This window comes from Notamacropus eugenii, chromosome Y, assembly GCF_028372415.1.
Source record: "Notamacropus eugenii isolate mMacEug1 chromosome Y, mMacEug1.pri_v2, whole genome shotgun sequence".
In the NCBI taxonomy this organism is placed as follows: domain Eukaryota; kingdom Metazoa; phylum Chordata; class Mammalia; order Diprotodontia; family Macropodidae; genus Notamacropus; species Notamacropus eugenii.
In genome coordinates this window covers 7,982,781-8,054,869 of record NC_092880.1, presented here as the reverse complement: position 1 = coordinate 8,054,869, position 72,089 = coordinate 7,982,781, and the positions used below count along the sequence as shown (strand labels likewise).

Sequence of the window (72,089 nt, the reverse complement as noted above, 5' to 3'; positions counted from 1 at the left end):
TTTGACTTTCAAACACAAGAATCTAGAGAAGCATAAAAAGGCAAAGAGTAAGGAGAAATGACAAGGGGCTTATTGAAGTTGAACTGTTTACATTCTTACATGGAAAGAAAATATTTGAAACTCTTGAAACTCTTCTCAGTATCTGGGTAGATGGAGGTAATATATATACACACACAAACAGATACATACATATATACACACATACATACATACATACATACATACATACATACATACATATATATATATATATATATATATATATAGAGAGAGAGAGAGAGAGAGAGAGAGAGAGAGAGGGAGAGAGAGAGAGAGAGAGACAGACAGACAGACAGACAGACAGACAGACAGACAGAGAGACAGAAAGCATAGGATGAGTTGCATATGAAGGGATCATATCTAAAAAACAAAATTAAGAGGTGAGAGAAATATATTAGGAGGAGAAAGGGAGAAATGGAATGAGGCAAGTTATCCCTCACAGAAGAGGCAAGAAAAAGCTTTTCCAATGATGGGGTAAAGGGGGGAGGAGAAAGGGAAAATGTGAAGCTTACTCTCATCACATTTGGCTCCAGGAAAGAAAAACATGCACACTCAATTTGGTATGAAAATCTATCTTACACCACAGGAAAATAGAGGAGAAGGGTGTCCAGCCTAACTGCTGTGGGCTGCCAGGTCCTTCTTACCTAACTTAGGTCTTCGGTGATCAGCCAGATAAACGTAATGAGAGAAGAGACCTCCAGAGTCAAACAGAAGTGTAGGCTTTATTCCCGGATACCAGCTACATGTCAGCATGCAAGACGAGTTATCCCCATGGAGCCCCCTTCTCCTTCTGGAGGAGAGAGGAACCCTCCCCCTCTCAGTATGTAGGGCTAGTGCTCCCCGCGGGGGCCCCTCCTGGAGCTCCCTTCTCCCTCCCGAGGAGTAAGGAAAGAGGAACCCTCAGGCTTTCCTGTCCCCATTTAAGCTCTCCCAGCTGCATAGTTCGCTCGTGGACACCGTGCGTGCTCTCAGCCCCTTAGCCAATTAACAACAGGTGTGCTCAGACCACGGACCAATCTCAAGGATGGGATGCTCTCCCCAGCAAGTTTCCACTGAGAAGAGGTGGAAAAACAAGACAGCTCGTGTTTCACTCCTCAATTCCAAGCTGTTCCCTGGGGGGCTTCATGAGAGCTCTGCGGTTTAGAAGCCCTCACCTTTACCTGCCCCAAGAATGTTCACTTGAAAACCGAGCTTACACCCCAACAGAAGGGGATAAGTTGAGTGGGGTGGATGATGGAAGGGAGGGCATATGGGAGGAGGGAGCAATTAGAAGTATACACAATTGGGAAGGGACAAAGTCAAAAGAGAGAATAGAATAAATGGGGGGGGGCAAGATAGGATGGAGTGAAATGTAGTTAGTGTTACATAACCTGACTGTAATGGAAGTCATTTGCAAAACTACACATATGTAGCCTATATTGAATTGCTTACCTTCTCAGTAGGGATGGGTGGGGAGGGAGGAATGAAGACAAGCGGAAACTCAAAGTTTTAGGAACAAATGTTGAGAATTTTTTTTCATACAACTGGGAAATAAGAAATACAGGTAGGGGATATAGAATTTTATCTTGCCCTACAGGAGAAGAAGGAAGATGGAGATAAGGGAAAGAAGGGGTGTTAGTGGGGAGGCCAAATTGGTGGAAGGGGCAATCAGAATGTAAGGTGTTTTGGGGTAGGGAGAAGGGAGAGATTGGGAGAAAGTTTGGAACTCAAAATTTTGTGGAAATGAATGTTGAAAACTTAAAACAAATTTTAAAAAATCCTTAAAAAACCTGAGTTTTAAAATACTTCCTGAACCCTGCCAAGAATGATATTTGTGCTTGAGATCAGTCCATATTTTCTTCTGAAGTTTCAGATGGGAGTACAATCTCCATGCTGACCTCTTTGGTATTTGTGTTTTGGTCCTTCTCCCCATAGAAAGATTCCATGTTCTTTTCTGCTTTGCTTCTTCTTCATGATAATAACCCTTTTCCTGGCTTTTAAAGTAGATCTCTGCATCTATTGCACAGGGAGCTCTGTTCCACACTTCCTGTGTCTAAAACTTGAGGCTATGTTTGAAGTGGACTTTGGTTCGTTCAGCTAGAAGCATAAATGCTTCAGTTTACCTGGTGGTAGGGTGGCTGGTGTTTGAAAGCAGAGTCCATGTGAGGTCCTTTTGGGTTTCCCCACAATTGCACTGAAGTTAGCTCGTTAACTGTGGGTGTGGGGTGGTCTGGCTACAACAGGTCTCCTCTGATGAGCTAGAGTATAGGCAAGATCGGTGGTTAATGATCCTGTCTTAGCTAATGTCTGCCTGATTCCCCTGGGGTGCTGAGGCATGCCTGGAGTCCTAGTGTTTGCAGTTGTTGGTTTTACCCCGCTGGGGCTCAGGATCTTTTCCTATTTTTTTGAGGTGGGGCTGTCTGCGAGCTCTCTGATTCTACAGTGGTCCCCTTTTGCCACAGCAAAAGCCGTCTTTCTAGCCTCAGGGGCTGAGTCTGTTTTCCCCTCTGCTGTTCCCACTCTTCCAGGGCTTTTCCTGTGGAAATTCTTCTGGATTAGTCAAGCTCAACAAGGGAAGGGAGATAGCAATTACCAATCATTTCGACATCTGGGCTCCTGGAACTGAAAATCCCCCATACATTTTATTAAAAGATACACAGATACCATTTTTATTGTCTGTGTTAACATGTTTTTAAGAATTGCTAAGTGCTCTTTTATAAGCTCATTGCAGCCCATCAATGTTGTGTGTGTTTGTGTGTGTGTGTGTGTGTGTGTGCACGTGTGTATGCAATACTCAGTATCTGATGACAGGAATCAGGAATTTGTTTTTCATGGGCCAGGGTACTTATTAACACGAGAGGTATTTCCACTTGAAATTCACTTATTAGAGCTTGGAAAATGTCTTTTATGAATAACCACGTGAAGAATATTTCGCTAAAGCACACCCAAAATGGGTTTTATTTATATAAAGACCTTTTCAACCATGAGTTAGGCACTGGAAATATTTTCAGCCTAAATTTGTCTGTGCGGGCCTGAAAACGTCACCATAGCTCTAAGCAAAATGTTGTTTAATTAAATAAAGTATGTAAACATGGTTGTTTATTTATTTGATGCCTTAAATTTTAAAAGGAACTTTCTTCTTTGGACTCCTTTAAGATAGATAGGCATATAACCGTGCATGTGTATGTGTGTGTGTGTGTGTGTGTGTGTGTTTGTGTGTGTGTTTTCAAATTTTATAGCCATACCAACTGAGACTCAAAAAATTAAGTAACCCATTTTCACACAGTTAAGAAATTTGGCGTTCTAAGGCAATTCTTGTTAGTCCAACGATCGTTCTAGAAGTAGCTTATACACTCTTGCCTGCTCCACTAATTTGTTTATATTACCAATCTTTATACTTAGATCTTGTACTCATTTGGAAATTATTCTTGTGTACGATGTCAGGCGTTGGTCTCTGCCTAGTTTCTGTCACACTGTTATCCAGTTTGCCCAGGAAATTTTGTCAAACAGTGAGTTCTTATCCCAGAAGCTGGGGTCCTTGGATTTATCAAACAGTAGATTACTATATTCATTGATTACTGTGTCTTGAGTACCTAACAGATTCCAGTAGTCTACCCTTCTGTTTCTTAGTCAGTACCAAGTGGTTTTGATGAATGCTGCTTTATAATACAGTTTTACATCTGGCAGACCTAGGCTACCTTCCCTAGCATTTCTTTTCATCAGTTCACTTTATATTCTGGACTTTTTCTTCTTCCAGATGAATTTTGTTATCATTTTTTCTAGCTCCAGAAAATAATTATCTGGTAAGGTGATTGGTATGGCACTGAATAGGTAAATTAATTTGGGTAGCATTGTAATTTTTATTATATTGGCTCGCCCTCCCCACGAGCAACTGATGTTTTTCCATTTACTTAGATCTGACTTTATTTGTGCTAAAAGTGTCTTGCAATTTTGTTCACATAGTCCATGGGTTTGTTTTGGCAGGTTGACTCCCAAATATTTTCTGGTGTCTACCTTAGCTTTAAATTGGATTTTTCTTTCTATCTTTTACTGTTGGGCTTTGCTAGTAATATATAGAAATGCAGAAAATTTGTGTGGGTTTATTTTGAATCCTGTAACTTTGCCAAACTTGTTTATTATTTCAAGTAGTTCTTTACTTGAATCTCTGAGATTCTCTAAGTATATCATCATATCATCTGTAAAGAGTGATAACTTAGTTTCCTCTTTGCCTGTTCTAAGTTGTTCAGTTTCTTTTTCTTCTCTTATTGTTACAGCTAAAATTTCTAATACCATACTGAATAATAGTGGTGGTAATGGACATACGTGTTCCACCACTGCTCTTACTGGGAATGCAACTACCTTATCTCCATTGCATATAATGCTTGCTGAAGGATTTAGGTCGACTTTGCTTATTATTTCATCGAAAGTTCTATTTATTCCTGTGCTCTCCAGTATTTTGTCAAAAGCTTTTTATGCATCTATTGAGAAAATCACGTGGTTTCTAATAATTTTGTTGTTGACATGATCAATAATGCTAATAGTTTTCCTCATATTGAACCAGCCCTGCATTCCTGGTATAAATCCTACTGGATTATAATGTGTTATTCTCGTCATAAGTTGCTGTATTCTTTTTTGCTAATACCTTATTTAAAAACTGTACATCTTTATTCATTAGAGGACTTAGACTATAACGTTGTTTCTCAGTTTTGATTCTTCCTGGTTTAGGTATCCAAACCATGGGCAACTAGGTGGTGTAATGGATAGAACACCAATGCAGGAGTCAAGAGGACCTGAGTTCAAATCTCACCTCAGATACTTGGCACTCACTAGCTGTGTGACCTTGGGCAAGTCACTGAACCCCAATTGCCTTATCCTGGGTCATCTCCAGTCATCCTGATGAATATCTGGTCACTGGATTCAGATGACTCTGGAGGGGAATTGAGGCTGGTGCCCTGCACAGCCCTCCCTCACTCAAAACAAATCAAGTGCATGTCATGTAATTATTTCTGTGATGACACGGTCTTCTCCAGCAACGAGGGATGAACAAACACATCCAAACCATATTTGTATCATAAAAAGGATTTGGGAGGACTCTTTTTTCCCCAGTTTTCCCAAATAGTCTATATAGTATTGGAATTAACTGTTCTTTAAATGTTTGATAGAATTCACTTGCAAATCCCTCTGTCCCTGGAGATTATTTCCTAGGGAGTTCATTGATGTCTTCTCCAATTTCTTTTCTGAGGTGGAGTTATGTAAGTATGCAGCTTCTCCTTCTGTTTGTCTAAGCAATTCATATTTTTTTTAAATAACCATCCATCTCATTAAGATTGTCGAATTTATTGGCACACAGTTAGGCAAAGTAATTTCTAATTATTATTGTAATTTCCTCCTTATTGGAGGTGAGTTCATCCTTTTCATTTTTGATATTGTCTATTTGGTTTTCTTCTTTCTTTTTTCTTAATCTCCTCTTTCTCTCTTTTATTCATGTAGACATTCAAAGATATAAAGCTTCAGTATCCCATAAGATTTGATAGGTTGCTCCATTATTGTCATTCTCTTGAATGAAGTTGTTGATTGTTTCTAGGAATTCTTGTTTAATCCACTCATTCTTTAGGATTAGTTTATTCAATTTGCAATTAATTTTTGGTCTATTTTTCAATGGCCTTTAATTACATATAATTTTTATTGCATTATGATATGAGAAGGATACATTGACTATCTCTGTCTTTCTGCACTGAATTGTGAGGTTGTATGCTATAGTACATGGTCTATTTTTGTGTATATGCCATGAACCACTGAGACAAAGGTGTGTTCCTTTCTATCCCCATTGAATTTCCTCCAGGATCTCTCATATTTAACTTATTGAGAGTTTTATGCACCTCCTTAACATCTTTCTTGATTATTTTGAGGTTAGCTATATCAAGTTCAGAGAGCAGGAGGTTGAGGTCCCCCACTAGTATAGTTTTGTTGTCTATTTCTTCTTATAACTCCCTGAACTTCTCCTCTAAGTACCTGCATGCTATACCACTTGGAGCATATATGTTTAGTAATGATATTGCTCCCTGGTCTATAATGCCTTTTAGCAGGATATAGCTTCTTTCCTTATCTCTTTTCGATAGATCTATTTCTGCTTTTGCTTTACCTGAGATTAGGATTTCTACCTCTACTTTTTTACATTAGATGAAGCACAATATATTCTACTCCAACCTTTTACCTTTACCCTGCATATATACCCCTTTTTCAAATGAGTTTCTTGTAAACAACATATTGTTGGATTATGGTTTTTAATAAATTATCTTACCCATCTCCATTTTGTGGGAGAGTTCATCCCATTCACATTCATATCCACATCCCATTCACACACACACAGACACACACACACATATCTATGTCTTTCCCTCAACCCCTTTTCCCATTATTTGTGCTTTTAGTTCTCACTTTTCCCTTCCCTTCCACAATAGAGTTTTAATTTTTGACAACCACCTCCCTCAGTCTTCCCTTCCTTCTTTCAGTGTCTCTCTGTTTTACTTCCATTTGCACTTACTAATTCTTTCCTTCCTTCTAATCTCCCCTCCCCTTTATTACCCCCTTCACCTCCTACTGCCTATAGAGCTGGCTGGATTTATATACTTAATTACATTTCTTGTTCCCTCCTTGAACCAAATTGAATGTCTATCTCCTTGCCTGAAATATTACACTCAGCTTGGCGGGGTAATTGATCCTTGTTTGTACTCCCATCTCCTTTGCCTTATGGAGCATCATATTCTAGTTCCTTCAGTCTTTTAATGTAGAAGCTGCAACGTATACTTGAAAGTATACTCTATACTTGAAAGGTTTGTTTCTGGCTGCCTGTAGTATTTTCACTTTTGCTTGAAAGTTCTGGAATTTGGCGATGTTATTCTTTTGTGTTTTTAATTTGGGATCCCTTTCTGGAGGGGAACTGTGAATTCTTTTAATGACTATGCTGCAGTCTTCTATCTTTTCATTGTTTAGATTTTGTTTAAATGATTCTTGACGTCTTATAGAGTCATTAGCTTCTACTTGCCCAATTCTAATTTTTATCAAATTGCTTTCTTCAGTTAACTTTTGCATCTCCTTTTCCATCTGTCCAATCATTTCTTTTAAGTAATTATTTTATCCACTTAGGTTTTATGCTTCCTTTCCCATTTGTCCAATTTTCCTTTATAAGGAGCTGTTCTATTCAGTGAGTTCTTTTTTCATATTTTTAAAATCATTGGTAAGTTTTCTTCTATTTCTCTAATTCGGCTTTGAAAGTGACTTTTCAGCTCTTCCAAGAGTGCTCTTTGTACTTTCGAGCAGTTCATAATCCATTCTGAAGTTTCACATGCGAGTACAGTCTCAATGCTGACCTTTTTGGTATTCCTGTTTTGGTCCTTGTCCCCATCGAAATATTCTATGATCTTTTCTTTCCTGCTTTGCTTATTACTCTTGATAATGAGACTTCCTGTGTGTGGCCTCTGGTTCTTTCAGCTAGAAGCTAAGGAACCTGGTGCTGAGCTGGCTAGTGTGAGAAACCAGAGGCCAAGAGAGGTCATTTTGTGTTTCCCTGGATTTGCCCTGGAGCTAGCTTGTTAACTCTGGGAGAAGGTGTGTTCTGGCCAGAGGAGTTCTCTCCTCAACTGAACTAGATCAAAGGTAAGCTCAGTCATTGGTGATCACAACTGCCCTAGTGTCTTCCCGTTTCCCCTGGGCACTGTAGCACCCTTGGAGTCCTGGTGGTGGTGGTTGCTAGACTCCACCCCGCTGTGGCTTCAATTCTCCTCCACTTTCACTGAGGTGGGCCTCTCTGGGACATTCCCGGTCCTACATCACTGAAGGGATACTCCTTAGCACTTTTCCTAACCTCAGGTGCTAGGAGACTGTTTGTTCCTTCTGCTGATCCCACTGATCCTGGATATTTGGAGGAAAGTATTTTATGGTTCTTTCAAGGTCAACAAGGGGAGGGGAGATGGTATTTATCTATTACTTGTCCATTTTGGGTTCTGGAAGTTCAAGTAGATTGCTTACAGACATTCAATCAGGGGACTGTTACTCTCAGGAGCAGCTGCTGCAGACACCTGAGGGTCCACAGCTCTCACTTGCTCAGTTCTGCTGGACCCTCATCCTGGGGTGTTTTGCTTGAGATTCCACCATGCTACCGCTGCCTCAGTCCACCCTGGGACTTTTCTGCTCGACCCTGTGGTGGCAGGGACACCCTGTGCTGTGCACTGTATGCTCCTCCACTCCTGTGGAACATATCCTTCCCGTCAACCTTCCAGTCTTCCCTGGTCATGAGACGTTTTCTTAATATGATATTCTGATTATCATGGTCAAGAGAGACATTTTATATAGGGAGACATTTTAAAGGAGTTTTTTTTCATATTGTAGAGACTGTCTGGGGTAGAATAGAAGTATTATTTTCTATCAGTGATGAAGTCCTTAGAGATTCCTGTTTTCAGATGACACTGTGATGATAAAATTTGAGTTCTATAACATCATAAACTGATCACAAGGAGATCCCTAAGCCCATAATCGATCAAAAGCTTAATCATTGTTGTACAAATGTGATATTCACAAGGCCTGCAACAACCATGAATATCCCAGCACAATTCTGAATCATTAAATTCAACAGACTCTCCACATGGAAGACAGAACAAAACATTTATTTAAATATCATAAAATCAAATCCCAACAACAGAAAGCCAAATCCATTGCAGCAACAAAGAAATCTATACACAGTAACAACCATCCCCAACCCTTCCTTGTGTTAGACTTCCCACAAACCAACTTCCTTAAACAAATCACAAACAAGCTCTCCCACTCAAACTAGTTGCTTCCTTTCCCACCTCTTATTGCTCTGTGACTAACTTCCTCTCAGCATTGCTCTAGTTCTGCCTTTTCCTGCTCCACCCTCCCTGTTCCACATGACTTGACTCATGTGACTCAGGCTTCCAAGTGATTTAAACAGGTCACATGGACTTATTAATGGTTGGGAAAGGTCTTCCTATTAAGAAGCAAACTAACATTAATAATAAACAAAAAGTGCATTATCAATACAGTCGTTAACATAGAAAAATATTAAGAAAATAGAAAATACCTATAGCCCAAATTATGATATTCTATTGGATGGCCAGCCCGTAAAATTGGTCTTAATTATTTATCTATTTTTGTAGCTATATCTAATTTATATTCCTATATCTATCTTTCATGTATATAACAGATACACACACATATATATGTACACATGTAAAATAGATTTCTAAGGTATCTCTATCATTCATTATCATTTCTAAAAGTAGCTTGTGTTTAAATAATTTTAATGTATTTATATTTGCTAATTTTACATTTATGTTACATGCATTTGTCGGACTTTGTTTCTCCTCCAAGGGAAGGTCTTTCTGAGCAGGACTTGTTTTATTCCTTACATTTTTATGCTGTTGTTTTTGTTGTTGTTTTTATCCCTTTGTGTCTGACTCTTCATGACCTTACACTCTGTACAATCCATGGTATTTTCTTGGCAAATATACTACAGTCGTTTGTTATTTCTTTCTCCAGCAGATTAAGGCAAACAGAAGTTAATTGACTTGCCCAGGATTACACAACTGGTAACCCTCTTAGGCTGGATTTGAAGTCAGGTTTTCCTGACTCTAGGACCAACGTTCTAATCCCTGAGCCACTAGCTGCTTCCTAGGCAGACAGATGTTAAGTGAGGTGTTTAAGGTCACACAACTAGCAAGTTTCTGAGGCCAGATTTGAATTCCGTCCTTCCTGATTCCAGATTTGGTGCTCTATTCACTGAGTCTTCTAGTTACCTCACCTATATACTTGTATATACCTGTTTATACATCTCTTTATTGTTATTTTCCTGTCTATCAGTCTATGTCAGTCAAATTGCTAATGATAAAGGCTATGTGTATTTTATGCATATGGAAAATAATGAGTTTAGAAGGAAGAGAATGAATTAGATTGTTTTGAGGTAATTAAAAAGCACTTTCCATAACTCTCTAGGCTGTTTAAGTTGTCAGGAGTGGGATTGTCATTGTATAAATATGATGGCAGCATGTTCTTCCCATATTGCTTACCCTAACTATTTCAGAATTTTCTTTTAAAAGTTCATAATTTGTTTATTTTAGCATTTTCAACAATAATCAAATTCTGCACTCTTTTTTTCTTCAGTCCCTACCCCATCCACTGAGAAGAAAAGCAATATGATAATGATTATACATGTGAAATCATTTAGAAAATATTTGCATATTACAAAAAATAAGAAAATATTCGTTTTTATTTCAGTCTGCACTCAGAGTTCGATAGTTCTCTGCCTTGGGGTGAATGGCTTTTTTTTCATCATGAGTCTTCTGGAATTGTCTGGGATCATTTTATTGCTCAGAGTAGCAAAATGATACATGGTTGAACGTTATCACAATGTCACTCTTATTGTGTACAATGTTCTGGTTTTGTTCATTTTACTTTGCATCAGTTTTAAACCTTTTGCTACTTACTAGCTATGTGATCTTCAGCAAATCCTTTACTTTTTCTCTGCCTATTTCTCCATCAAAGTAAAGAGAATGCTGGGCTATAAAATCTGTAATATCAGTAAAGTCCGTTTCTTCTCTAAATCTTTATCTTACAACATTGACAATCACAGCCCATATGTAAGCACGTATGTATATATGTGTACTTCTATGTGTGTGTGAAGATTCATGCAACCTGTCTAAACATATCAATAGTGTGTATATAGGTACATGTATAAACATGTGTAATAAGTAGGTGTTCAAATGAATGTGTGTACATGTACACATGAATATGTAATTACATGAGTGTGATGAGAAGAGAACAGAGTAGGGGTCCAGATATTACCTGCTTGGATATTAAGGGGAAAAATATTCTTAGTGTTAACTATAAAGATTGGGAAAGATGCAAAAATATAAAGACAAAAACATTTCAAAGACACTAAATGGCTAACTTCAGTTCTAGAACATTAGTGTTGAAGATGAATTAAATATGCAGAATGAGACATATATTTTTGAATATGGCTGTTAGGATTTTTTTATTTTTTAAAAAATTCATTTACAAAGATCAGTTTCAAATTCTCTCCCTTCCTTCAGTACCTTTTGCACTCATTGAGATGACAAGCATATGACATCATGCAAAACATATTTCCAAGATAAGAATTTCAGGCATCGTTTTAAAAAGTACTTTTTTGAGTTGGTATTGTTGTATTGCATGTGTTTTCTTTTTTAATTGTAAGATTGTGTGGGTGGGAAAGCAAATTTATGATTATTCATGAAAATAAAAAGTAAAATTAAATTGAAGTCACATAAGAATGAAATATTTTCCATTCCATTTGAAGTATCACATAATGAAAGCTGATTTTGTCTTCATGAAGTCAGCCTATGTGAGTTATTTTAGGATCATTTCTTGCAACTGATAGGATTCCAGCATCCTGTGACATCATTCCCTAAATCAAGCTGTTTTTTGAATCAATAGGAGACTTGTAACTGAAGCGAACAAATTTCAGGAAAAGTGAATTTTCAGCTGCAAAATGTCAATATCATGATTATAAAAAGAAGAGGCACTATGTTCCACAAAATAGTTGCAGGGATTAGTTGCTGAATCACCTGATTTATTCATAGTCAATGTACGTGCCAGGTATAGAAATACAATGAGAAACAGTGTGGTATACTAGACAAAACACTCAATTAAGAATCAGGAGTTTAAAACTTTCACTTGATCACTATGATAATCTAACTTTGTGATTCTGGGCAAGTTTTTTGTTGTTATTGTTATATTACCCCCCACTTTATGACCCTTAATTTATTTTTAAAAATGAGGTTGCAAAAATGGATTATATTTCATCTATCAAGCTCTAATGATCTAATGACATGGAGAGAAGCATGATCAATGAGAAAAAGCATTTCTGTATATCAGTTTCCTGAAGGCCTGCTTCACATCTTTGTTCCTCAAACTGTAAATTAGGGGATTCAACATGGGGTTCACTACCGTATAAAAGACAGAGGCCACTTTGACTGTATGCCTTGAGTTTTTGGAATTGGGAACACAGTACAAGGAAAGGATGGTTCCATGGAAAATGGTGATGGCTGTCAGGTGGGAGGCACAAGTGGAGAAGGCTTTACGCCTCCCACTGGCTGATTTCATCCTTATTACAGTGCCAAAAATAAAAGTGTAAGAGGCAAGGATGATGATCAGGGTACTCACCTCACTGAATGTAGCAAAACCAAAAAGCAGTAAGTGTGGGACATTTGAGGAAGAAACAGAAATAAGAGCAGTATATTCACAGAAAAAGTGGTTGATGATTTTGTAGCCAGAGAAAGTTAATTGTAGGGCAAAGCATAGGAGTACAAAGGGACCAAACATGCCCCAGAGATAGGATCCAGCCACCAGCAGGGCACAAAGTCTCTGAGACATGGCAACTGTGTAGAGCAGGGGATTGCAAATGGCCACAAAGCGATCATAGGCCATCACAGCAAGTAGGAAGGACTCCGTAACCACTGCAGTACAAGACAAGAAATATTGTAGCATGCAACTGGAGTAAAAGATGCTTTTATCCTTTATAACTAAATTCTCCAAAAGCTTGGGTGTGACAATGGAAGAGTAACAGAAATCTACAAAGGACAAATGGCTAAGAAAATAGTACATGGGAGTATGAAATTTGGGATTTACTCTGATGATTAAGATCACGCCAAGATTCCCTATGACTGTGATGATATACATGGCCAGGAACACCAGGAAAAGGAATACTTTGAGCTCTGGATAATCTGTGAATCCTAAGAGTATAAATGTGGTCACAACACTCTGATTGCTGTCAGTGTTCGTCATGGCTCATGGAAAGGGAAACAGGGACTCAATCTTGTAGAGCATAACAGCATGTATAATAAAGACAAAATTGTTCTGGACCCTCTTTCTGTTCCTATGAAGACAAGAAAATGAGAAGAAATATGTTTTGGGGTTAGGTTTTCATACAAGAATAATTGTTTTTTGTGGACAATTTCTGTGAATATGCTTGGGAGAGTTATTTACAGGGACAGATATATCATTTAAAAATCTCTGTTAAATTTCATCTAACATTAACAATGTTTCTAACTCTTCTGATATATCATTTTAAAAGTATTGTTGTGTCCCTGATGTCACCAGCATGACCACTCCCATCACTGTTGACAATGATGTCACTTTCCAATCTTTTCATCCTAATTGATTTTATTCACTTTTTTTCTACATGGTCTTGATGACTAATCAAAGTACTATTATTTATCAATACTTTTTAATACTTAAATTCTTTATTATTTTTAAAGCACAGACACTTGGTCAGTGCCAAGGTGACAGAGTAAAGGCAGGGACGCAACTGAGCTTTCCCCCAAACCCTCCAAAAAACGTTAAAAATTACTCTAAATAAATCTGAGAGCACCAGAACCTAGATACACAACAAGTGAAACAATTTTCTAGTCCATGACAACTTTGAAAGTCAGATGGGAAGGTCTGTTGTACCAGGGTGAGAGACGAGTGTAGTCCAGTGCAGGGTGCACCACTACAGACCAGGCCCCAGTAAAACAGGAGCAGGTCTTGTATCAGCAGAATTAATGAGACTGGTGGTGGATTCCAGACCTTTCAGCCCACAGACAGTAAGAGGATTGGATAACGGGTCAGAAGATTTACAGAGGTCCCTTTGGTGGCATTGCTTGTCTTGCATCTGGGTGGCATCAGTAAGTCTTAGTCCTAGTGCAAGGAGGAGCACTAAAACAGTAGAGATCATGGCCTGAGTGGAGGGCGGACCCTGTTCACAGTTCCAGAGTTCAAAAGAATGCCTTGGCTGCTCACAAAGCAGTGCACAGTACAGGAGAGTAGTAAACATACCTCTCCTTAGACCATACCACGTTGTAAGAGCCAAAAACTTACAGGTCTCTAAAACTACTTCTGAAAAGAGCTGCATGAAAAACCTGAAACTTAGGGCAGTTCTCTCTCCACTTGGAAAGCAGAAGCCCACTTTAACATAGACTTAAAAGTCAAGAAAAAAGAGTGGAAAATGAGCAAACAGAGAAAAATTTGACCATATAAAGCCACTATGGTGACAAGGAAGGTCAACACACACAGTCAGAAGACAGCAAAGTAAAAATTCCTTCATCCAAAGCCTCAAGGAAAATTGTGAATTGATGTCAGGCCATAGAAGAGCTCAACAAGGATTTTAAGAAAAGAACATGAAACATTGGGAAAGAAATGAGAATGGTTCAAGAAAATTCTGAATAAAATAGTTAACACCTTGGTAAAGGAGACACAAAAACACTGAAGAAAATAACCCCTTAGAAGGAAGAATAAGTGAAATGATAAAAGGGGCACAAAAATCCAATGAAGAAAAGATTGCCTTGCAAAGTAAATTTGGCCAAATGGAAAAAAATATATAAAAATTCACTGAAACTTCCTCATTAAAAATTAGATTTTGTAAAAAGGAAAAGGAGGAACAAAAGCTCCCTGGGCAAAATAATTCCTTAAAAGTTAGTATTGGCCAAGTGGAAGCTAATGTCTTTAATGAAAAATCAGGAAACATTAAACAAAATCAAATGAATGAAAAGAAAACGAAAGAAAATGTGAAATCTGTCACTGGAAAAAAATAATTTACTTGAAAAATGTCTAAAGAGGGATAGTTTACTATTTATTGAACTACCTGAAAGCCATGATCAAAAAAAGGGGCCAGCCACTATCTTTCAGGGAATTATCAAAGAAAACATCCCAGATATTCTAGAGCCAGGAAGTAAAACAGAAATTGAAAGAATGTACTGATCACCTCCTCAAAGATCACAACATGAAAACTCCCAGGAATATTATAATCAAATTCTAGATCTCATACATCTAGGAGAAAACAATGGAAGTAGTCAGAAAAAAAATAACTCGAATATCATGGAGCCACCGTCAGGAAAAGCACAAGGTTTGGCACCTTCTGCATTAAAGAATTGGAGGGTTTGGAATACAATATTCCTGAGGAAAAAAGAGCTAAGATCACAACCAAGAATCACCTCCCATCAAAAGTTAGTATACTCCTTTCGTTGGGGAGGGAATGGAAATTTACTGAAATGGAGGACTTTCAGGCATTCCTGCTGAGCAGAACTAAGTAGAAAATTTGACTTTCAAATAGCAGATGCAAAAGAAGCATAAAAAGGTAAATAGGAAAGTGTTGCACCACCCGTATACAATTCTAGGACATAGCTCCAAAGGTAAAAGGGGTATTAGCGTTTGCAGCTAATGGAGACAAGAGACCTGGGTCACAGTTTCAGGGTGAAGAGGAGTGCTTGTGGTCATTCATGGGGCAAAAACTAACTTGGTCTCACTTCTCAGACAGAGGGAGTACCAGCAATTGTAGTGAATAAATTACCCAAATTAACAGAAGAACAAATAGAATACTTAAATAACCATATCTTCGAAAAAAAATGAACAAGTCATAAATGAGTTCCCTAAGAAAATATTTCCAAGACTAGATGTATTCACAAGATAATTCTACCAAACATTTAAAAAACAATTAATTACATTATAATATAAACTATTGGTGAAAATAGGCGGAGTCCTACCAAATTCTTTTTATGACACAAGTATGATAGTAATACTTTAACCAGGAAGAGCAAAAAACAGATGAAGAAAATTACAGAACAATTTCCTTAATGAATATTGATTCAAAAATTTATATAAAATACTGGCAAGGAGATTGCAAAATATATATCACAAAAATCCTACAGTATAACTAGGTGGGATTTATAAAAGAAATATAGAGATGGTTCAATATTAGGAAAGAAAACAACGTAATTGACAATACCAGTAATAAAACATATATATATATATATATATATATATATATATATATATATATATATATATATATATATATATATATATATATATATATATATATATATATATATATATATATATATATATATATATATCATGTGCTTATCTCAATAAATGTAGAAAAAAGCTTTTTGACAAAATACAACACTCAATTCCTATTAAAACTCTAGAAAGCAAAGTTTTCCTTAAAATGATAAAGAGTATCTACTTAAAGCTATCCACAAGCATCTACAATGGGGATAAGCTAGAAATTCCCAGTAAGATCAGAGGAGAAGTAAGGCTACCCATTATCACAGATATTATTCAGTATTGCTCTAGAAGTGCTAGCTAAAGCAATAAAACAAGAAGAAAATTGAACGTATTTTAATAGGCAATGAATAAAACAAATAGCACTCTATTTTTCTTTTTTTAGAATTTATTTATTTTTCAATTCTCAATATTCACTTCCACAAGAATTTGAATTCAAAATTTTCACCCCACCCCACCCCAAGAAAACATACATACCATCCACCCCTTCCTCTAGTCTATCCTCTATTACCCACCCTTCTTCCATCCCACTTCTCCTCTATTTTCCTGTAGGGCAAAATAGATTTCTATACCCCATTGCGTGTATAGCTTAATTTCAAGTTACATGCTAAAACAAATTTTTAACATTCATTCTTAAAGTTTTGAGTTCCATATTCTCTCCCTCCCTCCCCACCAACCATCATTGAAAAAAAAATCAATTCAGTATAGGTGATACATGTGTAACAATGCAAAGCACTTCCACAATAGTTCTGTTGTAAAAGACTAACCACATTTCCCTCTGTCCTGTCCTACTCTCCATTTATTCCATTCTCTCCCTTGACCTGTCCTCCCACAATAGTGTTTGCTTCTTATTATCCCTTTGCCCAATTTGCTGTCCCTTCTATTATCTTCCCTCTCCTATTCCCTTCTCCCTTGCTTTCCTGCAGGGTAAAATAGATTTCCAGATCCAAGTGAGTGTGTGTTATTCTTCCTTGAGCCAAATCCCATGAGAGTAAGGCTCAGTTATTCCCTTTCATCTCCCCCCTTTTCCCCTCCATTGAAAAAACTCTTCCTTCCCTTTTGTATGTGAGATGATTTCCTACATTCTACCTCTCCCTTTCTCTTACTCCTAGTACATTCGATCAACAGTAAAATTTGTCCTTTAGGTATTCTCCCTTCATATTCAGCTCACCTTGTGCCCTCTGTCTACGTATGTGTGTGTGTGTGTGTATACACGGACACATATCCATATATGTATATATATACGAACTTTTATATGCACATATAGACATGCATGTATATACACATATGTACATGCATATGTGCATATGTGTACATGTGTGTATACACACATATACATATAAATACATACATAAAATACACACATAAACCCATGTACATATGCAAAATGGCACATATATAATATGCGTGCAATCATACTCATACGCACTTACATATATATATTCCTTCTAACTACCTTAATACTGAACAAGGTCTCATGAGTTACATATAACATCTTTTCAAATAGGAATGTAAACAGTTCAAATTTAATAAGTTCCTTAAGGCGTCTCTTTCCTGTTTACCTGTTCATGTTTCTTTTGATTCTTGTATTTGAAAGTCAATTTTTCTACTCAGTTCTGGTCTTTTCAACAAGAATGCTTGGAAGTCCTCTATTTCATTGAAATTCCATTTTTTCCCTGTAGTATTATGCTCAAGTTGGCTGAATAGGTGATTCTTGGTTGCAGTCCTATCTGCTTTGACCTCTGGAATATCATATTTCAAAGCCCTTCAATCCCTTAGTGTAGAATCTGATAAATCCTCTGTTATCCTGATTATATTTCCACAATACTTGAATTGGTTCTTTCTGGCTGCTTGTAATATTTTCTCCTTCACCTGGGAACTCTAAAATCGGGCTAAAATATTCCTAGGTCTTTTCCTTTGGGGATCACTTTCAGGAGGTGATCAGTGAATTATTTCTATTTCTATTTTACCCTCTGATTCTAGAATATCGTGGCATTTTTCCTTGATAGTTTTTTGGAAGATGATGTCTAGTCTCTTTTTTTAATCATGGTTTTCAGTTAGACCAATAATTTTAAAGTTTTATCTCCCGAATCTATTATCCAGGCCAGTGTCTTTCCAGTGAGATATTTCACAATGTCTTCTATGTTTTCATTTTTTTGGTTTTGTTTTATAATGTATTGGTTTCTCATAAAGCTTCCATCTGCTCCATTCTAATTTTTAAAGAACAGTTTTCTTCAGTGAGCGTTTGAACCTCCTTTTCCATTTGGACAATTCTGCTTTTTAAAGCATTCTTCTTCTCATTGGCTTTTTGGACCTCTTTTGCCATTTAGGTTAGTCTGTATTCTTTTAAATTTAATTATTTTATTTGTTTTCATTCCTCAACAATCACTTCGATATACCTTAATTTTTTTTTCCACTCCCTTCCCCTTATTCCTCCCTCTGTCCCCACTCCCTCTCTGAGATGGCATACAATCTTATATAGCTTCAACAGCAGCATTCCTATTAAATGCATGTTGCACAGAAGAATTAAAATGAATGGGGAAACCATAAAACAAGACAAATAATAACATAATACAAGAGAAAATGGTCTGTTTCTGTCTGTGATCCAATTTCATAAATCTTTCTCTGGATGTGGAAGGTGTTTTGCCACGAGAGTCCATTGGAATTTTTTTTTAAATTTTATTTGTTTTCAGTGTTCTACAATCACTAACTAGATACACTAGCTGCTGGCTATTTCGTATACAATCACACTTAACTAGTTATCTCGTTATGTGTGAGGGGGATGTGGTCTGGACAACTGAGGCTCCTTTGCCGAGCTAGAGCCTAGGCATGCTCAGCTATCTGTCCTAGTTTCTTCCCAATTCCACTGGGGTACTGAGGCATGCCTGACGTCCTGGTGTTGGCAGTTGCTGGCTTCACACCCCTGAGGGTTCAGGATCTTCTCCCAGTTTGTTGAGGTGTGGTTGTTTGGGACAGCTCTGATCCTGCATTGGTCACCTGTGGCTACAACAAGAAGAACCCTCTTTAGTGATCTTTCTAGCCTCACGGGTTAAGAGTCTGTTTACCTCTTTTACTGCTCCCATTTTTCCAGGGTTTTTCCTGGGGAGATATTCTCTGTATTCGTCAAGATCAATAAGGGGAGGGAGATAGCAATTACCTATCACTCTGCTATCTTGGCTCCCTGAACCACCCATTGGAAATTTTTTAAGTCTATGCATTTCAGTGAAGTACGAAGTCTACCAGAAAAATTTCTCACACATTGTGTGCAAAGTTCTCCTGGTTTTGCTCCTTTCACTCAGCATCAATTCATATATGCTTATCCAGACTTCCCTGAAGTCTTCCTGTTCTTCATTCCTCATAGCAATAGTGAGTCTATTTTTAAAGGTGCTATTCTCTTCAGCATTTCATTGGGTCTCCTTTAGCCAGCTATTGACTCACTTTTCATGACTTTATGTCATCACTCTCATTTCTCTTCCCAATTTTTCCTCCACCTCTCTTACTTGATTTTCAAGATCTTTTTTTAGCTCTTCCATGGCCTACAACAATTGCATATTGTTTTGAAATTTTGGATGTAGAAGCCTTGACTTTGATGTCTTCCTCTAATTGTATACTTTGTTCTTCCTCATCCAAAAAGATGGGAGAACTTTCTTTTCATCAAGAAAGCAACCTTCTGTAGTCTTATTTTTTCCCTTTCTGGGACATTTACCCATCCAGTTACTTGACTATTGAGTCCTTTGTCAAGTGGAGGATATATTACCATAGTCTTCAGAGGTTTTGTACCATTGATCTCTGAACTATCTCTAGGGAACTGTAAGTTCTCAATTCCTCCAAGATGGCACAATCAAGGGAAAGGAGTTTACTCCTCTCCTGGCATGCACTCTGGTCTTGGAGTAACCACAAGCACTCATTTCTGCACTGGAAATGCCTGTAGGTTTCCCTCTCCATAGCCACCACCAGCTCCACCATGCCAGCGGCAGTTTTCCTCCTCACCCCAGGACTGCCACTCAGGGCTGAGATCCACATCAGCCACTCAATTACCTCAGGTTGTTCAGGCAGAGGGCTCCAAAAGTGGATACTACTACTGCAGTCACAATGGCTGCTGCTGTTCTGGAGCTGGGGCTGAGAGCAGATCACAGTTCCCTCTCACCCAAGTGAAAGAGTTTTCTTATTGACCTTTGAAGCTGTCTTTGGCGTTTGTGGTTTGAGGAATCTGGCAACCACAGCTGCTACCCATGAATCCATGCCCTAAAGCCTGCTACAGTCTTGTCCTTGCCACATGGCCTGGGCTGTGCTCTGCTCTGCTCCGAGCAAGATGAGATAGATCCTTCCTGTTGGCCTTCCAGGCTGTGTTGGGCTGGAAATCTGTTTCAATCTGTCATTTTGTGGCTTATGCTGCTCTAGAATTTGTTTAGAGGAATTTGTTACAGAAATTTTATGGGTTATGGGGTGACAGCCAAAGCAGGTCCATCCTTTTATGCCACCATTTTGGCTCTGCCCACAAAAATAGCATTCTTTATAGATGATATGATACTATACTTAGGGAATCCCAGAGAATATACTAGAAACTAGTTGAGATAACTAACAAGGTCAGCTATTACAGGATATAAAAAAACTACATAAATCACCAGCAATTCTATATATTACCAAGAAAGTCCAGCACTAAGATATTGAAAGAGAAATTCTATTTAAAATAGCTGTTGGTGCATTTCTTTCTTTCTCAGAGGACCAATGACAACAAGAACGTGATGTTCTAATTTCCAAGTGAATTGGATTTAAGTGAGGCAGGGCTGTGCAAAGTCAAGAGCCTCACTCTCCCCTGCAGAACCATCTGGGTCCAGTGAAAAGACACAGAACAGGTAACCATAAATAACATAAAACAGTTGGGAGTCTTCTTGCCAAAACAAACCCAGGAACCACATGAACAAAATTTCGAATCATTTTTCACAGAAATAAAGTCAGATCATAACAATTTGGAAAAAACGTATGCCACTCATGGATAGGCTGTTCAATATGATAAAAATGATTATTCCACCTAAATTAACGTACTTAGACCCATACTAACCAAATTCCAAATATATACATACATATATGTGTGTGTACACACCATATACATGTGTATATATATATGTATACACACATATACACATACATATATACATATACATATATACACATATATGTATACATATACATACATATTATAGAGCTACAGAAAATAAATAAAAATTTGATAAGTAGAATGTCTAGGATATCAATGGAGTCAAATAAAAATAATATGAAGTAAGGTAACTTAGAAGTTTTGAAAGATATGATTAGTTAGCAATATCTGAAAGATTCACAGCTCTCCTCTTCTTTCCAAAGTGCTGCGTTTAAGTTTAATTTGTTGTTATTGCTGTTGTTGTTTTTCAGAGGGACATTAGTGATAATGACACTGCATTGACTCTCCTTATTCTGGTCAGCCCCCATCCAAGTTGGCAAGGAATTTAATCTCAAGTAGGGAAGCCAGTTATGTTGTGTTCAAACTTGGGTGGAAATGGATTCTTTTGTTTAGATACCCCAAGACTGGGATTGGTCTGGGATAGCTGAGAGTAGTCTAATATACTGATACTTTCCCTGTTCAGAGGGTGTGAAATGAGGAAGTGACATCAGCCCTTGTTGAAATGTTATATAAACTATGGAGTTTAACACCCAAAAGAGCTCAGTTTTGACTGTACCTCTTTATGCATGCTGGTAATAACAAAGACCTTGTCACACAGAAAGGAGTATGATTTTCTAAAATGAAAGGAAACTTTGTAGGGGTCAACAATATACTTCAATCAAACACATATTTTGTTCAGGGGAAAAAGTCAGCACCCTGAACTTCAGAGAAAATGCAGAGAGAAATCAAAATTAACAGACAGGGCTTCCAACTGTCTGACCGTAAGCAATACATACATCACCGATCAACAGACAGATCTAGCTGTCTGAAAACAAATAAATAATTACCAGAGAGAGAAGCACTACCATATGGGTTTTCAACGTGGAGGGGCTTCTTAGTGGCTACCCAGAATCTCATCTGGTCAAACAAACACTTCCAATGAATAAATCCCAAAGTAAAACCCCACCTCACAGTATTTAAATACTGTATATTTATACAGAACCAGAGGGCATCACAACCCTTGAGAACTAGTGCTTCATTAGAAATTAAAAAAAATTATGGGCCTGGCCACAAAGCGAATCTCCCTCAATCAAACTTCCCTTAATGGGCAGGCCAATTAATACCTGGAGAAGACCTTTAACTATCATAATTACCGTTACAATGCTCCACTTGGTTGGAAAAAAATAAACATGTGCATATGACCTAATTTTTTCATTTATTTTTTTAGACGAAACTCTGAAGGTTGATACAGTATGGATCTCAAACTGCATTACAAAGTAGTCATTATCAAAAGAATCTGTTATTACCTATGAAACAGATTGGTAAATCAGTAAAACAGATTAAGTACAAAACAGTAAAAGATATTAGTAATCTGTTTTATGCCAAATCCAAAAGTCTAAGATTTCAAGACAATAAATCAATATTTGAGTAAAATTTCTGGGAAAACTGGAAAGCAATATGACAGAAACTAGGTATAAAACAACATTTCACACTATAAAGCAAGAAAAGGTTAAAATGGTTATGTGATTTAAAAATAAAGGATGATATCAGAAAAAATAGGGAAGAATGGAATATCATATGTGTCAGATCTGTGGATAAAGAAAGAATTTATGACCAAAGAAGTGATAGGGAACATTATGTGATGCAAAGTTGATAATTTTGGTTATATTAAATTGAAAAAAGGGTTGTACACACAAAGGCAATGAGTCAAAATTAGAAGAAATTGGTAGGAGTAGGATGAGGAATTACAGCAAGATTCTCTGATTAAAAACCTCATTTTTTGAATGTATAGAAAAATGAGTCAAATTTATAAAACTATGAGTCATTCTTTAAATGATAAATGGTCAAAGGCTATAAACATTATTCAGGAGACAAAATCAAAGTTATCTATAGTCACATGAAAAAATGCTGTAAATCATTATTGATTAGAGAAATGCAAATTTAAACCATTCAGAGTTACCACTTTATACCTATCAGATTGGCTAATATGACAGACCAAGAAAAAGACAAATACTGTAAGCAATGTGGAAAAATAGGGACACCAACACACTATTGGTGGAGTTGTGAACTAATCCAACCATTCTGGAGAGGAATTTGGAATTCTGCCCAAAGAACACTCAGCAAGAACAGTATTAGATCTGTACACCAAAGAGACAGAAGAAAAACAAAAAGACCGGCATATACACAATATTTATAGCAAGTCTTTCTGTGGTGGCAAAGCATAAGAAACTGATGAAATGCTCATCAAATGGGGAATGGTGGGCAAAGTTGTGGTATGTGATTGTGATGTAATATTATTGTGCCATTGAAATAATTGACCAGATGTTTTCAGAAAACCCCTGGAAAACTTGCATGAAGAGATGCAAGTTGAAACCAGGAAAACAATGTGCACGGTAGCAGTAACAGGTAGTATGGTTATCAACGGTGATTGACATAGCTATTCTTAGAAATACAATGGGCCAAAACATATCCAAAGTATTTGTGATGAAAAATGCTATCCAACTCTAATTAAGGAAATGATAGAGTATGAATATAGATTGAAGAATTCTTAAAAAAAAAAAAAACTTTACTTTTGTTGTTTTTGTTTGAATTTTCTTTTGCAGCATGGCTAATATGGAGATGTTCTCTATTACTTCATTTGTATAATCTATATCAAATTGCTTGCCTTCTCAAAGACAGAGAGGGGAGAGAATTTGCACTCAATATTAAAAATAATGCCAATTAAAAAATTTAATTGAGAAATTATACAATCTTAAAATAAGGAAGAAGATGCAATATGGCAGCATTGGACGAGTAAGCAAAAGAGAAAAGGGATCATTCTTGAAACATGATCAAAAAGGAAATGGGCCAGACATATATTCAACATAATTTGTCTCAGATGGACAGTTAAATAGCTGCACTGGTACCTGGTGCACTGGAACGTAAAAGAAAATGTCTTCTAGCACTGGATCATATTGTCAGCCAATCAACAATTATTAAGCTCCCACTATGTGCCAGACGTTGTGCTTAGTATTGAAGATGTATTTGTCTCTTTTGGAACAAAATAGAGTCCTTGTCCTCAAGGAGCTCAGAATCTAATGTGGGAGATAACAAGCAAGCAAATACTTGAATAGGATTTATATACAGTGTAAACAAGTAATTGACAAAGGGAAAGCATTAGAATTCAGAGAGGTTTTTAAAGGTTTCTAGTAGAAAATGTGATTTTAGTTGGCAAAAAAAGGAAACCATAATGAAAGAAGGTAACCATAAAGTTTCCACAAGGAGGATGATAAATCTGAGGATGAGAGACAGCCAGATAAATGTCCTAGTGCTGATAGATGAAGATTCTTGTTGGAGGACTGCTGAAGAGGTTGTTCACTGTATCAGAGTATGTGACAAGGAGTAGGATATCAGAAGTCTAGAAAGATTGAAGTAGGCTAGGGTATAAAGGGCTTTGAATACCAGAGAGAGGAATTTGAATTTTATTCTGGAGGTGGCAGGGAGTCACTGGAGTTTATTGAGTAAAGGGGTGACATGTCTGAATCTGTACTTTAGAAAGGTCACTTTCATGGCTGAATGAAGAATAGATTTGAGTGGGGAAAGATTGGAAACAGGCAGATCTATCAGAAGACATAAACAGATCCCCTTTAGTGAGGTAGAAAGATATAAACAAGCATTTCACATCTGGAGAAGGGAAGGATGCCTGGCTGGTGAAAGAATTGGAGGGAATATTCATAACGATAAGGTCACTGATCCATTGAAATCACAATCAAATTGCTAATGAATAACAGAAGAAATTAAAATGAATTGGGGAAATGATTGTGCATAAGGAACAGAACAATGGTTAGTATTGTTGAATGACAGAGGTGTTTCAATGTACAATAAAGCTGTAAGGGCACAGAATCAATGAGACGGAATTAATTGAGGTAAGATTTTGGTGACCTTTAAATTGTTGACTATTTACTTCCCATCTTTGTTTTTCAGACTGTAGATCAGGGGGTTCAACATAGGGATTATTACTGTATGAAAGATAGAGGACACTTTCACCTCTTCCCTGAGGTTTTGATTCCTGGGCACACAGTAGAGGAAGAGAATTGTCCCATGGTAGATAGTGATGGTCATGAAATGTGAGGCACAAGTGGAGAAGGCTTTTTGCCTCCCCGTAACTGAATTCATCTGCAGGACAGTGATCAAAATAAAAAGGTAAGGGGTAAGGATGATCACAAGCGTGTTCACCTCATTAAAGGTAGCAGTGGTGAAAAGAATCACTTCACTCATATAAGTATCAGAGCAAGAAGCAGAGAAGATGACAGAATATTCAGAGAGAAAGTTATCCAGGATGTTAAACTGACAAAAAGATAATGAAAGGAGGGAAGACATGATGACAAGAGAAGTGACAATTCCCCATGTATAGGCTCAGTCACCGGTAGTGTACAAAGTGTGTGGGACATGACCACTGTGTACATTAGAAATAGCCACAACCCAGTCATAGGCCATCACTGTCAACATGAATGTATCTGTCACCACAAATGTGCAAGCAAAGAACTGAGTGACACAACTCTTAAAGGATATTGGAGTAACAACATTGGAACATCAGGAAGAGCTCTGGGTTATCAGAGAAATCTAAAAAGATGAATGGGACCATGCCACTCTGATTCTTCACAGTGCTCAGCATAGTTTGTATAGAAAAAAATATAGAGTTAGTCATTAGCCTTAGAGCATTAAGGATAGTGGAAGCTATTTATGAAAGGAGGAGTCATAAATTTGAGTTGCATGGAACTGTGTATTGTAATGCATTTTTGCTTATTGTCAATATAATTTTGCTTCTTAATGGGAAGATCTTCCCCACCCTTAATGGGCCTGGAAAGATTTGTAGGGAGGTCCACACCTTTTGTTAATGAGACACTGGTTCTTAAGGGTTGTTATGCCTTCTGGATCTAAAACATGTTTATGTATTATGAGAGTGGGGTTTTGCTTTGGGGCTTAGTAAATGGAAGTGTTTGTTTGACCAGAAGAGACTCTAGGAAGCTACTAAGGAGCCGCCTGGTTTCGAAAACCCAGATGTTGGTGCTTCCCTCTCTGGCATCTATGTATGTATGGTCAGACAGTTTTCTCTAGATTTGTGATATATGCCAGACAGTTCAGAAGCACTGTCTGTTGATTTGATTTCTCTCTATTTTCTATGAAATGTGCTTAATTAAAGGAGATTATTAAGCCCTCATAAGTTGTCTTTCCCTTTGGAAAAGGAGATAACTCCACCCCTGTGTATGTCGGAGTGCTTACTGTTACAATCTGAGAAGGAAAAAATGAGGAAATAGAAGTATTGCATATTGTGAATGTGGTACCTATGTGGTACAATGGATAGAGGAAAGGGTCTGTAGGCAAAAATCCACAACAACAACAAAACTCGAACTAAATTCAGTTAACCAATTTTGCCTTAATTTGCATTTTTTGGTTGTTTGTTTTCAGTGCTCTACAATCACTTCCATATATGTTAGATTTTTTCCTTTCCTTCCCCTCTTCCCCCCTACCTTCCCACTCCTTCCCTGAGATGACATAAAATTTTATATAGGTTCTAAACATACATTCCCATTAAATACATTTTCACCTTAGTCATGTTGCATAGAAGAATTAAAATGAATGAGAGAAATCATAAAAAGCCAAAACAAAACATAATAGAAAAGAAAAGTGTCTGGTTCATTCTGCAATCAAGTTTCATGGTTCTTTCTCTGGATGTGGAAGGCATTTTGCCTTAAGAGAACATTGAGAATTTTGTAAGTCCTTGCATTGCAATGAAGTACTAAGTCTACCGAAAAAATTCCTCACACACTGTCGTTGTTGCTGTGTAAAAAGTTCACCTGGTTCTGCTCCTTTCACTCAGCATCAGTTCATATAAGTTTCTCCAGGCCTCTCTGAAGTCTTCCTGTTCATCATTTCTTATACCACAATAGTATTCCGTTATATTCATACGCCAAAATTTATTCAGCCATTCCCCAGTTGGCGGACATCCCCTTGATTTCCAGTTTTTGGCCACAACAAAGAAAGCTGCTAGAAATATTTTTGTACATGTGGAAAACTTTCCCACTTTTATGATCTCGTGGGGATACAGTCCTAGAAGTGGTATTTCTGGGGCTTTGTAGCCCTTTGGGCATAGTTCCAAATTGCTCTGCAGAATGGATGGATTAGCTCACAGCTCCAGCAACAATGAATTAGTGTTCTAACTCTCCCACATCTTCTCTAACATCTACCACCTTCCTGTTTTATTATGTTAGTCTATCTGATAGGTATGATGTGGAATGTCAGAGTTGTTTTGATTTACGTCTCTAATCAATAGTGACTTAGAGCATTTTTTCATATAACTATAAATAGATTCAATTTCTTGCTCTGAAAACAACTTTTTCATATCTTTGGACACTTATCAATTGGGGAATGACTTGTATTCTTGTACATTTGACTCAGTTCTCTATATATTTTAGAAATGAGGCCTTCAGCACAGACACAATTGCAAAAATTCCTTCCCAGTTTTCTGCTTCCCTCCTAATCTTGGCTGCATTGTTTTTGTTTGTGCAAAAACTTTTTAATTTACTGTAGTGAAAATTATCCATTTTGAACTTCGTAATGTTCTCTGTGTCTTGTTCATTGAATACTTTCTCCATTGTCCATGAATATGATAAATACACTATTCCTTGCTCCACTAATTTGTTTATAATATCAGTCCTTATACCCAGATCATGTACACTTTTGGACTTTATTCCTTTGTGTGGTATGAGATATTGGTGTATGCCCAGTTTCTGCCACACTGTTATCGAATTTTCCAACAATTTTTGTGGAACAGTGAGTTATTATCCCAGAAGCTGGCGTCATTGGGTTTATCGATTGCTATAGTGATTGACTACTGCGTCTTGAATACTTAACCTGTTCCAGTGGTCTACCCCTCTATTTTTTAGCAAGTGCCAAATGGTTTTGATAATTGCTACTTTATAATACAATTTGAGATCCGGTAGGGCTAGGCCATCTTCCCTAGCATTTCTTTTCATTAGTTTCCTTGATATTCTGGACTTTTTGGTCTTCCAGATGAATTATGGCATTACTTTTTCTAGATCTAGAAAATGATTATCTGATAGTTCGATTGGTATGGCACTGAATAAGTAAATTAATTTAGGTAGAATTGTCATTTTTGTTGTATAGGCTCAGCCTACCAAGGAGCAACTGATGTTTTTCCACTTACTTAGATCTAACTTTTTGTACAAGTGTTTTGTAACTGTGTTCCTGTAGTTCCTGTGTTTATTTTGGCAAGTAGCCTCCCAAATATTTCATAGTGTCTACCTTAGCTTTCAATGGGATTTCTTTTTCTCAGTCTTACTGTTGGTCTTTCTTATTATTATATAAAGAAATGCAGAAGATATTTGTGGGTTTATTTTGTAAGCTGCATGTTTGTCAAAATTGTTTATTATTTCAAGTAGTTTTGTACTTGATTCTCTGGAGTTCTGTAAGTATAGCATCATATCATTTGCAAAGAGTGATAACTTAGTTTCTTCTTTGCCTATACTAATTCCTTCGATTTCCATTTCCTCTCCTATTGCTACAGCTAATGTTTCTATTATCATATTGAATAGCAGTGATGATAACGAACATCATTGTTTCACACATGATCGTTTGGGAAATGCATCTTACTCATCCCCTTGCTTATAATGCTTGATGAAGGCTTACGCAGATACTGCTTATTATTATATGTAAAGTTTCATTTATTCCTATGCTTTCCAGTGTTTTCAATGGGAATAAGTGTTGTATTTTCTGAAATGCTTTTTCTGCATTTCTTGAGATAATAGTGCTTTTTGTTAGCTTTTTTTTTATTGGTACGATTTACAATGCAAATAGTTTTCCTAATATTGAACTAGGCCTGCATTCCTGGTATAAATCTGACCTGATAATAATGTATTATTCTCCTGATAAGTTGCTGTATTATTTTTGCTATAATCTTTTTAAAAATTTTGGATCTATATTCATCAGAGAAATTGGTCTATTATTTTCATTCTTTGTTTTGACTTTTTCTGGTTTAGGTATCAAAACACTATTTGCATCATAAAAATGATTTGAGAGAACTCCTTCTTCCCCAGTTTTCAGAAACATTGTATATAGAATTCGAAAAAAACCTGTTCTTTAAATATTTGATAGAATTCACTTGTAAATTCATCCGGCCCTAGAGACTCTTTCCTAGGGAGTTCATTGGTGGCTTGTTCAATTTCTTTTTCTGAGATGGGATTCTCTAAGTATTCAACTTCCTAGGCTGTTAATTTGGGCAATTTTTATTTTTTAAAATACTCACCCACCTCATTTAGATTGTCGCATTTATGGGCATAAAGTTGGTCAAAGTAATTTATAATTATTGTTTTAGTTTCCTCCTCATTGGAGGTGAGTATTAGTAATTTGGTTTTCTTCTGTCTTTTTTATATCAGATTGACCAAAGATTTATTAATTTGATTAGTTTTTTCATAAATTTCATAAATTTTGTTAGTTTTTTCATAAATTTCATAAATTTTGTTAGTTTTTTCATAAATGTCATAAATTTTATTAGTTTTTTTCATAAAGCCAAGTGTTGGTTTTATTTATTAATTCAATAATTTTCTTAATTTCAATTTTGTTCATCTCTCCTTTAGTTTTCAGTATTTTTAATTTGGAACTTACTTGGGGATTTTCAACTTGTTCTTTCTCTAGTTTTTCAGCTGCTTGCCCAAGTCATTGATCTTCTCTTTCTCTATTTTATTCATGTAGGCATTCAAAGATATAAAAGTTCCCCTAAGAAGCTTTTGCTCTATCCCATAAGATTTGGTAGGTTGTCTCATTATTGTCATTTTCTTGAATGAAGTTGTTAATTGTTTCTATGATTTGTTGTTTAACCCAGTCCCTGTTTAGGATTAGATTATTTAGTTGCCAATTAATTTTTGGTTTATCTTTCCATGTCCTTTTATTACACGTAATTTTTATTGCATTATGATCTGAAAAGGATTATTGACTATCTCTGACTTTCTGCACTGGATTGCGAGGATTTTATGCCCTAGATCATGGTCAATTTTTGTATATGTGCCATGCACTGCTGAGAAAAAGACATACTCTTTTCTATTCCCATTTCATTTTCCGCAGAGATCTATCATATCTACCTTACCCAGAGTTTTATTTACCTTCTTAACCTCTTTCTTGTTTATTTTGAGGTTAGATTTATCAAGTTCAGAGATTGGGAGGTTGAGGTCCCTCACTAGTATAGTTTTGCTGTCTACTTCCTTCAACTCCCCCAACCTCTCCTGTAAGAATTTGTATGATATACCGCTCGGAATATACATGTTTACTAATGATATTGCTTCATTGTCTATTGTGCCTTTTAGCAGGAGATAGTTTCCTTCTTTATCTCTTTTGATTAAATCTATTTCTGGGTTTGCTCTGTCTGAGATGAGGATTGCTACTCCTGCTTTTCTTACATCAGCTGAGGCACAATACACTGTACTCCAACCTTTGACCTTTACCCTGTGTGTATCCTCCCATTTCAAATATGTTTCTTGTAAACAGCATATTGTTAGATTATGGATTTTAATCCATTCCGCTATCCACCTTCCTTTTATGGGAGAGTTCATTCCATTCACATTCACAGTTATGATTACAATCTGTGTCTTTCCCTCCTTCCTCTTTCCCACTGTTTGTGCTTTCAGTTCTCCTGTCTCCCTTGTGTTTTTAGTTCTCTATTCTACCTTCCCCACCTCAATAGAGTTTTTACTTCTCACCACCACCTCCCCCAGTCTTTCCTTCCTTCTTTCAGACCCCCCTCCCTTTTACTCCCCTTTTCCTTACTACTTCTTCCCTCCCTTTTAGTTTCTCCTCCCATTTCTTCCCCCTTCCCCTCCTACTTCCTTTAGAGATAGTTAGATTTGTATACTTAATTAACTTTATTGTTCCTTCCTTGAACCAAATCAGATGAGAATACCTCTCAAACAATGCTCATCTCTCTCTCCTCTTTCCCTCTACTACAATTTTGTACTTCTTCCTGTGATGCAATTTACCATTTTCTGCTTCTTCATTTTCACATCTCCTGTTACAATCCCTTTGGAATACTTAAATCATGTTTTTTATCATCACATCATTTGCTTTATACCCGTTCCCTCTATATATTTCTCTTTTATATTTCATAGTAGATGTACAATTCTCAAGATTAGCAAGTATCATCTTCCCTTAAAGGGAAGTAAACAGTTTCCCCAAATTGAGTAACAAGTTTTTGTTTTCCCTTGTTTATCTTTTTATGCCTCTTGATACCTGCACTTAAAGACTGAATGTTCTATTGAGTTCTGGCCTTTTTGTCAGGAAGGTCGAGAAATCCCTAATTTCGTTGAATGTCCATCTCCTTGCCTGAAATGTTATGCTGAACTTTGCTGGGTAATGGATCCTCCATTGTATTTTGAGCTCTTTAGCCTTACAGAATACTGGATTCCAATTCTTTCGATCTTTTAATGTAGAAGCTGCAAGGTCTTGTGTGATCCTGACTGTTGGTCCTCGACATTTGAATGGTTTCTTTCAGGCTTCCTGTAGTATTTTCTCCTCAACTGATAATTCTAGAATTTGACACGATATTTCTTGGGGTTTTTAGTTTGGGATCCCTTTCGGGAGGTGAACAGTGGATTCTGTCTATAACTATTTTGCCTTCTGGATCTAGCACTTCTGTGCAGTTTTCCTTGACGAGTTTTTAGAAGATATTGTCCAGACTCTTTTAATCATCATGGCTTTCTGGTAGCTCAATAATTCTTATATTTTCTCTCCTGAATCTATTTTCCAAGTCAATTGCTTTTCCAATCAGATATTTTACATTTTTTTCTATCTTTTCAATCTTTAGATTTTGTTTGACTGATTCTTGATGTCTTATAGAGTCATTAGTTTCTACTTGTCCAATTCTAATTTTTATCAAATTGTTTTCGTCAGTTAACTTTTGCATCCCTTTTTCTATCTGTCCAATTATTCCTTTTAAGGAATTATTTCCTCCAGTTAGTTTTTGTACTTCCTTTCCCATTTGTCCAATTTTCCCAGTTATGTTTTGTGTTTTCTTTTCCATTTGTCCAGTTTTCCCAGTTAGGTTTTGTGCTTCCTTTTCCATTTGTTCAATTTTCCTTTTTAAAGAGATATTCTCTTCATGGAATTCTTTTTTCATACTTTTAAAATCATTAGCCAGTTTTTCTTCTATTTCCTTCTTCAGCTGTTCCAGGAGAGCTGTTTGTGCATGGAGCAGTTCATGGAGCATTCCGAAGTACAGTCTCGATACTGACCTCTTTGATATTGTTGTTTTGGTCCTTTTCCCCACAGAAAGATTTTATGGTTTCGTCGCCCCTGCTTTGCTTTTTCTTCCTCATGATGGTGATTTATGTTGTGGCTTCTGGTTCTTTCAGTTAGAAGCTGTAGAACTTGGTGTTGAGCTGACTGGTGTGAAAACATTAAGGGAAGATGCCTTTTTAGCTTTTTATTTTGTGTTTTCCGATCAGCCTTGGAGCTAGCTTGTTAAGTGTGGGGGAGGGTTGTTCTGGTAGGTGGAGATCTCATCAGCTGAGCTGAGGCAAAGGCAAGCTTAGGAATTGGTGATCCTGGATGCCCTGGATGCCTCCCGTTTCCCCTGGAGTGCTGAGGCACACCTGGTTCCTAGTAAAAGTTTCCACCTACCCTGGAGCTCCTCTCCTAGCTCTGAGGCATGCCCGGGTCCTAATGCAAGTGTGAGTTTCCACTCCCCCTGGGACTCCTCTCCTAGCGCTGTGTCACACCTGGATCCTAGTGTGAGTTTCCACTGCCCTGGGACCCCTCTCCTTCTGGTTCACCTCTGCCACAGTAAGGGGAATCCCCCTTAACTATTTTCCCAGCCTCGGGTGTTATGAGACTGTTTGCCCCTTCATTGTTCCCATTGATCCAGAATTTTTCTGGGAAAATATTTTATGGTACTTTCAAGGTCAGCAAGGGAGGAGGAGAGAGCATTTACCAATCGTTCCGCCATTTTGACTCCCGGAAGTTCAAGTATGTGACTTACAGATGTTTAATCTGTGAGCTGAAAGTCTCAGGAGCTGTCATGGCTGATATCTGGGGCTCAGTGGCTTTCACTTGCTTGGCTCCACCCTGGTTTGCCACTCTGCCATTCTGCTGTACTGCTGCTGCCTGAGGTGGCCCCGGGGCTTTCCTGCTCAGCTGTGTTGGACACGCTGTGCTATGTGCTGTGGATTTACCCCCGAGGAACAGATCCTTCCCATGGACCTTCCAGTCTGTCTTGGGCTGTGAATCTGCCATAGTCTGTCTCCTATTGGATTCTGCACCTCCAAAATTTGGTCAGATTCTCTTTTTAGAGGTATCTGAAGGAGTTTGTCTAAGAGCTTAGGTGAGTAGTTGCTCTCACTCTGCCATGTTGGCTCCACCCAAACATACTACTTTTTCGCCTTTGATATTCCCACCAATTTGATGTAGGCCTTTATCATCTCATACGTAGCCTAATGTAATAACCTACAGATTGATCCCCTTGCAACAAGTTTGTCCCTTCTCTAGCCCATCCTACACTCAGATTACAAAGGGATCTTCCTACAGTGCAAGTCTGACTGTTGCACACACCACCTCTTTCAATCACCTTTAGTGGGGCTCTATCAGCTCCCAACATGGTTCTCTGTTTTGTGTTCAAAGGTCTTTGTAGCCTCTCTTACTCCTCCTGTCACCCCAATCTTTCCAGTGTTTTTTTAGAATTTATACTTACTACTTACATCGTGATCTAGTCATTCTGTTCTTTTTGCTGTTCATTGCAATTTCATGCACAATCATCTTTTTCCTCCTTCCAATCTACTATGTTATGGAAATGTATATTTTGTTTTTTTAGTTCAGAATTTTAAAAAATGAAAAAAATGAAAATGTTTTTGTATTCAATCTTTCTACTCTAGACATTTTTCACTGACTGTCCATAAGACTTAGAATACTCTCCTTACTTATGTCTTCCTCATGGTTTCCTTTGTTTCATTTAAATCACAGTGAAAATTTTGCCCTCTAGAGAATATCTTTCTCAAAATCTTCTTAATTCTCAAATCTGTTGATAATTACCCATTTATCCTGTATTTAGCGTGTTTATACATAATTCTTGCATGTTTTCTCGTGCATTGGACTGTGAACTTTTTGAGAGCAGGGATTGTCTCAGGCTTCTTATATCAATAGCACTCTGCACAACCCCTGACTCATAGTAGATATTTAATGTTTTTTGTTTTATTTGTTTGTTTGTTGTTGTTGAGTTTTTCCACTTTCTTTATTTTCTTTTGTTTTTGATTGTGTGAATGACTTGAAACCGATTCCTAGATTATACATATCCTAGCTGTGTGAACCTGACTAAGTCACTTACTCTCTGACTGATTTTTTTCCACATCTGAAAATTGGAAATAATAAAAATACTTATTTCATAAGATTTCTAAAAGAATCATTTCAGATCACATATGTGAAATGCTTTGAAAACTGTAAAATACTATGTAAATGTTAGTTGTCATTTTTTAAATTTTAATTTAAGCTGAAAATGTCTAAATATTTAAAGTTGAATAAAGGAAAAACTAATGGGTTAGGGAACTGGGTAGGGTTTAGAGAAGAAAACCAAACCTAAAAACAACACACACGTATAAATGGACCCAGAGATATGAGAAATGAATGAGAGCTGTCCAAATATGGAAAATGCGAACAAGGATAAGCCTAGAAAAAAAATCTGGTACTTTTTTTTTAGCAGAAATATTTCGTTTATCCTTCTACTGTCTTCATTATCATACAGGTAACCATACTTACCCAGAATCTTGGCCCTATATTTCTAATGTCCTCTCTAGTCTTTATATCTTCATTTTTCTATCTAACTTCTCTCCTTAATCTTTCAAACACCTGTCAATTACTCTTATGCTTTCGTTTCTCATTTTTTCTCCTTAATATTTATCCTAGTTGAGTATTTTTATATATTCACCTCTTTTACAGATGAAGAAACTAAGACTAAGAGAAATTAAACAATCTGACAAGTGTTAAATATCTAGTAAACACATGAGATGAAATAACTATTTAGTTCTTTTTAAAAAATTATAATATTTTAATTTATGGACTAAAACAAGCATTTGCATAAGAAAAACTACAAAAAAGATTGCACATGGAAGAGCAAATCTATTGTGAATAACTTGCTATTCTTTTGAAATATAAAATAAAGTTATCACGTCAGTTTTTATTTTTCTCTTTTTCCCCACCCCGACATTAAGCACTGTTACATATTTCTCAAACAGAAGATTCTGTTTTTGAAAGTCTTCAGAATAGTATTGTTCATTTTCAACCCAGCTCTGCTCCTGACTCTTTCCCTGTCTTTTTCTCTTGCCCTTTAAGCTAGGACAACTAAGTGGTATGGTACACAGAGTACCAGACCTGAATTCAGGAAGACTGATCTTCCTGAGCTCAAAGCTGTCCTCAGACACTTAATTATTGTTTGTTCCTGAACAAATCACTTAATGCTGTCTATTCTAGTTTCTTCATCTATAAAAGAAGCTGGAGAAGGAAACGGCAAGCCGCTCCAGTATCTTTGCCAAGAAAACCCCACATGAGCTTATGAAGAACTGGATGTTACTAAAACAATTGAACAGATTTCCAGTTATGGGAGCCAAGATGGAGGAGTAATTGGTAAGTAGTATCTCCCTCTCCTTGTTGACTTTGACGAGTGCAGTGAATATCTCCCAGGGGAAAAGCCTCGAGCAGTGGAAGGAGAAGAAGGGCTAAAGAGATTCTCAGCCCAGGATGCTAGAAAGATCTCTAAGGAGGGTTCCTCTTGCTGTGGCCAAAGGAGACCAGTGCAGGATCAGAGCTCCACCTCAATGAACCTGGAGAAAGTTCTGAGCCCTAGTGGGGTAAATTCAGCAACTGCCAATAGCAGGACCTCAGACAAACGTCAGTACGCCAGTGGAATCAGGATGACACTAGCTCAGAGAGCTGAGCTTGCTTATGCTCTAACTCAGCAAAGGACTCTCCTGTGTCCAGATCGCCCTTCCCGCACACTTAATGAGCAAGATTCAGGGTAACTGTGGGGAAAACTCAAAAAGACCTTACCTGACCTCTGCTTTCAAACACCAGCCAGCTCAGCACCAGGTAAGCACTAGCATTCTAGCTTCTAGCTGAAAGAACCAGAGGCCACAACACACAAAGCATCGAGTTTGAGGTACAAGAACAGTGGGACAGAGCCCTCTGTGCCATAGATTCAGTGACACACTTCAAAAACTAGGAAAAGGGTTATTATCATGATTAAGAAGCAAAACAGAAAAGAAAAATCCAGAAAATCTTTCTATGGGAACAAGGACGAAAACACAAATACCAAAGAGGCCAGCATTGAGACTGTACATCAATCTGAAAATTCAGAAGGGAATATGAACTGGTCTGAAGCACAAAGAGCCTTCTTGGAAAAGCACAAGAAGAGTTTTAAAACTCACATTAGAGAAACAGATGAAAAACTGATCAGTGATTTTAAAAGTATGAAAAAAAGAATTCAGTGAAGAGAACAGCTTTTTAAAAAGGAAAATTGTACAAATGGTAAAGGAAGAACAAAATCTAACTGGTGAAAATAACTCCTTAGAAGGAAAAATTGGACAGATGGAAAAGGAGATGCAAAAGTTAACTGAAAAAAAAAACAATTTGATAAAAATAAAATTGGGCAAGTAGAAGCTAATAAATCTATGAAACATCAAGAATCTGTTAAACAGAATCTAAAGAATGAATAGATAGAAGAAAATGTAAAATATCTAATTGGAAAAACAACTGACCTGGAAAATAGATCCAGGAGAGAAAATTTAAGGATTATTGGTTTACCAGAAAGCCGTGATGAAAAAAAGAGAGCCTGGAAAATGTTATTCAACAAATCATCACGGAAAATTGCCCAGAAGTCCCAGACCTAGAGGGCAAAATAGTCATGGAAAGAATATACCCTTCACCTCTAGAAAGGGCTCCCAAACTGTAAACATCAAGGAATATAGTTACCAAAATCCAGAGCTGTCAAGTGAATGAGAAAATATTGCAGGCAGCCAAAAAAGACCAAATTAAATATCGAGGAGCTACAGTTAGGATCACACAGGACCTTCTTGTTTCTATATTAAAACACCAAGGGAACTGGAATACCATATTCTGTAAGGTAAAGAAGCTGGGACTACAACCAAGGATCAATTAGCCAACAAAGTTGAGCATAATATTTCAAGCAAGGAGATGGACATTCACTGAAATAAGGGATTTGCGGACTTTCCTGAGGGCCAGAACTCAATAGAAAATTTGATCTCCAAATGCAGGTCTCCAGAGAGGTACAAAAAAGTAAACAGGGGAAAAATTTTGATATTCAATATGAACAAACTTTTTATATCCCTATAAGGGAAGATGATACTAGTTAATCCTTAGAATTGTATATTTATTATAAAATTAAAAGGGATATACATAGATAGAGGGAGTAGGCATAAATTAAATGATATGATGACAACAAATATGATTTCAGGGTCTGAAAGGATTGTAATGGGAGATGTGCAAAGGAGGAGGCAGAAAAAAATAAATTGCATCACAGAAAGAGGCACAAAAATATGTTGCAGTAGAAGGAAAGAAGTGAGGGAGATACGCATTGTGTGAGAAGTACTCTCATCAGATTAGATTCAAGGAGGGTACAGCAAACTCAGGTCAGCATAGAAATACAATTAGCCCTGTAGGCAGTAGGAAGAAAAGGGGAAAGAAAAGGAAAGGGTGGTTAAAAGGGAAGGGAGAAGTAGTAAGGGAAAAGGGGATTAAAAGGGAGAGGAGATGAATGAAGGGAGGTAAGACCGAGGGAGGCTGTTGTCAAAAATGAAAACTCTATTGTGGAGGGGAAGGGAGAACTAAAAGTACAAACAAGGGAAAAGGGAATGGAGGGAAAGACACAGAGAGTAATCATAACTGTGAAAGTGAATGGGATGAACTCTCCCATCAAACGGAAAAGGATAGCAGAATGGATTAAAAACCATAATCCAACAATATGTTGTTTACAAGAAACACATTTGAACTGGGTTATATACACAGGGTGAAGGGAAAAGGTTAGAGCAGAATATTTTGTACTTCAGCTGATGTAAAAAAAGCAGGGGTAGCAATCCTAGTCTCAGTTAAAGGAAAAACAGAAATAGATCTAGTCAAAAGAGATAAGGAAGGAAACTATTTCCTGTTAAAAGGTACCATAAACAACGAAGCAATTTCATTGCTAAATATATATGCTCCAAGTGGTATAGCATCCAAGTCTTATAGAAGTTAAGGGAGTTACAGGAAGAAAGAGACAGAAAAACTATACTGTTGGTGGACCTCAACCTGACCCTCTCTGGACTGTATAAATCTAATCTCTAAATAAACAAGAATGAAATTAAGTGGGTGAATAGAGCTCTGGATAAGGTAGATATGATAAAACTCTGGAGAAATTTGAATGGGGAGAGAAAGGAATATACCTTTATCTCAGAGGTACATGGCACATATACAAAAATTGACTATGTACTAGGCTATAAAAACCTCACAATCCAGTGAAGAAAGGCAGAGATAGTCCACACATCTCTCTCAGATAATAATGCAATAAAAATTATATGTAATCAAAGACCATGGAAATATAAAACAAAAACTAATTGGAGACTAAGCAGTGTGACAGTGAAGAATGAGTGGGTTAAACAGCAAATTATAGGAAAAATCAACAACTTCATTCAAGAGAATGTCAATAATGGGACACCCTACCAAATTTTAAGGGATACTGCAAAACTAGTTCTAAGGGGAAGTTCTTTTTTTTTTATCTTTGAATGCTCATATGATTAAAATAGAGGAAAAGGAGATCAATAAATTGGTCATGCTACTGACAAAGCTCGAAAAAGAAGGAATTGAAAATCCACACGTAAATACCAAATTAGAAATACTGAAAACCAAAGGAGAGATTACTAAATTTGAAATTAAGAAAACTATTGAATTCATCAATAAAACTAGGACTTAGTTTTATGACAAAACCAATAAAATTGATAAACCTTTAGTTAATTTGATTAAAAACAGAAGAAAACCAAATTTCCAATAGCACAAATGAAACGGGTGAACTCACCTCCAATGAGGAAGACATTAAAAGAATAATAAGAAATTACTTTGCCAGCTGTATGCCCATAAATTCAACAATCTATATGAGATTGATGAATTTTTAAAAAGATATAAATTGCCCAGACTAATAGAAGAGGAATCTGAATACTTAATCCCAAATCAGAAAAAGGAATTGAACAAGCCATCAATCAACTCCCTGGGAAAAATTCTCCAGGGCCAGATGGATTCACAAGTGAATTCTATCAGATATTTAAAGAATAGTTAATTTCAATACTATATAGACTATTTGGCAAAATTGGGGAAGAAGCAATCCTCCCAAATTCTTTTTATGATACAAATATGGTTTTGAAAACTAATCCAGGAAGAGACAAAACAGAGAAAGAATATTATAGACCAATTTCTGTAATGAATGTAGACGCAAAAAATTTAAATAATATATTAGCAGCAAGAGTACAGAAACTTATCACTGGAGTGATACATTATGATCTGGTGGGATTTATACCATGAATGCAGGACTGGTTCAATATTAGGAAAACTATGAACATTATTGATCATATCAACAACAAAACTAACAGAAACCACATGATAATCTCAATAGATGCAGAAAAAGCTTTCAACAAAACACAACACCCATTCCTATTGAAAGTACTAGAGAACATATGAATAAATGGAACTTTCCATAAAATAATAAGTAATATCTATATAAAACCTTCAGCAAGCATTATATGCAATAAGGACAACCTAGAGGCATTTCCAGTAAGATCAGGGGTGAAACGAGGATTTCCATTATAATCACTATTACTGTATATGATACTAGAAATGTTAGCTGTAGCAATAAGAGAAAAAAAAGAAATTGAAGGAATTAGAATAGGCAAAGAAGAAACTTAGTTATCACTCTTTTCAGAAGATATAATATGCTTAGAGAATCCCAGCAATTCAAGTAAAAAAAAAACTACTTGAAATAAAGAAACAACTCTGGCAAAGATGCATATTACAAAGTAAACTCACACAAATCTTCTGCATTTCTACATGTTACTAACAAAGTCCAAGAGCAATAGATAGAAAGAGAAATGCCATTTAAAGCTAGGGCAGACACTATAAAATATTTGCGAGTCTACCTGGCAAAACAAACCCAGGGACTGTATAAACACAACTGCAAAACACTTTTTACATGAATAATGTACGATCTAAGTAAGTGGAAAAACATCAGTTGCTCATGGGTAGGCAGAGCCAGAGTAATAAAAGTGACAATTCTACCTAAATTAAGTCACTTATTCAGTGCCATACCAAACTATCAGATAGTTCTTTGCTAGAGCTAGAAAAAGCAATATCAAAATCCATCTGGAAGAACCAAAGTTCCAGAATATCAAGGGAACTAATGAGAAGAAATGCTAGGGAAGGTGGCCTATCTTTACCAGATCTCAAAAAAGTGTTATTAAGCAGCAAGTATGAAAACCGCTTGGATTGACACTATAAACAAATTAGTGCAGCAAGTAATAGTGTATACAAGATTTATGGAGAATGGAAAAATTTTGACTACACAAGAGACAGAAAACATTACGAAGTGCAAAATGGATAATTTTGATTACATTAAATTGAAAAGGTTTTGCACAACCAAACCCAATGCAACCAAGATTACGAGGGAGGGAGAAAATAGGGGAAAAAATTTGCAACTAGTGTCTGTGATAAAGGACCTCATTTCTAAAATATAGAGAGAACTAAGTCAAATATACAAGAATACAAGTCATTCCCCAATTGATAAATGGTCAAAGACATGAACAGGCAATTTTTAGAGGAAGCAATTAAAAACATCTATAGGCATATGAAAAGAAATGCTCTAAATCACTATTGATTAGAGAGGTGCAAATCAAAACAGCTCTGAAGTACCACATCACACCTATCAGATCGGCTAACACGACAAAACAGGTGGATAATAAATGTTGGAGAGATAATGTGGGTGAGTTGGAACACTAATTCATTGTTGGTGGAGCTGTGAACTGATCTAATAATTCTGGAGAGCAATTTGGAACTATGCCCCAAGGGTTACAAATATTTGCATACCCTTTGACCCAGCCATACCGCTTCTAGGACTGTATTCTCAAGAGATCATGAAAATGGGAAAGGATCTCACATGTCCAAAAATATTTATAACAGCACACTTTGTTGTGGTCAAAAAATGGAAATCAAGAGGGGAATGACAATAAATTGTGGTATATGAATGTAATGGAATACTCTTGTCCAATAAGAAATGATGTAAAGGAAGACTTCAGAGAGGCCTGAAAATATTTATATGAACTGAAGTTCTGTGAAAGGGCAGAGCAGGAGAGCTTTGTATTTAATAAGAATGTTTGTGTAGAACCTATGCAAAATTGCATGCCTTCTCAGAGAGGAAGGGGGGAGCGAAGGGGGAAGGAGAGGAAGGGAGGCGAAAAGATCTTAGTTATATGGAAGTGATTGTAGAGCACCGAAAATAAATAAAATTAACTTTAAAAAAAGAAAAAATAAAAGAATTAAACAGCAGCAAATTAATTTAGTCTTTCAGTGCTTCATGAAGGTCACTACGATTTATTTACTAAATCAGTGATTTACTGTTTGGTAGAAGTTTTTGTATCAGGTCCTCCCTACCATGTCAAAACCATAGATTGTGAGCACATAGTTCTCTCTCTCTCTCTCTCTCTCTGTATGTATGTAGTTAGTAGTTAGGGGAATAGTGAGTAGGGAGTTGGGGTAGGACCCAACTCTCCCAAAATATTTGTTATGTCAGATAGACTTTGTGATTTTTCTTGTTAAAGAGGTAACATTGAAGAAATGTGAGACTTTTGAAATAGAAAAATAAAAGTTCTCTAATCTCAAATAACTTTTAATAACACTTATGGAAGGGATTATGATTTATAATTTCTTACTTCCTAGCACTTAGCAATATGTCATGCATTCAACAAATGCTAGAACAGTACAGAGTTATAACTATTAGAACAGACATTATTTTAGCTTAAGAAATGTCTGTTTTGCCTGGGAGCACCCTTCTCATACGTCAGTCACAAGGACGCCAACAAAACATCTGTGGCTATCAGGAAGTACCATTGTGCAGGGAAAGATTACCAATGTCTGGATCCTTTCACTTGCCTGAAGGTATGCTCCCTTGGCTGACTTTTTCCCCTATTTTCCTTGGTTCATTGGGTGATTAAGCTGTTGGTAAAAGCTTCCTCATGACCACACCACACTCCCCTCCCCCCCCCCAAAAAGACATTCTCAGAATTACACATTAGTAAGTTTATGCATTATATGAGAATAGAAAAAAAAACAACAACAAAACAAACCTCAATTGGTTTTCATTGGCCATGTTATGGCCAAGTACAAAATAGACAGAAACCTATAATATGTAATAATATTATAAAGTATAATGTTAGGCCATCATAGTTTCTGCTATGTCTAGACATAGTGTCTTGTAATAATGCTCTAGAGCTTTTATCTGTCTTGAATGCCTTAGGGAATCAGGGTGCTGAGAATCTCTATGGGCCACAAGAGATGATTAAAGATAATCTCGTGTCTCCTGTGTCACATATACTGAATGGGATTTTCTTGAAATGATACCTGAACAAGTAGTTATGCTATTTATACCTTATGAACGTTATTAGCTATTAAAGGGAAAAGAGAAGCTCACAGTTGCTTATTCAACCCTATTTTTAGTTGTACTTTGTATATCAAGTGTTTGTGTTTGTTGATTATTATAAGTTTATAATGCAAAAATGACATCCAAAACTTTTTTCATAAACGTATAAGGCTGAATCAAATCTCTTATTCAAGCATTAATGTCAAACTATCCAAGGATGAAAAAGTAATAGAAAATTTTTATGAAAATATGTTTTATTTTGAATACTTGTCAATGGGAAGTGGGAGGAGTAATTAGGTGAGAGCTGACCTGAATCATCATTTATGGTATACTTAATACGTGAAAAGAATAAGGGAGGGAATTATTGGATTATCCCTTTACCTTGTCATCTGTCAGAATAGCTCTGCATAGTAAAGATAAACATAGGGAAATTCAATTATATTAAATCTAACTTGAAAAACAATCAATTAAATTAAGTACAGTTCATTTAAATTCTGCTAAATAAAAGGTTTTAAAATTATATTAAGCACTTCTTGTTTGCACTGCATTTTGCATGAATAATGATTACAATACAATATTTTCTGAAGACACACCCTTGAAACATACCTGCTCTCTTTTAATATGTAGTCTATAAAGGATTAGATCAGCACTTATTCCTCTGCTCATACGTTCTGGATCTTGGGAAGTGTGAAGAAGCTTATGGAATCGTTTTCTGAATAATGTTTCTAAACACATAAAATACATAGGTTTGTTGAAATATGTATGCAGCATAATTACACACAAACATATAATTATGTTTTATATATATATGTGTATATATATGTATATATATGTATGTATATATATACACACACACACACACACACACACATATATATATGTATGTATGTATGTATATATATATATATATATATATATATATATATATATATATATATATATATATATATATGCATCCATATACGTTAAGGGAGCTAAGATTTTCTCTCCAGGAACATAATGAAATAAATCCTACGTCTCCTCTCAGTAATCTCTATTTTATTTTTGATTTTACATGATAAATTGTTTAAACATGGCTTATTCAAGCATGTTATTGAAGATGAGTCCAACACAAACTATTGGGTTTTTTATTTTTATTTAGAAATGTAGTTATTAATTGTCATAGTAAGCACCAGACAAGAAAAAGTCTAGAAATCATGTTAACAGCAAACATTTGATTTAATTACCAAATGGGGAGAGAAAGGGGTATATGGGGTTTACAAGAAGGACTAGAACTTCTGATTTAAGGACTCTCTGAGCCCCTTTCAGGACTGCTTATCTACCTTTGGTGTCTACCTGCCACTCGACTCTTACCTGTGACTCCAAAATGTTGCTGTAATGTGGCTAACTCAGCAGATGGGCTAAAGTAGGTTGAGGGTAACTGACAAGCCTCCGACCTGTCAGTGAGTTAATGTAGGGGTGGGGTTTGTCTTCATGCAAAGACTTCCCAGGTGGGACTAGTGAATGAGAATTATTTGTTCCAAAAGCCATGAAGGCAGCTAAAACAGGCATTTTTGAGCAGAGCTTGCTCAGATATCAAAGTCACCAAACGTTCACTGCATCCAGTTATAAATATATAAATATATCCAGTTACCCAGAATTAAATTTTCCCTTATTCAGTAAATTGTAGTGTCTCACTATTATTTCCAGGGTCAAATATAGCATTATTTTTTTTTAAATTCAAAGCCCTTCGTAACATGGCCCCCATATAACATTTTAGTCTTCTTACACACTACTCCCACACCATCCCCAAACCCCTGTACTCTGTGACATATGGCACTGTCTCCTTTGCTGGTCTTCAAATACAACATACCATATCCTAACTGAGGATTTTCACTTGATCGTACCCCTTGCTCAGAATTTTCTTCCTATTCTTCATCTAACCTCTCTGGCTTCCTTGAAGTGCCAAATAAAATCATACCTTCTTTGAGAAGAATTTTCTGATATCCATTAATGCTTTCTTTATACCTGAATGCAATGGCCATAAAAGTCATTTGGTCAGAAAAGTCTTCCTCTTTTCCTCAATAACCTTGAGAGAAGGTAAGGCTTCTCAAAGGAACTGCCTTGTTTTTTCTAAAATCCTTAAAAGGAATGAAGAAATCATTCCATACTGTGTAGAAATAAATCAAATTATACTGAAGTCAGTGATTCAATTCTCCCTCTTTCAGGTTTTAACCCACAAATAGTATATCTGTTTTATGTTCTGTTAGGGGTTTTATTAACCTTACTGATATATTTCTGCTGGGAATATTTCTCATTTCTTTCCTTGGATTAACTCCAAAGTTCATCTTCACAAATTTTATAATGCAGTAGGGGAAGGATGTGTTCTAGGATACTGACGGCATTGATTTTATAGTCTAACTCCTTGGACTAGAATGTCTGGTGGGAATGAAATAATTCTTGCTCAATACTATCATTGGCTAGATTAGCAACATCTAAGCATAGAGGCAATTATTTAATCACTGAGTATTATTAAGCATCTACTGTATAGGAAAAATTTTACTAGGTGATGGGGATGTGAAGACAAATATTAAATAGTTCTTAGTCACAAATAACTCATATTTTATTAGGGGAGAAAATGCGTACATATATAAGTATACACTACACACACACACATACACATACATTTCAACTAAAAATACAGTTTTGCCTATTAATTTCCTGAAGGTTTCCTTCACATCTTTGTTCCTCAAACTATATATTATGGAGTTTAGCATAGGGATCACTATTGTATAAAAAACAGAAGTCACTTTGACTATGAGCCATGAGCTTTTGGAAGTGGGTGCACAATAGAGAACGAGAATGGTCTCATCGAAGATGATTGTAGCAGTCAAGTGGGAGGCACAGGTAGAGAGGACTTTCTGCTTCACATTGGCTGAACGCATCTTCATAACAGTGATAAAAATAAAAAGATAGGACATGATAATGGTTATAAGAGTGCTTATAATCATTGAAATTGGCAAAAGCAACAAGTATTATTTCACTAAATTGTCTATCTGAGCAGGAAGCAGAAAGGATGACCGAGTTCTCACAAAGAAAGTTATTGATAATGTTAGTTCCACAAAAAGACATTATGTGAATATCAAAGAAGATATTATTCCCCATGAATATTCCCCAGCAACCATCAGTGCACAGAGTGTTTGAGACATGGCCACTGTGTATAGCAAGGGTTTACAAATGGCCACAAAGCGGTCATAGGCCATCATTGCCAACATGAATGTCTCTGTCACCACAGACGTTGCAGTAAAAAGAAACTGTGTGATGCATGCTGTAATAGGGATTGGTGTATCTTCCACAAGTAATTTCTCTAGTAGTTTGGGTATAACTACAGTAGAGTAACAGAGATCCACAAAAGACAAGTGGCTGAGGAAGAAGTACATGGAGGTGTGAAGTTTGGGGTTGATCCTGATGACTACAATCATGCCTAGATTCCCCACAACAGTTATCACATAAATTGTAGAAAACACAAGGAAGAGAGGGACTTGAAGATGTGGATAATCAGAAAATCCTCTCGGTAGGAATATAGCTGTAACAGTCTGATTTTGGTCAACATTCAACATGGTCCCTGTTGGAAAGATAGAAAATTTATCTTTAAAAACAGAACCTTAAGAAGAGAGGAAAACAGCTTGAGAAGTGGGTATGTTAAACTGACCTCCTATGGGGTGGAGAGAGCCAATTGTTAAATTTTCAGTGTGGAAATTTACAATTTGGAAGTTAACAAAAGTCATAGCTTGATTTATTGAGTTGTTGACTCTCTGGAACTAAGAGCATGATGTATAAAATGCTAATACTACATATTAAATTTAAAAGTTTGTCTTTTTGTTTGTTGTCAGGCAGTTAACATTTCTTAGACAGGCATTCAAAGCCTTCCAAAATTTCTACATTCCTATTTTCTCTGCCTTTGTTACCTTTATTGAAATACTGCTCTTACTTGTAAAGCCCTCAGTCCTCATCTTCACCTATTTAGGTGTTCACCTTCTTTCAAGGGGGCTTGATATCACTCCTTTCTTCTTGAACTTTTATCCCTCATTATTTATTACCTTCTTTCAATACATGAAGTGTTTACTGCTTTCAGTATTCACTATCTATTCAGTATTTATTGACTTATATTGTTAATAGGGATAGGGACTAGATCAATTATTTCATTGGTATAGGAAACTCACTGAAAGATATTCTTTTTGCCTATGTAGACAACGGTGTTTTCTGTACCTTATAATCTTAAAGACTTGCTTAGAGCTCTGGGATGTAAAATGATTACCAATGGCCATGAAGTTAATATATAACAAAGGTGGGAGTTAAAAGCAGATTTTCCTGGTTTTGAAGCTGGCTTTCTATACACTATACCAAGTTATTTTTATCAGTATTACTACATACTATCTCTCTCTCCATATATGTATATATATATATGTGTGTGTGTGTGTGTGTGTGTATACACACAGACACACATACATATTTCCATATATATATGTATGTGATATATTAATGTGTATAACATTTCCAAGAAATATTTTAGCACAATGATATACTTAATGAATAAAATACCACACATATTTATATAAAATTTTGCTATGTATAATAATTAGATAGATTCATAGGCTTCTTTCTATCCATCTACCAACTCTATACCTATACCTCTTCTTGAATGAAAGTGAATCTCGGCTTCAGGAAGTTATGCTTAAAGAGTTCAAAATATAGCAAGTCCTACCAAATTGGAATGGATCCAAGTACAGGAAAATGGGGGACGAGAAGCTTATTGTTTGAGAATCAGATATTCTATATTTAAGTAAGCTTATGATTATTTGATGGCTACTGGATGCTGCAATTTTTAACTATAATAAGTCTTTGAGAGAAATCAAGTATGTCAGAGATGATTTTTAATATGCACTAATAAAATATCCCATTGGTGAATCATCCAGCTCAATCATCCAAAATCTCTTATATCTCCAAATAAGTCTTGAGTCTCTTGAGCATAGGAACTATATTTAATGACCCAGGGCTTGACAGTATGTTCAAAAAATGACTATTCAATAAATGCATATTGATAATGCTTATTCTTAACATTTTAATTCAGCAGCTGCAAATATGTCCTGGCAATTTATTTCTCATTTATTAGGTAAGGTCATGAAGAAATTAAAATTATACTGCATCATTTAATAATTGATCAACCCTATTTCCCATTTTGTCAAACCCCATTTCTCAGTTAAGTTCAAAACTGGTCTCTCCCACTCTGAATTAAATATGTGGTTGAATGATGTGATCAACCCTAGTCTTACCTCATTTAGCTTAAATCCTCCTTGAAACAACTGTTCTTCTGCCCTTGTCTCTTCTTGTAAAACCAGGGGATGATTTGATGTCCCCCAAGGGGAGGTCCTGATTTCAATGGGTTCTGATTTTCTAGCCAAGATTACTAGAAATGGTTGAGTCCCATAAAGCAATTAATATTCCTTAATTGTCGAAGAGGAGTGTGATCAGTCACATCTGTCTGTGGACTCACTTTCTCAGCTACAGCAAATTGCAAGGCTTCCCAACTACCCTGACTCCCTCCCTTCTGGGTCCCTAATGAACTGAAGGGCAAGTCTGGTCTATATAGATCTTTGTTAATAACCCGTTACCTTGTTTGAACAAAGTGTGCCTCAGTTTCCCTGTTATTGGTATTTTATATCACACCTTGATGAAAGAAGAGCATCACAAAGAAAGAAGAAACAAAGCCCAAGTGATGTCTCCACAGTCCATGGGCTCACATGGAGCACGTATTTCCTAGCTCCCTCGTCCTGTCACAAATGAGGCTGCTGGTAAAACATTCCCATGATTAATAAACATCCTGGAAAAGAGTGTGCTCAGCCTAAGGCCAGTAGGAGACATGTCTAGCACATTCCCCCAGAAAATGATAGTAGTCTTCTTCGGGTATACAAAACACAATCCACACTATTTCATAGCTAAGCTCAAGTCGGAGTTAAGGAAAGACAAGCCACCTTGCTGAAATTGAGGCAAAGAGTGGGGCAGTGCTGTGCATCTTAAATCTACCTCCAAGCCTTTGGAGACTCCGACCCTAGAGAACCCATTACTATGGTTTTGGTATTGTTATTGTTGTTTTCTCCATTCCCATGGACCATGCAATAAATAATTAGTTAAAAAGCCATTTCTCCTGTGTCTTCTTTGCAGACAGAAATCTTCTTGAAATCACAGAGGAAGTGTCCAACTTGAGAATTATTTTACAACTGCCTTATTTCTGGCTGGTTCCAATCTCCTTCACAAACATTATGGCAGATCCTTCCCAGGATGATGCCATAGTAAATCATTGTACGAAAATATAAGATAACGCACATCTATGATTATTCTTTGGGAGCTAATCTGCACATAGCAGTAATGGGAAAAAAAACATGCAGAAAACTGTGTGTGGGTAAAGTTCGGTATTGCATCCTTATTTGGTTACTTGTTAGCAATATGCAATAAAAATCAACTTAACAATATACGATATAATTTAGTACAAATAAAGTCAATTGTAGTTGAAAATATGATAATGATGATGAGAAACGTAAGATAATGAATAGCAGGGCTTTGTTCAGGAGAGGGTTTTTTTTGTTTATTTTGTCTTGTTTTGTTTTTGGATGGAAGAGATATACATTTGTAGACATATAAGCAACAAATAACTAAGGAGAGATTACTAAGAGAATAGGGGTGAAAAGGGAGAAATCCTCAGAAGATGAGATGGAATGAAACCAACAGTACATGCAGAGAGATTAGTCTTTGCAATAAGAATGTAGACCTTTTTGTGTGAAAGACAAGTGCAGGAGAAAGTAGCAGAAAGCATCCAAATGATGTGAGATGAGAAGAGGAGAAGATGCAGTTCTTGGTGAATGGGCTCATTTTTCAATGAAATATAAGTGACTTTTCACATCTGTCACAAATGAGAGAGAGGAGGAAGACAACCTATGAGAGGTTTGAAATGAAAGGTTTGTAAAAGAAGTTGTGGTACCTACAATAGTGACTCAAGTATAAAGTGACAACGGACTGGAATCAGTCCTAACCTGTGGATGGATAGAGCTGAACAAAGCAGGCTAGAGACAGGAGAGACAGGAGTCAAACAGAAATTTAATTTAAGAGAGGGGAAAATAGGTTTCCAAAGTGAAGTCCCCCTGAGAATGGGAACTTGTGGCATGGCGAGGGATTTTATACATGAAAACAAGAAAAAGCAAGGACCCAACACAGACTTAAACAAATAGTACCCATGTTGCCATTTCTTGGAACTATACAGGCATTCTTCAGTTCTGTGTAGCTTTGTGATTGTCTCAGATCTTAAAGGCCATTGAGCCTTACGATTGTTCAGTCAGGTCCAAAACCAGAGTTAGTGTGTAGGGAATAGGAGGGCAGTATCTGGTTTGGTTCACTTAGCAGTTAGAAGCAGGGGGATTATTCAGAGGTTCAGGAGATTTGATTGATAACTTTCTGCTGCAGCATGTTGACTGCTTCTGACTGTCAGGTGCCAGGGAAATAGGGAAGATGCAACAAATCTAAATAGTTATTGATTAATATGAAAATGATGAATCCCTCAGAGAACACCTGGTACGGGTCAAAGTAAGACATTTTGCTAGAGGGTGAGATAATCCAGAGGGTCACTACAAAGGATTGCTGTTTTTCCCAAGCTTAGGACACAGTCTGCTTGCTGGACTTTAGCTCTGGAAAATAGGGTCTCTCCAAATTTCTTGACAGAAATTGTAGAAGAATTATCTTATTGCAGAGACCATCCAGTTCTTGTCATATACATGTAAGTCAGTAGCATGCAGTCAACACACTTTTAGTATTTTCTTCATCTTTGTTCAGTAGAAGCTCAATAGAAATGAAGTCAACAGATGATAAAAGAAATCCTATGCTGAATCTTAGAAAATGCAAGACCTTCAATAGGATAAAGGGAAGAAAAAATTTAATATAACAATAACTCTCCTTTAAGAAAAGGGAATAGCATAGAGTTGAATTTGCTCTCTAATTACTCAAGATGAGAAAGGGTAGAGACTATATCTATTTGAGGAAGAGGACCAGTGGTTTGGTTTAGACTTGAGAAGTTGGTTGGTTGTTGTCCTTCATCTTCGAAGAAGACCAAAATGAAATTACCATTGCCGAGTGAAATTTCAGTGTGTCCAACTGTGGCTGATCAGATCAATGCGAGCTCTGAATATTCTACCAGAGGTTGGGCACAGATAGTTCATGTGAACATTTGGGGTGAATATCCCACATTTCCGCATCCTGCACTTACTTTGTGCTATCTCATTTCTGCTTTGCTCAAAGTACCTAGCACCTTTTCTTATGTGGGCACGCCATGCTGAGCGGTCCTTTGCCAGTGTCTCCCATGTTGCACAGTCAAATCCAAAGTTCTTGAAAGAGACCTTGAGCGTTTCCTAGCATAGTTTAAATACTTGGCAGTTCAGCTCGAGCAAGGACTTCAGTGTCTGGTATCTTATCCTGCCAGGTGATCCTCAGAATCTTCCTAAGACAGTTCAAATGGAAGTGATTTAGTTTCCTGGAATGGCGCTGGTATGGTGTGCTGTTGCTCTCTGGTAATCTGATCCTACTCTAGCATTAAAGTCACCCAGAATTGTAAGCTTGCCCTCTTTTGGAACACTGACGATAAGGGTCTCTAGGTCTTCATAAAATTTTTCTTTGACTTCATCGGTGTTTGTCATGGTCAGAGCATAGGCACAGATGATGCACTTGAGAAGTAGAATGATTATAATTCATGATGAGAATAAAGAACTGGTTTGGAGATTTCTAAGCAAAGGGAGAGGCAGAATGACAACAGAGTGTTATCAGATGAGGCATTTCACAGTTCATGCGCAAATTCGTGTTGTTGTTGTTATTGTGGTTGATTCATTCAGTTGGATCTGACACTTTTTGATCTTATGGACCATAGGATACCAGACCATTCTATCTCATCATCTTCCCAGGTCTGAAGAAAGTTTGTATTTCTTGCTTCCATTACATTATTTATCCATCTCATTGTCTGCCATTTTTTTTCCTTTTGCCGTCAATCTTTCCTAACATCAGATTGTTTTCCAATGAGTCTGACATTCTTATTATATGGCATTAGCCAGTTTATTACTTAGGGAAAACACATTGCAGTGATTGTAATGAAAGGAACTGATAGCTTTAGAATGAGATATTGATCACTTTGAGCTAAAGGAGGAAGACATAAGAGAGTGGTCAGTTGGAACAGGACAAGTTTTAAACAATCACTAGTGGGGGCTAGATTCAGCGAAATAGAGAGAAAATGACCAGATAGGATTAATTTCTTTTAAACAGCATTCAGGGATTTAGAGAGTTGCTATAAAAGTCCCTCTCCCATCTTATCCCACAGTTTTCGCAACTCTTTAGAAGACTTTCCCTCGTCAACTGTACATGTTGTTTCCTCTTCAACCTATAAGAAAGTAAGGTTCCAATATTAGCAGCCCTACCTCACACCTACTTCCTTCCTATTTTCATGCTCTATTTTCATGAGATAATTTCTCTTTTTAATCTTTTCCTGTCCAATTTTCTTTTTCTAGAATCACTTCACCATATGCAACTTAGCCATAACCCTTCTTTCAACCTACTTAGTAATGATAATAGCTTTAAGAATAAAATTACAATACTAACAATTACTAATATTAACAGCATTTTCATATAACATTAGTAAACATTTTGACCCTAATCAATGCCTTATAATTAGACTCTAATGATTTCCTTATAGTTTTTTTTTCCAGAACTTTTATATTGAATTTTCCATTGGGTTCTGGTCTTTCTGTTATACACACCTGAAAGTCTTTCAGTTCATCAAATGTCCATTTATTTTCCATTCATGATTATATAGTATTTTGCAAGATAAGTTATTCTGGCATGAAACCACAGATCCATTGCTTTTTAAAATACAATGTTACAGAACCTACAGTCTTTTAGTGTAGAAGCTTCTACGTCTTGTGAAATCTTGATTATTTTCCCACAGTATATAAATTGTTTTGTTTTGTTTATCTTCTTGATTGCATTATTTTCTCTTTAAACTGGAAGTTTTAAAACTTGGCTGTGACATTCCTGTAAGTTTTCTCCCTAGGATTTCATTCAGTTGATAATTGGACTGTTCTTTCTACTTTACCTTCTTGTTCTAGCACTTCAGGGAAATTTTCTTTAATAATGTCTTATAATATTGTACACAAATTCCTTATTCTATCATAAATTTCAGGAAGCCAAACAATTCTCACATTGTCTATCCTTGAGATCTATTCTCTTGAACAGTTCTTTTTTTCTTTTTTTAAAAAATTATTTATTTATTTAACTTTTAACATTCATTTTCACAAAATTTTGGGTTCCAAGTTTTCTCCCCTTTTGTCTCCTCCCCCCACCCTAAAACACCGAGCATTCTAATTGCCCCTATCACCAATCTGCCCTCTCTTCTATCATCCCTCTCTGCCCTTGTCTCCAACTTCTCTTTTGTCTTGTAGGGCCAAATAACTTTCTATACCCCTTTACCTGTATTTCTTGTTTCCTAGTAGCAAGAACAGTACTCGACAGTTGTTCCTAAAACTTTGAGTTCCAACTTTTCTTCCTCCCTCCCTCCCCACCCCGTCGCTTTGGAAGGCAAGCAATTCAATATAGGCCATATCTGTGTAGTTTTGCAAATGACTTCCATAACAGTCGTGTTTTCTAAGACTAACTATATTTCCCTCCATCCTATCCTGTCCCCCATTACTTCGGTTCTCTCTTTTGATCCTGTCCCTTCCCATGAGTGTTGACCTCAAATTGCTCCCTCCTCCCCATGCCCTCCCTTCCATCATCCCCCCCCACCCTGCTTATCCCCTTATCCCCCACTTTCCTGTATTGTAAGATAGGTTTTCATACCAAAATGAGTGTGCATTTTATTCCTTCCTTTAGTGGAATGTGATGAGAGTAAACATCATGCTTTTCTCTCCCCTCCCCTCTTTTTCCCTCCACGAAAAAGTCTTTGCTTGCCTCTTTTATGAGAGATAATTTGCCCCATTCCATGTCTCCCTTTTTAATCCCAATATATTTCTCTCTCACTGCTTGATTTCATTTTTTAAAGATATGATCCCATCCTCTTCAATTCACTCTGTGCACTCCGTCTCTAAGTGTGCGTGCGTGTGCGTGTGTGTGTGTGTGATCCCACCCAGTGCTCAGACACTGAAAAGTTTCAAGAGTTACAAATATTGTCTTTCCATGTAGGAAAGTAAACAGTTCAACTTTAGTAAGTCCCTTATGACTTCTCTTTGCTGTTTACCTTTTCATGCTTCTCTTCATTCTTGTGTTTGAAAGTCAAATTTTCTTTTCAGCTCTTGTCTTTTCACCAAGAATGCTTGAAAGTCCTCTATTTCATGGAAAGGCCATTTTTTCCCCCTGAAGTATTCTACTCAGTTTTGCTGGGTAGGTGATTCTTGGTTTTAGTCCTAGTTCCTTGGACTTCTGGAATATCCTATTCCACGCCCTTCGATCCCTTAATGTGGAAGCTGCTAGATCTTGTGTTATCCTGATTGTATTTCCACAATACTTGAATTGTTTCTTTCTAGCTGCTTGCAATATTTTCTCCTTGACCTGGGAACTCTGGAATTTGGCCACAATGTTCCTAGGAGTTTCTCTTTCTGAATCGCTTTCAGGTGGTGATCTGTGGATTCCTTGAATACTTATTTTGCTCTCTGGTTCTAAAATCTCAGGACAGTTTTCCTTGACAATTTCATGAAAGATGATGTCTAGGCTCTTTTTTTGATCATGGCTTTCAGGTAAGCCCATAATTTTTAAATTGTCTCTCTTGTATCTATTTTCCAGGTCAGTTGTTTATCCAATGAGACATTTCACATTATCTTCCATTTTTTCATTCTTTTGGTTTTGTTTTGTGATTTCTTGGTTTCTCATAAAGCCATTGGCCTCCATCTGTTCCATTCTAATTTTGAAAGAACTCTTTTCTTCAGTGAGCTTTTGAACCTCCTTTTCCATTTGGCTAATTCTGCTTTTGAAAGCATTCTTCTCCTCATTGGCTTTTTGAACCTCTTTTGCCAGTTGAGTTAGCCTATTTTTCAAGATGTTGTTTTCTTCAGCATTTTTTGGGGTCTCCTTTAGCAGGGTGTGGATCTACTTTTCATGCTTTTCTTTCATCTCTCTCATTTCTCTTCCCAGTTTTTCCTCCACCTCTCTAACTTGATTTTCATAATCCTTTTTGAGCTCTTCCATGTCCTGAGCCCATTGTGTGGCCTGGGATACAGAAGCGTTGACTTCTGTGTCTTTGCCTGATGGTAAGCATTGTTCTTCCTCATCAGAAAGGAAGGGAGGAAATACCTGTTCCCCAAGAAAGTAACCTTCTATAGTCTTATTTTTTTCCCTTTTCTGGGCATTTTCCCAGCCAGTGACTTGACTTATGAGTTTCCTCTTCACCCCCACCTCGCCTCCAGATCTGCCCAGCCAGTGCTTGGGGTCTGAGATTCAAATGCTGCTTCCCAGCCTCAGGGCTTTGGGCTGGGGCAGGGCTGCTATTCAGTGTAAGATTAATTTCAGGTGCTCAGGTCGGGGCAGGGCCGCCTCACGGGTTCAGTTCCCTCAGGGAGTTTATGCAGAAACCTTCAACAATGGATCCAGGCTCCTGCCTGCTTGGGGAGCCCCGGTCTGCTCTTGCCTCCACTGCTACCTCCCGAGGGGGCCTGAGTTATGGGGGCACCCTACTCCCCTCTCGGCAAGCCGAAAAGACCCTCTCACAAACCTTTGGGACCCGTGGGTGGAGGGACCTGCATGGCTACTGGAGATTGCATCCCTGAAACCTGCTCAGATCTGCTCCTCTTGGTGCGATGTGGCCAAGGCAGGGCTGGGCTTGGCTCCGGACCTTTTGTGAGAGGTTTTCAGGACTCTCTGGAACAGAAATCTTGTCTGCTCCATTGTTCTGTGACTTCTGCTGCTCCAGAATTTGTTGGGAGTTCTTCTTTACAGATGTTTTATGGGCTGTGGATTTGGAGCTAGCGTATGTGTGTCTTTCTACTCCACCATCTTGGCTCCGCCCCTCTGTTTTCTTGTAGGGCAAAATTTTTTCTATACTCGATTACCTGTATTTCTCATATCCCGGTTATATGCAATAAAAATTCTCAGCATTGGTTGCTAATACTTTGAATTCCAACCTCTCTCCTTCCCTCGCTCCCTACCCAACCCCACTGAGAAGGCAAGCAATTCAATATAGACCAAGTATGTGTCATTTTGCAAAAGACTTCCATAATGATCATGTTGTGTAATACTAACTATATTGCCCTCTATCCTACTCTATCCCCGTTATTTTTCCCCTCATTTGCCCTTGTCCCTTCTCAAAAGTGTTTATTTCTAGTAATTTCCTTCTCACATTAGCCCTCCCTTCTATCATTCCCCTTACCTCTCTTGTTGTCTCCTCCCCCACTTTCCTGTGGTGTAAGATAGATTTTCATACCAAATTTAGTGAGCATGTTATTCCCTCCTTCAGCCATATGTGGAAAGAGTAGCTTCACTTTTCCCTTCTGCCCTTCTCCCTTTTCTTCTCCACTGAACAAGATTTTTCTTATCTCTTTTATGGGTGATAGCCTACTCCATTTCATTTCTCCCTTTCTCCTCCCAGTGTTTTCCTCCCTCACCCCTTAATTTTTTTTCTATTTTACTTTTTTTTTTGCGTGGGGATATCATCTCTTGTGATTCAACACAGCCTGTACTTTCAGTCTATATACATATATATGTGTGTGTGTGTGTGTGTGTGTGTGCTTACAATCCCTCCACCTACCCAAATACTGAGAAAAGATTCAAGACTTATAAATATTTTCTTTCCATGTAGAAATGCAAGCAGTTCAGCTTTAGAAAGTCTGTGATGATTTTTCTTTCCTGTTTACCCTTTCATGCTTCTCTTGATCCTTGTATTGAAAAATCTAATTTTCTATGCAGTTCTGGTCTTTTCCTCAGCATGAATGCTTCAAAGTCCACTATGTCATTGGATGACCATTTTTTCCCTTGAAGTATTGTACTCAGTTTTGCTGGGTAGGTGATGCTTGGTTTTAGTCCCAGTTCCTTTGACTTCTGGAATATCCTATTCCAAGCCCTTTGATCCCTCAGTGTTGAACCTGCCAGATCCTGTGTTATCCTCATTATATTTCCACGATACTCAAATTATTTCTTTCCAGCTGCTTGTAGTATTTTCTCCTTGATCTGGGAACTCTGAAATTTTGCCACAATATTCTTAGGAGTTTCTCTTTTTGGGTCTCTTTCAGGAGGTGATAGGTGGATTCTTTCAATATTTATTTTGCCCTCTGATTCTAGAATATCAGGGAAGTTTTCTTTGATAATTTCATGGAAGATAATATCTAGGCTCTTTTTTGATCATGGCTTTCAGGTAGTCCCATAATTTTTAAATTGTCTCTCCGGGATCTATTTTCTCAGTCAGTTGTTTTTCCAATGAGATGTTTCACATTATCTTCTATTTTTTCAAACTTTTGCTTTTGTTTTTTAACTACTTGGTTTATCTCATAGTCATTCATTTCCCTGAACTTAAGTCTCTCTTTCAAAGAATTGTTTTGTTCAGTGAGTTTTTGATCTTTTCCTCCATCTGGCTAATTGTGTTTTTTAATGCTTCCTTCTCCTCACTGACATTTTGAACCTCTTTTTCCAGTTGAGTTAGCCTCTTTTTGAAGGTGTTATTTTCCTCAGCATTTTTTGGTTCTCCTTTAGTAAGCTGCTAACTCGTTTTTCTTGCTCTTCTATTTCCTGGTTCCTATTTAAGTTCCATTTGTAGGCCTTGGAGTCAGGGGCCTTGACTTCCTCTGACAGTATACCTTGTTCTTCCTCATCTGGAAGGATGGAAGGAGACACATGCTCACCAAGAAAGCAACCTTCTTTGCTCTTATTTTTTTCCCTTTTTTGGGCGTTTTCCCAGACAGTTACTTGACTTCTGAATTTCCTCTCCAAAATCAACTCGCCTCCAGTTCCTACCAAGCCAGCAGTGGAGGCTGAGATTCAGATGAGGTGCTCCAATCTCTCAGGGGCTTTAGGAGGGAGCAGGGCCACTATCAAGTGTAAGATTGAGATCAGCTCCTGACGTGGGGGCCAGGCCACCACACAAGGCTCAGTTCCCTCAGGGGTTTTATGATGAGTCCTTCAACAATGGATGCAGGCTGCTGCCTGCCCTGGAAACCCGCATCAGCTGCTGCCTCTGTTGCTGCCACCTGAGGAGGCCAGAGTTATGGGGACACCCTGCTCCCTTCTCGGCCAGCTGACAAAACCCTCTCGCTGACCTTTAGCTCCTGTGGGTTGAGAGATCTGCGCTGCTGCTGGAGATTCTGTCCCTGAAGCCTGTTCCTTTCTGCTCCTCCCAGTGCTGCTAGGCCAAAGCTGGGCTGGACTCTGCTCCATATCCGGTGTGACAGACCTTTCCCATCGATCTTTTAGGTCACTCTGGGCTAGAAATATCCTCCACTCTGTTGTTCTGTGGCTTCTGCTGCTCTAGAATTTGTTGAGAGTCCTTTACAGGTGTTCTATAGTCTGTTGGGGAAGAGCTAGTGTATGTGTGTCTTTCTACTCCACCCTGATGAGATTTTTTATCACTTATTTTTGAAATGAAACTCAGGAATATCTTTTGATATGTAAATCTTTGTTTTCTCCTCCCAGCAGCCTTAAATTCCTACCTCTTTCTGGCAGCTACAATCTAAAATCACACCTTCTTTTTCTTTCTTTTCTTTCTCTGATGTAATTGGAGAATAACTAAGCTTTGAAATAATCTCTGCTCATTGCTTAGAATTAGTTAAGAATTCTAGGCCTATGCTGAAGCTTATAATGAACTGAGTTTTACCTCTTACAAGTCTGCATATTGATCAGTTTGAATGGCAACAGCTGCTATCGTATAATCTCTGGATGTTTTCATAATAATAGTCTATATATATCTCTTCTGTACATAGATGTTTCCATGATTTTCCCACGTAGATTGCTAGTTGTTTTGTTGGCAAGGACTACTTTCACCTTTCTTCTTAGACCAAAGATTGACAGAATAGGAGCTAGATAGTAGGTACTGAATGCTTTGACACTGACTTGATTTATTGCTCTAAAGAACCATATGTAACTTAGACTATTTCATATGTACTTGAGATCTATCGTAAAATTTTATCACTGTCTAGAATAAAATAAAGATTGTCAGGTATTTTGTCTTTGAAAGAAGGAGCAAAGTGAGAAAATTTTGGAGCAGTAATTTTCAAAGTGTTGCCCAAAGAGATCTCATAGTCCCTGAAACCCTTCCACTCACTCTCACATAACAAACATTTTTAAGCATTTGCTATTTGGCAAGAGCTGTTTTAAATTCTGGATATACAAACAGAGGCAAAAGACACTTACCATCCTCAAGGAGCTTAAAATTTAATGTGGAAGGCTATATAGATATAGATATACACACGCACATATGCACATACACATAAACATACATACATACATATGCACATTCATACACATATATGCACAGGTGTGGACATGCATATATAGGCATATGTGTGGATATATACATATATTGTCATGCATATATTTATGTGTACACAGACAGGCATATATCTTTATGTCTCTATCTGTCAATCTAGCTCATTAACTAGCAGAGAAAACGCTTCCAGGGGCTGAGCCAAGATGGCAGAGTGAGAGCAAATACTCACATAAGCTCTTAGACAAACTCCTTCTGATACTTCTAAAAAGAGATTCTGACCAAAATTTGGAGGTCCAATAAGAAACAGACTGAGCAACCCAGGACAGACTGGAAGGTCTACAGGAAGGACCTGCTCCAGGGGGAGGTAGTAGTATATAGCACACCGTGCTGCACAATCCCACTGCAGTAGGGCCAAGCAGGAAAGCTCCAGGGTGATGTGAGGCAGTGGCAGAACCATGGAATCTCAAGAAAAACACCCTAAGACTAGAGTCCAGTGGAACCGAGCGAGTGAGAGTTGCGGAGCCCCAGGTATCTGCAGAAGCTGTTCCAGAGACTATCAGCTCACAGATTAAATGTCTGTAAGTCACCTACTTGAAATTCTTGAAACCAAAATGGTGCAGTGATCGGTAAATGCTCTCTCCCCCTCCCCTTATTGACCTTGAAAGAACCATAAAATATTTCCCCAGGAAAATCCTGGAACATTGGGATCAGCAGAAGAGGCAAACAGTCTCATAACACCTGAGGCTAGAAAAACCGCTAAGGAGGATTCCGCTTACTGTGGCAGAGGACCTGAGCTGTCCCAGATAGCCCCACCTCAGTGATGCACAAGGAGATCCGGAGCTCCAGAGGAATGGAGTCTCACAACCACCAACACCAGAACCCCAGGCGTGCCTCAGCACTCCAGGGGAAAGGGGAAGACATTAGGGCAGCCAGGATCACCAAGCGCTGAGGTTATCTTTGTGCTGGCTCAGCTCCATCAAAGAAAAAGAAATTGAATAAGTCATCAATGAACTGCCTAAGGAAAGAAAAAAAAAACTCTGGGGCTGCATGGATTTAGAAGTGAATTCTATCAAACATTCAAAGAACAATTAATTCCGATACTATACAGACTATTTGGAAAAATGGGGAAGGAGTCCTCCCACATTTTTTTTGTGATATAAACATGGTTTTGATACCTAAATCAGGAAGAGACAAAACAGAGAAAGAAAATTATAGACTAATCTCTTTGATGAATATAGATGCAAAAATTTTATATGAGATTTTAGCAAAAAAATACAGCAAATTATGATGAGAATAATTCATTATGATCAGGTAGGATTCATACCAGGAATGCAGGGCTTGTTCAATATTAAGATCATATCAAAGACAAACCTAGCAGAAACCACATGATTATCTCAATATATGCAGAAAAAGCTTTTGAAAAATACAACACCCATTCCAATTAAAAACACTGTGGAGTATAGAAAAAAAGGAACTTTCCATAAAATAATAAGCAGTATCTACCTAAAACGTTCAGCAAGCATTATATGCAATGGACACAAGCTAGATGCATTTCCAATAAGATCAGGAGTGAAAAAAGGGTGTCCATTATCACCACTATTATTCAACATGGAACTAGTAATGGTAGCTTTAACAATTAGAAAAGACAAAGTCATTGAAGGTATTAGAATAGGCAAAGAAGAAGCTAAGTTATCACTCTTTGCAGATGATATAGTGATATACTTAGAGAATCCCAGAAATTCAAGTAAAAATCTACTTGAAATGATAAATAACTTTGGCAAAGTTGCAGGTTACAAAATAAACCTACAAAAGTCTTCTGCCTTTCTATATATTACTAACAAAGCCCAACAGCAAGAGAGAGAAACAGAAATCCCATTTAAAGCTAGGGTAGACACTATAAAGTGTTTGAGAGTCTACTTGCCCAAACTAATTCACGGACTTCATGAACACAATTACAGGACACTTTTTCCACAAATAAAGTCAGATCTAAGTAAGTGGAAAAACATCCATTTTTCATGGGTAGGCCGAGCCAGTATAATAAAAATGACAATTCTACCAGAATTAATTTACTTACTTTAGTGCCATATCAATCAAACTATCAGAATATTATTTTATAGAGCTGGAGAAAATAATATCAAATATCTCTCCAGGAACAAAATGTCCAGAATAGCAAGGGAACTAATGAAAAAAATGCTAGGGAAGGTGTCCTAGCTCTATGAGATCTCAAATTGTATTACAAAGCAGCAATCATCAAAACAACTTGGAATTGGCTAAGAAAGAGAAGGGTAGGCAAGTGGAATAGGCTAGGTACTCAAGACAGAGTAGGCAATGAATATAGCAATCTACTGTTTGATAAACCCAAGGACCTCAGCTTCTGGGATAAAAACTCACTGTTAGACAAAAATTGCTGGGAAAACTAGATAAAAGTCTGGAGGAAACTAGACATAGACCAATGCCTGGTACTTACAGAAGAATAAAGTCCAAATGTGAATGTGATCTAGGTATAAAGAGTGATACTATAAACAAATTAGTGGAGCAAGTAATAGTATATTTATCAGATTTATGGAGAAAGGAAGAATTTTTTTTTTACTAAAGGAGAGATAGAAAACATTATGTAGTGCAAAATGGATAGTTTTGATTACATTAAACTGAAAAGTTTTTGCACAAAGAAACCCAATGCAACTAAGATTATGAGAAAAGCAGAAAACTGGGAAAGAATTTTTGCAGCTAGTGTCTGTGATACAGGCCTCATTTCTAAAATATGTAGAGAACTGAGTCAAATGTAGAAGAAGACAGGTCATTCCCCAATTGATAAATGGTCAAAGGATATAACCAGAGAGTTTTCAGAGGAAGACATTAAGTATATCAATAGTCATATGAAAAAATACTATATATCACTGTTCATTAGAGAGCTGCAAATCACAACAGCTCTGAGATACCACATCACACTTATAAGATTGGCTAACATGACAGCACAGAATGATGATAAATGTAGGAGAAGATGTGGGAGTGCTGGAACACTAATTCATTGTTGGTGGAGCTGTGAGCTCATCCAACCATTTTGGAGAGCAATTTGGAACTATGCCCAAAGGGGTACAAAAATGTGCATTTTTGACCCAGAAATATGGTTTCTAGGACTATATCCGAAGAGATCATAACAAAGGGAAAGTATCTCACATGTACAAAAATACTTATAACAGCTCTCTTAGTGGTAGCCAAAAACTTTAAATCAATGGGATGCCCATCAGTTGGGGAATAACTGCATAAAATATGGCATATGAATGTACTGGAATACTGTTGTGCTATAAGGAATGATGAGTAGGAACGTTGTACACAGCAACACCCACAGCGTGTGAGGATTTCTTTACTGGTAGACTTAGAACTTCATTGCAATGCAAGGACTTAAAAAATTCCCAATGGTCTTTTAAGGCAAAATGCCTTCCACATCCAGAGAAAGAACTATGGAATTCAGTTGCAGATTGTAGCGCATCATTTTCTTTTGTATTACGTTTTTGTTTGTTATGATTTCTCACATTCATTTTAATTCATCTATACAACATGACTATGATGAAAACGTATTTAATAAGAATGTATGTGTAGAACCCGTATAAAATTGCTTGCCGTCTCAGGGAGGGAAGGGGAAGGAGGGGGTTGGGGACATGGAGGGAGGGAAAGATAAAATCTAAATTGAATGGTAGTGATTGTGGAATACTGAAAATAAAATAAAAACCAATATACATAAGGCTTTTGTTAAAGGTTGAAAACAAGTATATAGCATTTTCAGGCATTTTTTTCCTTACATAGTTTAGGTTTTCTCTGAATGACATGGCCGCAGCAGGCCTTCACCACCAGCTGCCCTCTGAGATGTAGAAAAATTCCCTTCATATAATCAGATGTTATCCAATTGGTATTGGGAACTCCATGACATATTGAAAGTGCTATTGATGGGGGAACAATCCCTATAGCAATAGAAGTCAGCACTTGTTTTTTTTTTTTTATTTCACTCCAAAAAGTTGAGGAGAGCACTGCCATACCAAGGTTCACATAGATTTTCAGCCGCATTATGCTATATAGCCTCTTATTTGGAACCTTGGTAAGAGAAATATTTGTTTTCAGAACCCCTTATGAAAGAAACTCTTAGCTATCTATTTCTTCCAAATAAAATGTAAACTGGAAGAAAGGGATTCTTGCTTATTGTAGTATTATCTCTATGACTGAGCTAAGTCTAATACACTAAATGAGTTCTTAACTTTTCTTTTTAGATGAAGGAAATCTGTCTCCTTTAGTCTTCAAGGACTATTTTTTTAATTGACTGGAAGCCTTAGTCAGCATAATGTTACAACTGTTCCTATCCTTTTCCCTTCCACTCTTAAGAAAAAAAGGGCAGCCTAAACCCCAAACCTTGCCAGGAGTATGAGAGATAGAATTGATGCAGTTTTAGAGGTGCAGAAACCACAAAATATAGGGGCTTAGGGCAGAGTTGCCTGGAAAGATTATACAGACTCAAGAAGTCTTCCAGTCAATTGGCACAAAGTTTTCTATAACACTAATATGGCAAGCAGAAATCCTTGTGGAACTTGCAACCTGACAGGAGTGATGCTAAAACTTATATAGAAAACATTAGTGCATTGTGTGCCAATTATGCTATTTACGTGGTAATATACAGTTTCTGCACATTGGACATAAGCATCATTCACAATTGGCATGGCCTGTGAGGATGGGTGGACTTCTAAGGGGTCTGTACATCTTTGTTTGTCACCAGATAGCCTTCTATTTGATGTTTGTAGCTTGACCTTTGAATTGCATATGGTGACTGAGGGAATCTACATGTTAGTTCTGCTGGTACAATATAGTCTTGTCCATACAGGGGAAATTCCACAAATTCCAGTTTGTTCCTGTAACAGGGAGAGAGAATTTGCTTCTCTGGGGCTCACTCATGATATATGGACAGAGACAGAGTCTTTGGGCTGGAGAGAGATATGATCCCTGGGATGGGGTCTAAGCACCAGCATCCAATCATAATCACTACCCTTCAGCATAGTAAAAAAAAATCTTAGTATTGTGCCCAGTTAAAACCTCCTAATTAGGATCACAATCTGGAGAGCAATTGAAAAGTTTGAGAGCCTTGATTTCTATGCCAAATAAAGAGTGGTTGAAAGAGAAAGAAGACTTACAGCCTTGGTTACTGTCTCCCTGTCTTATGTGGGAAAGTGCTATTCATTCTGCTTGTATTCCAAGAGGACAAAAGTAGGACCAGTAATTAGAAGCTAGAGAAAAGCAGATTTGAAGTCCTTGAGAAAGTAGAACTTATCAATTAGAGCCGCCTAATAACAGTACTGCAGGTATATCTACAGTCATTTGTCAGATGAAGAAAATGAGGGTTCAATAGCAAAAATTTTTCTGACTTCTAGCCTAATATTCTTTCTATTCTTCTATATGACAAGTTTTCTTTAGGACTGAGTTAATCTGATTAAATTAGAAAACTATGTGGGCATTAATCTAATGATTGCAAATCTGTCTGTGCTTGATTTATACTAATCACACCACATACTAAAACTCCAAACAAACATGTCTGTGTCTTTGTAGGGCAGAATACAAGGCTTATATATACCATTTCCTTTCAGAGATTTTTTTTTCTATAGAAAGAACTATGAACACCGGTTTAGTTTTCATACATTGGCTAATTTTCTTCTGCCCTTTAGATTTATTTCAAGCTTTGCTAAAGGAAATGTCCACCTGCTCTACTCTTTTTCATCTCTATGACAATCAGCTGAGAAGAGTGGGTTTAAATCTTTTCACACTCACTCCTCCTTTGGCAATATGGAATGTAATATAGCGATGACAGTGTATGTCCACAAGGAGGCAGTATGACACAACAATCTATACACTAACACTCTCAAACTTTGTCATACAATGACATCTAAAGATAGAAAGAGCTTTAGAGATCATCTAGTTCAACCTAATTTCCCCTCTCCTTGAACCAAAATGTTACATGTAAACAAAGCCCCAAAAGTTTGAAAGGACTTGGTTAGTATAACAAAGCTTCAAAGGGGAAGTGTCATGACTAGAGCCAAGGTTTCCTAAATTCAATCTACCTATAAAGGCCTCATTTCTAGAATACATAGAGAACTGACTCAAGTGTACAACTATACAATTCATTCCCCAGTTGGTAAGCGGTCAAAGAATATGAACAGGCAATTTTCAGAGGAAGAAATTAAAGATATCTATAATCATATGAAAAAATGTTCTAAATCACTTTTGATTAGAGAGATGCAAATCAAAACAACTCTGAGGTACCACATCACACTTATAAGATTGGCAAACATGACAGAACAGGAAAATGATAAATGTTGGAGAAGATGTGGGAGAGTTGGAACACTAATTCATTGTTGGTGGAGCTGTGAGTTCATCCAGCCATTCTGGAAAGCGGCTTGGAACTATGCCCAAAGGGCTACTAAAATGTGCATACCCTTTGACTCAGCAATATTGCTTCTAGGACTGTACCCCCAAGAGATCATAAAAAGGGGAAAGGGTCACACATATACAAAAATATTTATAGCAGTACTCTTTGTAGTGGCCAAAAACTGGAAATCAAGGGGATGCCCATCAATTGGGGAATAGCTGAGCAAATTATGGTATATGAATGCAATGGACTACTACTCTGCCATAAGAAATGATGAACAAGAAGACTTCAGAGTGGCCTGGAAAGACTTATATGATCTGATGCTGAGTGTAAGATGCAGAATCAGGAGAACTTTGTGTACAGGAACGACCACAGTGTGTGAGAGTTTTTTCTGGTAGACTTGGATCTTCATAGCAATGCAAGGACGTAAAAAAAAAAATTCAATCTACCTTAGATTACCTTGAATGAGACTGAGAATTCGTGATGTCAATCAAATTAAAATCTTTTGCTGTTTTTGTTTTACTAAAGTGCCTATGGTTGAGTAATGTGATTTTAAAAGATTTTCACCACCCACTGATGGGTCTGCCCATTGAAAAAAGCTTGATTTGGAAAGTTGTTTTGTACAAGGGTCCCAAGTACCCTTTGTTTTTTCTGTTGAAGCAGTAGGTCACAGGGTTATGCGCTCTGGCTCTGAGAAGTGTATAAATACTCACAAGAAGAGGTTTTACTTTGAAGTTTATTGACTGGAAGTGTTTCTTTGGCCAGAAAGATTCTGGGAAGTGGCTAAGGAGTCCCTCACTCTCTCCCTCCCCCCTAAAACCCAGAAGTTGTTGCTTCCCTGATAGCTGTGTATAATTGTAATGGTCAAGACAGTTTTGGAAGCATGTCTGTTGACTTTTGGTTTCTCTGTATTTTCTCTGAAATTTTGATTTTTGTTTCCATTTTTTTCTGATATTTCCTTCTTCAGCTGTTCCAGAACAGCGGTTTGTGCATGTGAGCAGGTCATAGTCCCTTCTGAAGTTTCAGATGGGAGTACAGTCTCGCTGCTGACCTCTTTGGTATTCTTCTTTTGGTCCTTTTCCCAATAGAAGGATTCTATGGTCTATTCCTTAGTCCTTTGCTTCTTGCTCATGATGGTAAGGCTTTGTGTGGTGTGGACTCTGGTTCTTTCTGTTAGAAGCTGGAGTACCTGATGTTGACCTGCTGGTGTGAGAAAGCTAAGGGCAGTTGCCTTTTTTTCTTTTTGTTTTGTGTTTCCCCCCAATTAACCCTGAGGCTAGCTTGTTAAGTGCGATAGATGGGTGGTCTGGTCACTGGAAATCTCAGCTGAGGTGGAGCAAAGGCAACCTCCGTGCTTGGTGATCCCAGGTGCTCTATTGTCTTCCTGTTTTCCCTGGGTCCTAGTGTGAGTTTCCAAACCCTTGGGGCTCCTCTCCTTCTGATTCACCTCGGCCACAGTAAGAGGAATATTCCTTTCTCATTTTTCTGGTCTCAGATGCTATGAGACTGTTTGTTCCTTTTGTTGATCCCAATAATCCAGAATTTTTCTGGGGAAATACTTTATGGTTCTTTGAAGGTCAATAAGGGGAGGGGGAGAGACTATTTACTGATCACTCCACCATTTTAGCTACTGGAAGTTTAAGTAGGTGATTTACAGACGTTTAATCTGTGGGCTAAAAATGTCAGGGGTGACTTCGGCTGATACCTGGGACTCTGTGTCTGTCACTTATTCGGCTCCACTGGTCTCCTGCCCTGGGCTGCCACTTTGTTGTTCTGTTTGCTGCCTCAGACTGTCCCAGGAGTTTCCTGATCAGCTGTGGCGGAACCCTCTGGGCTATGTGCTGTATGCTTCTCCACCCCAGCGGAACAGATTTTTCCAGTAGACCTTCCAGTCTGTCTTGGTCTATCAATGTTCCACAGTCTGCCTCCTATTGGATTCTGTGTTGGGGGACAGCTCTGGACCGGGGTCCCCCGTGAGGACCGTGAGACGCCTGAGGGTCCGAACCTGCCCCCTTGTGGGGTACTGGGATGGCCCTGGTAACAGGCTGGCTCCACCCACGGGGAGGCACTTGGGAGGAGCTCGCCCGCCCATGGGAGGTACGGGGGAGGAGACAGGGAATAATAAAAGGGGATGACCACGAGAGCTGGAGGAGAAGAAACGCAATAAAGCTTGCTGGCTGCAACTCCTTTCGGGTGCTCTGCCTGTTTATTCCCCTCCCCCAACCAGGAGAGGGTCCGGAGACGTCCAAAGACCAGGGATAGGTAAGTAGAAGGCGAAGGCCCGGGAGTCGCCCCGGGCATCTGGCTCCCGAACAGGGACCACCGTAGGGAGAGGAGAATCCGCCTTGCCCCGCAGTAGTAGCCTTGCTCCGCTACTGCGGGAAGATTCAGGCAGCCTCAGTATTGAGAAGTGGCCTTGCCTCGCTACTGCGGGAAGATTCAGGCAGTCTTAATATTGGGAAGTGGCCAGGATGGGTCAGGGAAATAGTTTTCCCAGTTTAAAGCCCGAAGATAAAGGAGTACTTGCTTGTCAGCTGTATAAGCTTTGTAAGATCCATGGGCTTAAGCCCCACATTCGGGACTGTAGAGCATTTGTGGAAAAGATCTGGGATGTCTCCCCTTGGCTAGAGCATTGTGGGTTACGCCCAGCTAAATGGGACATAGTGGGACAACAGATGGTTGCCTATGAGAGGGTGAACCCGGGTGTATTAACAGAGGAGGACTTTACGTTCTTTCAAGTGGGCGCCGCACTTTTGTGCTCGGATCCCCGTCCCCCCTGGCGATCAAACGGCGAGACCCAGACAGGGCAGTCCCTTCAAGGGACGACAGAAGAAGAAGAGGAATCCGATGAGGATGATCCCAACCCCAAGCCTTTATATCCATGGGGTATGTTAAGAGAATGTGCAGGCAGGGACCAGGACCGCGCCCTTCAAGGTGGCGCATGGCTGAGCAAGGGGCGGGACTCTAGAGCCCCGAGGGGAAGAACAAAAGGGAAGTTTGATGAGGAGGGAACGCCCAAGAGGGAGTGGAAAGCCCCCGAGACAAAGGGAAAGTCTGATGAGGAGGGAACACCCAAGAGGGAGTGGAAGGTCCCCTGGAAAGCCCCCGAGACAAAGGGAAAGTCTGATGAGGAGGGAACGCCCAAGAGGGAGTGGAAAGTTCCCAAGACAAAGGGAAAGTCCGATGAGGGAGGAACACTCAAGAAGGAATGGGAAGTCCCTGAAACAGCAAGAGAGGGCTGGGGAACTCGCAGGAAGAAGTTTCAACGGAATTTGGGAACTCCCAGTCCTCCCGAGGTCGGGCTGAATGCCCTCTCCTTCTCCCCAGCCGCCACATCCTTGTCACAATCATCACAAGGAGCGCGGTCATTTACCTACGGGCGGTCCGGGCCCTCGGAGCCTCTGAGTGTACTCACTCAGAGCCTATCCGCAGCTTTGGCGGAGGGACAGGAGATAGACTTAGAGGAGTGGGAGGGGGCCGGCGCTTACCCTGTCATTGTGGAGCGGGATCCAATGGGAAACTAGAACCGTTTCCATCGACCGGTGCACTTCAAATTATTGAAAGAATTGAAGGAGGCCGTTTCCAAATATGGCCCTTCATCACCTTATATGAAGCATCTCTTTGCGAATACCACAGCCACTTGGCCGTGGGCCCCAGCTGATTGGAAGGAAGTGTCAGGGGCTATCCTTACACCAAGACAGTTAGTGGCTTATGGCGCCGCCGTTAGACAAGAGGCGCTCAGATATGTCAAGGAACACAATATTGCAGAGACAGAGGACGCTGTGAATATGATAACAGGGGCAGGGCCATACTCGCAGCTTATTGACCAGCTCCAATTCGATCCTCGGGTGATGGCTGCAGTTCAGTATTGTCATATTAGGGATTTTGCCAAGATTGACGGCCCGGGGACTATGAGGGATAAGTTGGTAGGGCTAAAGCAGAGGGCTAGCGAGTCCCCCACTGATTTTGCGAGTCGGGTCCAGCTTGCGGTCCGGCGGTCTCTTGGCTTGGGACCAGGAACGGATTCCCTGATAGCTCAGCTGGTCCGAGATGGCTTGCGTCCAGAATGCTCCCAAGCCCTAGTGGGCTTGGGGCCTCTCGCCTCCCTCGAAGAGATAGTAGAGAGGCTGTTAGACATTCCACCTAAAGACACCCACCAAGCCACGGTGACGGCGGTGGCCCAAGGGGTGACTCAGGCCCTTCAAGGTACCAAGGCCCAGAAACAATGTTATCGCTGTGGCCAAATGGGGCACTTTAAGAGCCAGTGCCCTGTCACTAAAATGGGAGCATTGCCCACCTGTTTTCGCTGTGGGAAACCGGGCCATATTGCCAAACATTGCCGTCTAAAGCAGCAGCCTCAACCACCTCGGTTGGGAAATGGGAAAGGGGGCCTCCCTCGGGGGGGCCCCCGACCCCAGAAACAGATCTTCCCAGTGGAGGCTGTAGGCCCTGTCCCTGCCCCCCAGCCCGGGAATTCTGTACCCCTATCGTTCCCGCAGCAGTATCAACAGGCTCTCCAAAAATTGCAACCCTAATATGCACATCTACCACGGATTCCCCCGATGCTGATTTAGTTATAAGACCTTGGCATACTGACGGGATCGACGTGCCCCCCGCTCCTTTCCCCCGTCTGGTGGTGGGACCCTCTGGCTATGTGCCATTTATAGTCCATACTCAATTGTTGGCTAGGGGATCCTCTACCATTTATTTGAACAATCCTCATTGTTGTCCCATAAACATTGCCCCAGGAACTCCCGTTGGGAGGGGTATCTCTCTGCCTTGGGTTGAAGAGTCCAGGCAGGAAACCCATCAAGTTAATTGGTGCTCTCCCATTGTGGGCGATCGCCCCATGGTACAAGTTTTGGTTGAAGGACGCCCAATCATGGGTCTGCTCGACACCGGAGCAGATATTTCAGTCATCAATGCATCCCAGTGGGACCCTAGTTCGGCGGTGAACGATGGTGCTGCCCAGGTTGCTGGAGTAGGGGGTGCCAGTTTGGCACTACGGGCTGCTAAACATTTGAATTGGACCTTTGAGAATCATCAGGGGTATTTTAGGCCTTTGAAATTGACCGGCCTTGCCTACGCCCTTTGGGGGCGTGACCTTCTTCAGCAACTTGGGTTACACCTTACCACCCCAGAACACCTTCAATTAAACATTCCTGGGCCACTGTGATGGTGAGCAGCCCACCTATAACATGGAAAACCGAGACCCCTGTGTGGGTTGAGCAGTGGCCCCTAACCCCTCAAAAGCTCACCGCCTTACGCTTTATAGTTGCTTCCCTTTTGGAGCAGGGCCGCATTGAGCCCACTACAAGCCCTTACAATTCTCCTGTTTTTGTTATAAAAAAGAAAAATGGATCTTGGCGCATGCTCATAGACCTTAGACAGATTATTAAATGCATGCTGCCTATGGGGGCGCTACAACCTGGTCTCCCTAGCCCTGCTGCGATCCCCCGAGATTTTAGTATGACAATTATTGACATCAAAGATTGTTTCTATAGCATTCCCTTACATCCACAAGATAGAGTCAAATTTGCCTTTTCCATTCCCTCGGAAAATCGCCAGCAGCCATATGAAAGGTATCATTTTACCGTGCTCCCTCAAGGGATGGCAAACAGTCCTACTATGTGCCAAATGTATGTCCACGCCATCCTCTCCCCACTCAGACAGTGCTTCCCCAAGGCCATTATCATTCATTATGACATTCTTATTGCCACACCTAGTCAGGATTCCACGATGGCGCTTACTCAACTTATGGTCGATACCTTAGCTGCCCACGGGCTAACTGTGGCTCCAGACAAGGTACAGACTACACCCCCTTTTCAGTATCTTGGCCATGAATTGAAACAAGGACGGATTGCTCGCCATCCTCCGAGCATTGATCTTTCTCAGCTCACCACTCTCAACGATTTTCAAAAGCTGATTGGCGCTATACAGTGGATGCGGGCAGTTACCCCTATCCCTGATGGTGAATTATACCCGTTGTATGATTTGCTGCGAGGGGATCCCGCTCTGCTTTCACCCAGACATTGGACATGCGAGGCCTTAATGGCAGCCAAGAGCACCCTCAACAGATGCTCCACAGTTGTTGTGCGGCAGGAACCCAACCAACCCATTTATGCCACTATATTAAAAGCCAGTACTTTCATTGGGTGCCTCTATCAATCACATGGCATTTTGGAGTGGCTGTACCCCCCTCGCAACAAAAAGGCCTTTCCACATAAATGGCGAATGGTTGCCCAATTTTTTCTTTTAGGTGCCGAGCGCTGCCTATTGGCTTTTGGCAGATTTCCCATTTTGAATTTAGAGGCATCAGAGGAAGCCTTAAGGTGCTTCTCCGATGAGATTCCAAAATGGGCCTCTCTTTTATGTATGTGTAATACCATAAAGCTTCCGCTCCCCCCAGCGCTTAGAGGATGGGAAGTCCTTCCTATCCATATGCCTTTTACTATTGTATCTCTACAGCCAGTTACGGGACCCACTGTTTTTA

The 72,089-nt window shown here is 38.3% G+C and overlaps 1 protein-coding gene and 1 pseudogene across 1 annotated transcript; both read right to left on the bottom strand.

The window, feature by feature from the left end:
• Positions 1 to 11,916: 11,916 nt before the first annotated feature.
• Positions 11,917 to 12,855, bottom strand: LOC140516772 (olfactory receptor 5D14-like). The gene has a single exon (XM_072627700.1). The coding sequence runs from the start codon at positions 12,853 to 12,855 to the stop codon at positions 11,917 to 11,919; it is 939 nt and encodes a 312-aa protein (XP_072483801.1).
• A 31,780-nt stretch (positions 12,856 to 44,635) lies between these two features.
• LOC140516770 (olfactory receptor 5D13-like) lies at positions 44,636 to 46,327 on the bottom strand (annotated as a pseudogene).
• Positions 46,328 to 72,089: the final 25,762 nt, after the last annotated feature.

Coding starts and splice junctions, on each gene's coding strand:
- LOC140516772 (XM_072627700.1), bottom strand. CDS start 12,855: ATGACGAACACTGACAGCAATCAGAGTGTTGTGACCACATTTATACTC.